Source organism: Monodon monoceros, unplaced genomic scaffold (assembly GCF_005190385.1).
Source record: "Monodon monoceros isolate NGI ecotype Baffin Bay Population unplaced genomic scaffold, NGI_Narwhal_1 Super_Scaffold_7, whole genome shotgun sequence".
Classification (NCBI taxonomy): domain Eukaryota; kingdom Metazoa; phylum Chordata; class Mammalia; order Artiodactyla; family Monodontidae; genus Monodon; species Monodon monoceros.
The window spans coordinates 96453175-96521562 of NW_021703784.1; the positions used below are offsets into that span (position 1 = coordinate 96453175).

The 68388-nt window shown below is 47.2% G+C and overlaps 2 protein-coding genes across 7 annotated transcripts; one reads left to right on the forward strand and one right to left on the reverse strand.

Annotated features, from left to right (window-relative positions):
• The first annotated feature begins 16991 nt into the window (after positions 1-16991).
• Positions 16992-50220, forward strand: DTX4 (deltex E3 ubiquitin ligase 4). Of its 6 annotated transcripts, none has more exons than XR_003791435.1 (10): positions 17818-18121; positions 26282-27005; positions 33505-33566; positions 33910-34071; positions 36521-36582; positions 37505-37657; positions 39770-39931; positions 44786-44875; positions 46906-47152; positions 48028-48215. XR_003791435.1 is itself a non-coding variant. In XM_029207817.1 (10 exons), the coding sequence occupies exons 1-10, from the start codon at positions 17911-17913 to the stop codon at positions 50218-50220; spliced, it is 1743 nt and encodes a 580-aa protein (XP_029063650.1). In that variant the 5' UTR covers positions 17818-17910. The 6 variants fall into 6 exon arrangements, 5 of the variants coding, with proteins under 5 accessions (XP_029063655.1, XP_029063650.1, XP_029063649.1 ...); XM_029207817.1 differs by lacking the exon at positions 46906-47152 and adding an exon at positions 50156-50220 and having other exon boundaries at positions 48028-48079; XM_029207822.1 differs by lacking the exons at positions 17818-18121; positions 46906-47152 and adding an exon at positions 16992-17014 and having other exon boundaries at positions 48028-48312.
• A 4007-nt stretch (positions 50221-54227) lies between these two features.
• On the reverse strand, positions 54228-56512 carry MPEG1 (macrophage expressed 1). Its single transcript, XM_029207815.1, has one exon. It carries the CDS (start codon positions 56420-56422, stop codon positions 54269-54271), a length of 2154 nt encoding a protein of 717 aa, XP_029063648.1. The 5' UTR covers positions 56423-56512; the 3' UTR covers positions 54228-54268.
• Positions 56513-68388: the final 11876 nt, after the last annotated feature.

The window sequence follows — 68388 nt, forward strand, 5'->3', positions numbered from 1 at the left end:
CTCAGTAGCAGAGTTGTTACCCAATGAGAGCAGGACTCCAAGATCTCTCTGTCCATTGGCAAGAGGCGCAGTTCCCCAGATTTCGGAATTAGGGAGGTTCCCGCCTCGTTACCTGAGCAGACGAGTGGGATCTTGGTTGGGGAAAGACAGTTCTTCCCTTACGTGAGTTACACCTTTGATCCTGGGGCTGATCTGGAGTTTGGGGGAAATTCACTGGCTGGGGCACAATTCGAAAAAACCCTCAGGTTTGGTGGAGGAGCCGGAACATAGTCCTGGCTACAGTTGTTTCTGAAAGGGGAAATGAGGTCTGTCCCTGGAAACGTAAAAAGAACAGAATAAAGTAAAAGGATGTGTATTTCTTTTGCAGTGCCCAAGGGGGGGGAGCACGTTCTAATTTTAAAAACGGATGGGTCTTCTAAGACCCAACATTAACTTCATAAAAAATGTTTCCTAAGATCACTCTCTCTCTCTGAATTCTGTATGTAACCAACAAATCATGGCAAATGTGTTTTCCTGAGTGAACTTCTTTCCAGGATAAAATACTCTAAGTGACAAATGTTGATTACGTTCTCACAGGCAGGTTCACCATTGAGAGAACTGAAGCCATCTACCTTCACATAGATCTATAAGTGACTACGTTTATATGACCTATTCACTCTGTTTCATCAACGTAATTCCGCAAGCTTTTGCCCAGGGACATGAAAGCTGCAAATATCTTCATTGTTTATTTCAGTAACTTTCCTCAAAGACCCAACAGTTCTTCAACAGAAAAGCTCAAAGTACAGTTTACATCCCAAGACTTCTTGAACCCTTGCCTCAACGTCCTCGCCTTGTTATATCCACATCCGAAACTGTTACCCAACCCTTACCTTATCCTAATCAATCCTCTACGTTAAAGACACAACTTAAACCAGACTTCAAAACCTTAATAAATAACCCAATCTTGCTCTCCTCCCTCGGAGACACAAACAAAATTCTGTCAAGTTATTGCTCTTCATGACTTCTAGAAGCAAATGACGTAGCTTTGTCTTAGCAACAGGTTGCTTTGCGGATCTTTCTAGGAGCCGACAGTTGACATTCTTGGAGGTCCCGGCAAGACCTAGTCAGTTTCTGTTGCCGCAGCCCAACACCTCCGACTCAGAACCCTTGTGTTCCTCTGAGGTCCCTTGAACTTTCTCTCCGGGCACTCTGCACTCAAAGGTAGGGAGAGTGAATCATATATTAAGTTGAACTCCAGTTTCTCTTTGTTGAATTCCCCAAGTGGTGAGTTTATTTTGCCCGTGGGAGCAAAGAAACGTTTTTAGGGATCGTTTTGCTTATCTGATCAAAAGATTTAAAGTCAGCTTCGCGCTTCCCCGGTTGTCCAAAGAACAGAAGAACCCAGAGAAGGCCGGAAGAAGCCGGGAGGAAAGGAAGGCGAAAGCCTCCGAAGTCCCGAAAGTCAGGCAGTCTTAGTCCCACCTCCCTCCTTTCAAGCTGTCCGAGCGGAAGAGGGAGCTCTCTCCTCCGCCAGCCTTGGACGGAGCTGCGAGGCCTTCGCTTCGCCAGATGAGGAGCGACCTGGGTGGGGCGCTGGCGGCGGGCGAGGTGCGCGGCGGAGCGGGTGAGCACGGGGGAGCCAGGTGCGCGCCAGCCCGCGGGGCTGGGAGGGGAAGGGACCGGGGCCCCAGGGCCTGGGCCAGGCAGCGTCCCCCACCTGGGGGACCCAAGTAGGAGCAGGGGGTTTTTTTTGCTTGTTTTTTTTCATCTTTATTGGAGTAGAATTGCTTTTCAATGGTGTGTTAGTTTCTGCTTTATAACAAAGTGAATCCGTTATACATATACATATGTTCCCATATCTCCTCCCTGTTGCGTCTCCCTCCCTCCCACCCTCCCTATCCCACCCCTCTAGGCGGTCACAGAGCACCGAGCTGATCTCCCTGTGCTCTGCGGCTGCTTCCCACTAGCTATTTCAGGGGCTGCTTCGTGTTATGCTCCGTGCCGGCGGGAGCGGGGTGGCGGGCTCGGACGAAGCCTAGGGTCAGCCGCGATCTGATTCCTACCTCTCGACAATGGCCAGGCTCAGCTCTGGGGAGCCCGAGCCAGGGAAGAGTGAGAAGTGGGGTAGGGAAGAGGGAGAGGAGGCGGGGCGGGGGGGAGAGAAAGAAGGGGGCCAAGGAGGGAGGAGAAGAGAGAAGAGGGAGGGGAAAGGGAGGAGAGAGAGATAGGAGAGAATCATCTCTCATTTTACAAACAGAAAACTAAGGCTCAGAGAGGCTGAAGTGAGTTTCCTAAATAACTCATTCTCAGCGAATGATGAAGCCAGTACCTCTGCTCCGTTGTGAAACAGTCAAGTGAATAAGCATAGTCTTTACATAACTTCCTCTTGATCGGAAATGCAGGGGCTAGAACTTAAACTAAACAAGGTGAAGAAGGAACCCAGGAGGTGAACATTCTACAAACAATTTCTCTGTTCTCTTCAACAAATCATTGCTTTTTCTAGAATAGAAGAGCTCAAAAGACATAATAATTAAAGACAACTTATGTACCTCAATTGGATCTTGGTCTGATATAAGAAAAAGTCCAAAATTTTTCAGATGGAAAGTGGTAATTAGGGTTAAAATGTCATGATGTCTCTAAGTGTAAAATAATGTAGTAAAATAAGAAGATGATGTAAATTTGCAAATAAAATGAGCACATTACCCTATGTTACAAGTTTATGAAGGCTCATTATACTATCCTCTTTTTTTTCTATTTGAAAATGTTCATAATCAAAAGTCACCAAAAATATACTCTCTGGGGCTTTGTGACCTTGAGTAAATAGTTTGATCTGTCTGGGGGTTCAAAGGCTTTATTAGTGAAGTGGGACTAATAATACCTATCTCACAGGGTTGTAAGAATTATATGAGGTAGTTTATGAAAAGCAATTAGAACAGGGCATAGTTCCTCACATGCACACTTCATTCATTCATTGAATATATCTTTGCTGAAGGCTTGCCCTGGGCCAGGCTTTGTGTTAGATGATGGAATTCTGAAGACAGATGGCTGCTACCCTCCATGGCTTTCATTCTAGTGGTATATATCACTATTGAAGATTTCACTATTTTATTTACATTGTTCATTCCCTTCTGGGGAGACATCAGAGGGAAGATAGATGGGGAAAAATAATACAGAATCCCTCTTTAAAACTAAAAACTAAAGCGGGAGCAAAAGTTTCTCACTAACTTCCCAGGTGGACTCTCACTTTACGTTTATTTAGCCTTCATGGCACTACACAATTCTCTTCCCATCTGTTTCCCTATAATTATACCATCTCGGTATCATCTTCATCTTAAATGGAGGCCAGATTTTAACATCAGTGTATCTAGAACACACTTTTGAATTCTCCAACTGAAAATCCATCTGTAGGGTATTTATACCTGCATTTGAATTCCATCTCTGCTTTGTAACTCTGGGCTCGGGCAGGTCACCTATTTTCTCTGAGTTATACTTTCTCCATCTGCAATTTGAAGACAGGGCTTCCCTGGTGGCGCAGTGGTTGAGAGTCTGCCTGCCGATGCAGGGGACACAGGTTCGTGCCCCGGTCCGGGAAGATCTCACATGCCGCGGAGCGGCTGGGCCCGTGAGCCGTGGCTGCTGAGCCTGCGCGTCCAGAGCCTGTGCTCCGCAACAGGAGAGGCCCGCGTACCGCAAAAAAAAAAAAAAAAATGAAGACATATCTACATGGTATATATGTGGGCATTGGCAATTAGACATAATTTTTGTAAAGTGTTTGATATACTGCTCTATGAAAAGGAGATGTTATTGTTCAGATCATTATCATTAGTGGATAAATTGTCTACATGCTAAATTAACATCTCTAAGGAAAGTGAGGGTGGAGCTGAAAGGTGGGCTAGGGGGTCCCTGTTAATCTTACTCTCTGTACAATTAATGATAGCCGTGAAGACACTGCTATAACTTGACCCTTTTTGAAATTAGTGTTTCGGCTGAATTGTCTCTTCATCTTCAAGCCATCATGATCTCTGAGAAGCCCAAGTCACAGAAGGACTCAGATAAAAAGAGTAAAACAAATACTGAGCACTGCTTTTATAAGGTATGTTTGTAAATACTATTTATGGAATATACCAGTATTAGACTTAGCCATTCTTGATACTGGGCTTCAAAGTTTTTCCTGCCAAGAAATGACCTCATTGTATGTAGGGAATAGCAAAAAAGTTAAAAATCTGTCTCATCTATTTTATTCTTCTTATTTTAGTAGGATGGTGGTAGGGAGGTGTTTTAATAAGAATCTTAAGCAGGTGAGCACAGGGGAGCCAGGTGCGCGCCAGCCCCCAGGGCTGGGAGGGGAGCTTATCAAAGCAGCCGTTAATAAAAATCTATTGTAACACTTCCTGAACAACAAGCAAGAAATCAAATGTAACATGTTACAGTAAACTATGGAATGAAAACAAAGTGAATGCTACTTCATAGCATGAAAATATACACCATCCCAAACATGGCTGATCTATTCAATAACAATAGTAACCTACATTTGTATAATGCTTTACAGTTTATAAAACAGTTTTTTTAATGTTTGTTCTTACCATAACCTTGTTAGGCAAGCAGGGAGGATTTTATTATCCTCAATTTGTTGACGAGGAAAGAGGAGAGTGAGTTGTTGCTTAAGGCAGAAGTGGAATGAAGACTTGCACTTAAGTTCACTGACATTAATTCAGGTCTCTTTCTACTAACTGGGCTCTGTTGTATCAAACCATCATCTCCTTTCCTGAGTCTAAAACACTTCTTGAATTTTTCAGCAAGAAGTCTCATAAATGGTAAACATTTGAGACCACAAGTTAAAAACCTTTAACTTTTCTTTTATCCGGTTCTAACTAGAACATCCCCGTATCTAGAAAAGCCAAGACCAACATAGTTCTGTTTTTCTCTGTCCTACTCCATGATCCAGTGAGCTGATAACCATGTACTACCCCAGTCCCCTTTTGAAAGTGTCTATATCTGCCCAAGAATCTTTTAACTAGTCAGAAATCCATTACAGTGTTCCATTGGGGTGTATGACATTTCTGAAAGCATTAGGCCGAAGGGATACTTTTTGAGAGTCTGTATGTATACCCAGAGTACCTTTATATTACCTTTTGTTCCTTTTTTGGGTTTTTTTTTTTGGATCCAAAATATTAGTACCATTACCAAGAAGGAAAAGAAAAGTTAACATATTAATGTGTCAGTCATTGTGCTAGTCAAGCACCCAAGTCACTTTCTTGCCCTGGTAGAGGAAAAGATTCTGGGCACAGGAGCAAGCCCTGAGGGATGGAGCTGAGGCAGTGTGTGTGGAGGGAGAAAGAAGTCCCTGAACTTGGTTCTCACCAGACACTGAGAGGTACATGGGAAAGGAAGTAGCACTGGCACTTGGGCAATGACCCTGGAGCAAGGGGCCAAAGGAGGAAAGGAGACTGACAATCAAGTTTTCTCTCTCCTACCTCCACTAGCGTCCCTTTTCAACCCTAGCTGGCCTTTCTCCACCACCCTGGACTTCCCTGGGCCCCCTAGATGGCAGCTTTTGTTGTAACCCCCGATTTACATTGTGTTTCTATAGGAGGAAAGGTACCTAATTCAGTCGATGGGGTTTAAGCAAGATTTGAGGTGAGGAAAGAAATGACGTGAACTTGTGGATGAGACCCTTTGGATGGACTCAATGTACGGCTATTGTGGAATTGATGCCATATATGCCCTCACTCCCATCTCACAAGTACCAGAGGGGATTCTCCTGTTTAGGAACTGCTTCATGTGGGATGTGTAGATGGTCCCCAAACTATTTCCCTGTCCCGTCTGGATATTCCAGCAAAAAAATAATACAGAATCCCAAAGGAGAAAGCGAATTCGGGGCTTTGCTTAAAGACCGAAAGGGGGTCTGAACTCTCAGAGAGGCCGTTTCCTGGTACCACATCGCCACCTGCCGGATGGAGCCACAAAATGCACACTTTCTAAACAAAAGCAGCCCTTCACCGGTAGTTAAACTGATGTTGAAACTGACCAGAGGAATTTCCATCTGGCGTCCCATTTTGGGGGGGTTTTCAACTCTGACTCACCGGCTCACAAAGGAAGGATTGAAAGGCGTTGGCAGTCAAATGCAAATGGTATATTCAGGAGCTCAGTCAGCCCCCAGCCTAGGCATCCTGTTGGATTTTACGTGAAAAAGTGGCAGCTGCCTTTCTGGGAGAAATCTTAACCCCTACTTCATCCCCGCCCCGCCCCGCCCCAGGACTTTTTTTTCCCTCCAAGGAGGAGTCACCTTGCCTTCTGATAGAGAGAAATCAGATCATCTTAATCCAGTCAGAAATGAAACTACCTTGAAACGGAGTTACAAAATGTTGAGGCTCTCTGTCTACCTCTGCTCTGCTCTGCCCTCCAGGGGTCCCAGCTGAGAGCTTGGGATATTTACTAATACCCCTTCCCTTATCAAATTCTGAACTCCAATTTTTATCTCATCAGCACTAATAAGCCTTTAGGCAACTCTGCTCCGCTTTTCATTGACTTACCTACCCTCACTGGGGTGGGGGAAGCCTGAAAATTAGTGCGAGCCTTAAGGATCTGAAGAACACAGAACGAACCATCTCTGTCATATATGCATTTGCTTTAACAGTCTGGCCCCTGCAGAAATCTAGTAAGTCCTGGAGAATGACAGTTGACTTCCACAAAGTCAGCCAAGTGGTAGGTCCAGTTGTAGCCACTGTGCCAGACATGGTATCTTTGCTAAAGCAAAGAAACACGGTCTCGGGTATATGGTATGTGGTCATTGATTGGATGAATGTGATTTTGTTTTCTTTCACTATTAGAAAAGGGGATCATAAGTAGCTGAACTCACACAGAAGAGACAATAGTATATATTGTTTAGTTTTGTCCCAAGACTGTATTAACACACTCTCCTTTTGTTACAATAGAGAGAGAAAAATCTGGGTGGTGTGTACTTCCAGCAGACTATCCCATTAGTCCACTGTATCAATGATATCATGCTAATCAAGCCAGATGACCAAGAAGTAGTCAACATCTTAGAGGCCCTGGGACTCACACATTTCAGATATTGGGAGATAATTCCTATGGAGAACCCACTAAGTCAGGGGCATGCCAGGACATCTCATCTAAAGAAAATGATGTATCCCACTATGAAGAAGGAGGTAACATTGCCTCTGGTTTCTGACAGTAGCATATTTCACACCTGGGTATACTGCTTCGGCCCAGTTACAGGCTGCCAGCTTTGACTGGGACTTAGATTAGGAAAGGGTTCTGCCGAAAATCCAGTCCGTGGTGAAAAGAGTGCTGCTGCTTGGATGATTCAGCCTAGCTGACCCTATGGTATTAGAAGTATCAGATGTGGAAAAAAGATACCATGTAGAGTTTACGGCACATGTGGGAGAATCACAATGCAGACTCCCGTGGTTCTGCAGCAAGGCCATGCCATTTGCAGTGGAGAATTATATGTCTTTGGAATAACAACTTTTGGTATGCTAGTGAACCCAGGTAAAGATGGAGCACCTGACCGTGAGACGTCATGTGACAATTCATCCAGAACTGCCCATTGTGTGGTGAGTTCTATCAGATTTGCCAAGTCATAATTCAGGTGTGACCAAAAATATCCTCTTGTAATTTGGAAGTGGTACACCCAGAACTGAGCATGAGTGAGAAAAAAATCACAAGGGAGTTGCATGGGCAATGTGGGGAGCATTCCTGCAAAGACATCCATGTTCTTATTCTTGGAACCTATGAATATGTTAAGTTATTTGATAAAGGGCAAATGTGAGGCATCTCTGATTGATCATTTTTAGCTCCTGAGCTTCCCGTTGGGCAAGAGTCTTACAGGGTACAAGTTCCAAAGTTCCCAAAGACCAACTCAGGTTCAATAATTTGCTAAAAGATTAGTAGAGCTCAGAAAACCATTATACTCATGGTATGGTTTATTACAATGAAAGGATACAGATAAAAATCAGCAAAGGAGTAAGATTTATTCTAGGCATACAAGGCTGATTCAACATTCAAAAACTTATTGATGTGATTCATCACATGAACTGGCTAAAGAAGAAAAGCCATATGATCATATCAGCAGATACATTAAAACATTCAAAAAGACATGACACTATACACAGAAAATCCTAAAGATGTCACCAAAAAACTACTAGAACCAATCAATGAATTTGGTAAGTTTGCAGGATACAAAATTAGTGCACAGAAATCTCTGGCATTCCTATATACTAACAACAAAATATCAGAAAGAGAAATTAAGGAAACAATTCCATTTACCATTGGAAGAAAAAGAATAAAATACCTAGGAATTAACCTACCTAAGGAGGCAAAAGACTAGTACTCAGAAAACTATAAAACACTGATGAAAGAAATCAAAGATGACATAAAAAACAAAAACAAAAACAAAGATGACATAAACAGATGGAGGAATATACCATGTTCTTGGATTGGAAGAATCAATATTGTGAAAATGACTATGCTACCCAAAGCAATCTACAGATTCAATGCAATCCCTATCAAACTAGCTATGGCATTCTTCACAGAAATAGAACAAAATATTTCACAGTTTGTATGGAAACACAAAAGACCCTGAATAGCCAAAGCAATCTTGAGAAAGAAAAACGGAGCTGGAGGAATCAGGCTCCCTGACTTCAGACTATACTACAAAGCTACAGTAATCAGGACAGTATGGTACAGGCACAAAAACAGACATATAGATCAATGGAACAGGATAGAAAGCCCAGAGATAAACCCACGCACATATGGTCACTTAATTTATGACAAAGGAGGCAAGAACATACAATGGAGAAAAGACAGCCTCTTCACTAAGTGGTGCTGAGAAAACTGGACAGCTACATGTAAAAGAATGAAATTAGAACAGTCCTTAACACCATACACAAAAATAAACTCAAAATGGATTAAAGACCTGGACACTATAAAACTCTTAGAGCAAAACATAGGAAAAACACTCTTTGACATAAACCAAAGCAAGATCTTTTTTGACCCACCGCCTAGAATAATGAAAATAAAAACAAAAATAAACAAATGGGACCTAATGAAACTTCAAAGCTTTTGCACAGCAAAGGAAACCATAAACAAGACCAAAAGACAACCCTCAGAATGGGAGAAAATATTTGCAAATGAAGCAACTGACAAAGGATTAATCTCCAAAATATACAAGAAGCTCATGCAGCTCAATATCAAAAAACAAACAACCCAATCCAAACATGGGCAGAAGACCTAAATAGACATTTCTCCAAAGAAGACATACAGATTGTCAACAAACACGTGAAAGGATGCTCAACATCACTAACCATTAGAGAAATGCAAATCAAAACTACCATGAGGTATCACCTCACACAAGTCAAAATGGCCGTCATCAAAAAATCTACAAACAATAAATGCTAGAGAGGGTGTGGAGAAAAGGGAACCCATTTGCACTGTTGGTGGGAATGTAAATTGATACTGCCATGATGGAGAACAGTATGGAGGTTCCTTAAAAAACTAAAAATAGAACTACCATATGACCCCCAAATCCCACTACTGGGCATACACCCTGAGAAGACCATAATTCAAAAGGACACATGTACCCAATGTTCATTGCAGCACTATTTACAATAGCCAGGACATGGAAACAACCTAAGTGTCCAACAACAGACGAATGGATAAAGAAGATGTGGTATATATATATACAATGGAGTATTACTCAGCCATAAAAAGGAATGAAATTGGGTCACTTGTAGAGACATAGTTGGACCTAGAGACTGTCATAAGAGTGCAGTAAGTCAGAAAGAGAAAAACAAATATCGTATATTAACGCATATATGTGGAATCTAAAAAAATGGTACAGGTGAACCTATTTACAGGGCAGGAATAGAGATGTAGAGGTAGAGAATGGACATGTGGACATAGTGGGGGAAGGGAAGGGTGGGATGAAATGAGAGATTAGGTTTGACATAAATACACTGCATGTGTAAAATAGATGGCTAGTGGGAACCTGCTGTACAGCACAGGGAGCTCAGCTCAGTGCCCTGTGACTACCTAGATGGGTGGGATGTTGGGGGGGCGAGGTCCAAGAGGGAGGGGATAAGTATACATATAGCTGATTCACTTCATTGTATAGGAGAAACTAACACAACATTGTAAAGCAATTATACTCCAATAAAAAATTTTTTGACCAAATCTAATACCCATTTATAAAAACTATCAACAAACTAGAAATAGAGGGAAACTTTCTCAAGTTGATAAAGAACACCTACAAAAATCTTACAGCCAATGTCATACTTCATGATGAGAAACTAGATGCTTTCTTGCTAAGATCAGAAAGAAGGCAAGGTTGTTGGCTTTCACCACACCTATTCAATATCATACTGAAAGTCCTAGCTAATGCAATAAAACAAGAAAAGGAAGTAAAAGTTACACTATTTGGGAAGGAAAAAATAAAACTAATCTTTGATCACAGATGATATAGTTGTCTAAGTACTTTGCAGAAAATGCCAAAGAATCAACAAAAAACTCCTGGAACTAATAAGCAATTACAGCAAGGTTGCATGATACATGATTAATATACAAAAATCAATTGCTTCTGTATGAACCAGCAATGAGGAATTGGAATTTGGAGTTTAAAACATAATACCATTTACTTTACCATTCCCCGCAAAGAGAACTATTCAGGCATAAATCTAACAAAATATGTACAAGATCTATACGATGAAAACTACGAAACTCCAAAGAAAATCTAAATAACTGGAGGTATATTCCATGTACATGTATAAGACGACTCAGTGTTGTCACATTGTCAGTTCTTCCCCACTTGATCTGTCATCAGTGTAATCCCAATCACCATCCCAGCAAGTTATCTTGTGAATATCGACAACCTGATACTAAAGTTTATAAGCAGAGGCAAAAGACCCAGAATAGCCAACACAATATTAAAGGAGAAGAACAAAGTTGGAAGACTATGACTACTTGACTTTACTACTTATTATTATAAAGCTGCACTAATCAAGATAGGGTTGTGTTGGTCAATGAATAAAGAAGAAAATCAGTGGAACATAGCCCAGAAATAGACACACCAAAATATAGTCAACTGATCTTTCGTGAAGGAACAAAAGGAATACAATGGAGCAAAATGGTTTGTTCCACGAAAGGTGCTAGAACAACTAGACATCTCCATGCCAAAAAATCAAACAAACAAAAAAAAAAAGAATCTAGACATATACTATACACCTTTCACAAAAGTAGACTCAAAATGAATCATAGACCTAAATGTAAAATGCGTAACTATAACAGTCCTAGAAGATAACAAAGGAAAATCTAGGTGAACTTTGTTTTGGCACGAAAGCATAACCAAGGAAAGAAAAAAATGTTATGCTGGACTTGGTTAAAATTGAAAAGTTCTGCTCTGTGAAAGACACCTCACCCCCACCACCATGCAGTGCAAAGGTAAGTGCTGGCAAGGTTGGAGAAAGTCCATGTAAGCCTGAGCACTGGGACACGAGGTACTTCCTGTCACTCTTGGGCCCTGTGGCACCTGCAGCAGGCTAGCTGGGGCAAACTCCTGTTACTTTAAAGAGAGAAAGAGAGACAGAGAGAAAGAGAAAGAGAAAGAATGAATAGACAAGCCACAGATTAAGATAAAATATTTGTGAAAGACACATCTGAGAAAAGACTGTTATCTAAAATACACAAACACTTTTAAAACACAACAACGAGAAAGCAAATAACCCTATTAAAAAGATGGGCAAAAATCTTAACAGACATCTCACCAAAGATAGATGGCAAATAAGCAGGTGAAAAGATGCTCAATGTCACATGTCATTAGAAAACTGCAACTTAAAAGTGATGAGCTACAACTACCTATGTTCTATGGGTTCTACATAAAAACTCAGAATTTACAACACCAAGAGTGAACCCTAATGGAAAACGTGGCCTTTAATTAATAATAATGTATCAATATTTGCTCTGCAATTATAGCAAATGTACCACACTAACCCAAGATGTTAATATTAGGGGAAACTGAAGGGGTAGGGCACTGATGGGATACATGGGAACTCTATGTATTTTCCACTAAGCATTTTTATAAACCTAAAACTGCCCCCAAAATAAAGTGTATTAATTTTAAAAAATCATCAAAGGGACAGACGATAGGGAGAGAACAGGTGTGGAGCTGTCCATTGTCTGTCCCTTCCCAGAGGATTTGTGTGGCTTGTGTTTATTTCTCCAGCAATGGCTTGTGACAATATGCATGAGTAGTGCTAACCAGGGAAGTTCCCCAAACTTTTGAGTCCAGAGTTTTTATTAGGGGCTTGTCATGTAGACGTGGTTGACCACCCATGAGGCTGACCTTAGTCGCCAGCCCCTCCAAATGTCAAGTTGATATTGTGTGCCCTAAGTCCTCTACCATATATCATGTGTGTTAGTATAAACTATCTGTCATGGCCCAAGCCCGCCAGGTAAACAAAGACACTCTTATCAATCAGGACATTCCAAAGGCTTAGAGGTTACCTCCCAGGAGCCAAGGGCAAAGGGCCAAATCTTTCTTTGGGTACAATTAATGCTTTATTGCCCACAGAACCTGCATTCCAGCGCAGCTCCCTTTGCCCAATCCTTGCCCCCTTTTCCCTTCCTTCTTCCTTCCTTCCTTCCTAGGTGTTAAGCCAAAGGATGCTCCTTTATAAACATTCTGCTCACTAAGCTCTGTCTCAGAGTTGGCTTTCTAGAGAACCCTACCTGCAACAGAGGTTGTGATGGGATACTTAGTCTGTAGTTTAGGTCCCACGTCCAACTCTGATCAGATTTTGTTCACCAGGTTTTGAGATTTATTCTGAACGTTCCACAGAAAAAACTGTACATCATGTACCAAAATAGAAGCAAAAGTTTCCATTGCTTTAGGAATTTAGATCCGTGAAGTATTTACTTTCAGGACTCCGAAGACAATTAAGGTAAGTCAGGTACTCTCAAAGAAATCTTTCTGTTTCTGGTCAGAGAGGCTTCAGGAAAAGTTCAAGAAAGATGACTGGCATTCACATTCAAGGATTATATTCATCTGAGGAAAATCCCAAAGGGCAGACAACTCCTTAAAAGGAGAAAATAACCACTGCTTTGGATACAAACTACATGAAACGCAGAAAAAGTAGAGGCAAGCTTAAAAGTGATGAAAGTGAAAACATGTATGTGTCACTCAGCTGTCAAAACAGAAGGAGAAAATCAGCAAGGAGCTGGTGGCGTTGGGGTGTCTCATGACAGCCTGGCAAGGACATAGGTTCTCCACTCAGCCTTTGTGGTCACTGGTGGGGATGGGACCACAGTTTTTCTGTGCTGTTTGGCTAGAGTAGAGTGGTTACTATTTAAAAGTTTTCAGCTTTGCTATGCTGCCCCTTTCTTTGTTTTTTTGATTAGAGAGAGTAGGATTTCCGTGTTGTGTTTGTTCGTTTTGCTTTGTTTTGGGTCCATGCCCATGGCATTTCCAAGTTGCTGGCTTCTTCCAATCCAAGTCTTGGGTATATGAGGCAAAAGGAAAACTAGGGAAACACCACCATTTTTTTCCTTGGGTCCCAAGGTCCCTAAATGATCTGTCTTTCCTGCAACTTTCAGAGTCTTCACATGGTTTGCCAGGATTTTTAGTTGTACTTAGCTAGAGGCATAGGGAAAAGTATGTCTACTTCTTCTTCTTCCCAGAAGTTGAAATCCCATATTGGCTTTTACACTTTATTGTCTTTTATAACCTACCCATGAATGTCAAATAATGTCATTTCTATTGTGGTGCCCTATTAGACAACGCAGCTAAGGATCCCACAGATGGAACCTCTTCATAAAGGAGTGACAATGTTCTGGAAGAGCATATGGGACCAGAAATATTGTTGAGGGCATTTCTGGAAAATATATTCTACCATGCTCTTTGCCTTGGGAAACTGATAAGCACTACAGTTAAAGTAACCCAAATTTGTTTCTCATCTCAGTGACTCAGTTGACTACATATCTGGAAACAGCAATCAGATCAGGACTCTCCCACCTGATTTGCCTTAACTTCAGAGGACGATTCACATCACAGTGAGGAGGCACTATATAACACTGCAGGAAAAAGAAGAGAGCCAACTAACTGGGAAAAAATAATCAGTCAACAGAACGTAACACTGATGTGGTCCTAAATGTACATAGAGCAATTATAAATGGGGGAGGGTAAAAAGAGTTAAAGGGAAGTAAGATTTCTGTACTTCACTTGAACTGCCAAAATGACTACATTAGTAGATTGTGATGTTGTAAATATATAGTGTAATGCCTAGAGCAACATCTAAACAAGCTATTCAAAAAGAAACATTGAAAAACACTATACATAAGTCAAAATGGAATCTTCAAAACGTGCAAGTTACCTGCAGGAGAAAGAAAACAGACAGAGCAAGCAGAAGACAAAAAATAAACGGGCAGACTTAAGCCCTAACTTATCAATAGTTACATTAAATGCGAATGGTTTAAGTACACCAATTAAAGGGCAGAGATTGACAGAGTAGATTAAAACATGACCCAGCTATAAACTGTCTACAAAAAAACTCAGTTCAAATTGAACATCATAGGCAGATTGAAGGTGAAGGATGGAAAAAATATACATCACAAAGACATGGATAAAAGAAAAACATGTGTCTATCTTAATACTAGGTAAAGTTGACTTCAGATCAAAGAAAATTACCACAGAGAAGGATACTATATAATGATAAAAGGATCAATCTACCAAGACAATGTAGCAATCTAAAATGTGCAAAGCACAAACAACAAAGTGGCAAAAAAAGGTGAAGCACACCCTGATAGAACTAAAAGAAGTAGACAAATCCACAGTTGTAGTTAGAGACTCCAATACACCTCTTTCAAAAATTTATAGAGGGCTTCCCTGGTGGCGCAGTGGTTGAGAGTCCTCCTGCCAATGCAGGGAACGCGGGTTCGTGCCCTGGTCCGGGAGGATCCCACATGCCGGCGAAGCGGCTGGGCCTGTGAGCCGTGGCCGCTGAGCCTGCGCATCCGGAGCCTGTGCTCCGCAACGGGAGAGGCCACAATAGTGAGAGGCCCGCGTACCGCAAAAAATAATAATAATAATAATTTATAGAACAACTATACAAACAGCCTGGCTAAAGAAGAACGAAACAAAGTCATCAACCAATAGCATTTCATGAAAATTTATAGAACACTTCACTCAACAATAGAATACACATTACTTTTGAGCACCCATAGAACATACCCCTTTTAGCAGGTTTAGGCTTTTTCTACTTGGGAATTTCTGGTTTAGCTGGTCAGATGCTGTTTTCTGCCTGGTACTTCCAGCCTCCCCTTCAGTCGTTACTGATAGTTTATAGTTTCTGGATCTGTACCTCCCAGACCACAAGAGAGTTTCCACGGTCTTCATACACTTGGTCTCATGATTGGAAGTAAAAATAGCTCAATACAAATTTACAAGACATTTTTTTTTTTTTTGCGGTACACGGGCCTCTCAGTGTTGTGGCCTCTCCTGTTGCAGAACACAGGCTCCGGACGCGCAGGCTCAGCCGCCATGGCTCACGGGCCTAGCCGTTCTGCGGCATGTGGGATCTTCCCGGACTGAGGCACGAACCCGTGTCCCCTGCATCGGCAGGCGGACTCTCAACCACTGCCCCACCAGGGAAGCCCTACATGACCTTTTCTTCAATTCTACTTGTGTCCTCTCAGGACACTCTATCCTCGTTTTCTCCCTTCCTTTCTTTCACACTGAGGCACTTTTACATTGCCATATATCTTGCCTCTTATCACACCATCTCCTCATCATATAACTTGCGTTATGGAACAAGGTGTAACTTGCGTTATGGAACAAGGTGAGTTTTTTGTTTGCTTGTTTGTTTGGTTTGGTTTGGTTTTTTTGCCCAACTAATTTTTGGATACCAGTTTCCCCTCTGCTAAACATGTAACTGGGGCAAACTGCTCAAATTCCCTAAGCCTTGTCATTTATAACATGGGAATAATAGTGACTCTTGTTAGGATTAACTGAGGTAGGCTTAACTCCTTTTCCTTTTGTCCTTCAAACCCTAAAATTCCATGTTTTAATGAATGGTGTTGATTGAGTTGGATTGGGAGACTGGCCTTAGGGAAGAGGTTTACTGGAGATTCTGGAGGTCACCCTGGGGAGATTTCTGGGAAAGGGGACCAGCAAGAACAGAGCTCAGAGGTAGCCTCAAGCCTGGTGGTTTTGGAGGCCCGAAGATGAGCATGTTTGATATTTTTCCTTTTATTTTGTACTTAGAACTCAGTGAGGAGGGAGGTAAATAAAGGTAGGGGGTGAAAAAGATTTGGAAAGAACTAGTGATGGGAGAAAGGACAGGTATAATTCAAGAGAGAGCAAGAAACAGGGAGGGAAAGCAAATCTTCCAAAGCAAAAGAGATCATATATTATGAAAGAAAACGATTATTTCAGAAAGTTTCATAATCCCGGTTCCTAACACATAGTCTACTTTTATTTTTCTATATCCTATCCTGGCTCTTGAGCGTATGAATTCATTGTTTTACGTAGCTGCAACTTTAGCAAAACAAAGTTTGTGTTTTCTGGCAAGATTAATATGTAAGCCCGATGTCAATCTACCTTTTTAGTCAGAACGCACCCATTTTAGATTATTTTCCACGTTGACTATTGATGACCAAAACAACCAAGTCTAGCTTGTGTCTGTCTTAGTGTCTCATTATTTCGGTCATAGAAATCCTGCAAAATAAATCAATTTAGCATGTGTCTTCTTGATTCCGGTAACGTCTAAGCAGGCCAGAAAAACCACATTTGCTCCCTACCATAGACAGTGTTAATCCATCACCTCTCAAATTGCTGCATCCCTTTGGACTGGGCCTCGTAAGCAGAGAGGCCCAGTCAGTTGAGCTAACTGGTGTGTGGCCAGTGGCCGGCACGCGTCTCTTTAGGCCAGCAGGGAGCGCGTGAGCTCCAGGGCACCTGCTCTAGTCGTCAGGGGGCGTGGCTCTGCATCCTTGACGGACAGCTGAGGATGCGGACGAAGATGAGGTAATACAACGACACCAAGGAGAGCGTGCGGCTGTGGGCGCGTGTGCGTGCGAGCGTGAGTGTGCAAGACACTAAGTGTCTCGGAGCTCGCTGTCCGGACACCGATCACACTGCATTAAAGAGAAAGAAAGACAAGAAAAAAGAAAATTCCATTTCTGGGTGGGAGACTGCAAAGTTACGGCCGGCGACAGCTGCAGTCCCGGGGCTTTGTCCTGGGGGGTCGCTTTTCCGCGTCTAGGGACCGGAGAAACCCTCCGCTGGCGCGGGTTTGCCCGAGCGCCGGGCTTGGGAGGGGCGACTCATTCTAGAAGCAGCTGAGCGGAGCCACAGGGAGGGGGAGCTCTGTCCCAGGCGGCGACAACTGAACGTGCGGTGAAAGGGTGGGGAGGGAGGGGAGGGAACTCGGCGTGCCAGTCCGAGCGCGATCGCGCGGCGAGATCCCACCCCGGCGTCTGCAGAGCCCGAGGCGCAACTGGTGCGAGGGCTTGATGGTCGCCTCGCCGTCAGCCCCAGCTCGCGGCCGCCGGGGCTCCGGCTGCGCGCCCGCCGGGTGGCTTTGCTAGGCGGGGGCCAGTTTGCAGAGAGCCGGACATTTGCATGAAGCGACTCGACCCCACGGAGCAGCGGCAGCAGCGGCGGACCCGGGCGGCGGCGGCGGCGGCGGCGGCGGCGCGCGGTCGGAGCCCGGCGGCCCTGGTCTCCGGGCCCCGGTGGATGCGCGGCTGGGGGGCGGCCCATGGGCCGGAGCTGAGGCTGCCCGGGGTGTCGGGGCGCGGGGCGGGGGGCGCGGTCGAGGCCCGGAGGCGGCGGCGCAGGAGGAAGCGGAGGAGGGCGGGCGCGCCGGGCCCGGGAGGCAGGCATCGCAGCGCTGCCGCCGCCGCAGCCCCGGGCTCGCCATGCTCCTGGCCTCGGCCGTGGTGGTCTGGGAATGGCTGAACGAACACGGCCGCTGGCGTCCCTACAGCCCGGCCGTGAGCCACCACATCGAGGCGGTGGTTCGCGCCGGCCCCCGCGCCGGGGGCAGCGTGGTGCTGGGCCAGGTGGACAGCCGTCTCGCGCCCTACATCATCGACCTGCAGTCCATGAACCAGTTTCGCCAGGACACCGGTGAGCCGGCCGCCCCTGCCCCGCCCGCGCCTCCTCCCCTGCCTGCCCTGAGGTCTCCCACGTCGCGAGCCCACCGGGGCCCACCTTTGTCCGCATCTCCATACACTGGTGTCACCGAGAGGGGGTCGTGGAGGGGGCGCTTGACGCCCCACGATGCTCTTAAGATACCCCCTGCAATAAACGTCCATGCAAATAGTATCCGTGGTTTGGTTATGCAAACCGAGCTTCAACCTGGCTCCTAAAAAACCCCCTTTCACGCCCCCCTTTGAAACGCTTGGTGGCTCTTGTAGAAATTCCGGGGCTCACCAGCCCACAAGCAATCCCAGCTGATAGGAAAGGCTTGCTGCTCTCATTCCTCACACATCACCTTGGCTGACTGACCCTACTGTACCTCAGGCGCCCTTGGGCCTGCCGCACGTTCCCCTGGTCAACCACCTTGCTGCCTCTACCCCTCCGCGGTGGGATGGCTTCCCACAGCTGCATCCTGGGGGGGAGGAAGAAGGGATTCCCGGGAGGCTTCCACTGTGGTCTAGTACGGGCAGGGAGGGGCCTTTCTGGGAACAGAGATGGACTTGGGGGATTCCAGGGCAGGAAACGCCTGGGTTGCTGTGGCATTGGTGAGTGCCTCTGCTTGGGCACTCCAAGCGTTGAAGCAACAGGCCAGAGCAGATGGAGGGAATGGGGGGAGGGACACAGCTCCGGAATGCCTGGCTGGGAAGCTGATCGCTTTGTCCTTGGAGGAGAAGGATTCCTAAAAAGAAACTGTCCCCAAGATTCACCCCGTAAAGGTCCCCTATGGGGGACACTAAACTCCTATCTTTCTGTGAGAATCAAGTTGCCACTGTGGCCACCGCAAATCCCACATCCCAGCTGGCCAGCCTTTCCAGGTCAGAGCCAAGAAGAGAGCCTGCAGGCTGGAGGTCAGGGTGGCGGGTCCTTGACGTGAGGAGCAGAGGGGGGGGCTGCATCTCTTTGCGTGGCCCACGCATGGTGCCCAGGCTTAATTTACCTGGGACAGGTCTGTCTCTCCAGTAGCCTCTTCACAGAGGTGGGCAGTTGTTTTGGGGATTCTGGCTCGGCTTTCCCGAGAGTGTGACCCAGGAGCCTGGAGAGACAGGTGTGGAAGGGAGGGACCGGAGGGGAGGACCGGGTGAGTCCCAGAGGGTCAGAGAACAGCTGTGTGAGCAAAGGCATCTCCGCCTCCTTGGAAAGCCCCCGCATCCTGTGCGCTAATTAGGATTGTCATGGGAAAGGGGTATCTTTCCACCCTCATGTCCTCATCTTTAGTCATAACTCCTAACAACCTCTTTGCCAAGGACTTTGTAGACACCGACCGACTGAGTGAAGCTTTCTGGGGAAAGGATTCCAGAAGCGTTAGCATCTGGAGAGGCTTAAACCTTGGTGGGAAAGGGAGGGGGTTGGAGCTGAGAGGGACCGGGAGGAAGAGGGAATAAGGAGGAATGTGGGGAGGTCGAGAAAGAGGATTAAGTGTGGCCAAGGGGGAAGGGGGAGAAGGTAACTGTGTACTTTGGACAGAAGTCCGAGAGGTGCGGGTGGAGGCATCAGACTGGGGAGGGGGAAGCTAGCCCTGTAGGTGGGGTCAGAGAGTCTGACAGTCAAGGCACCTACCTGACAGGGGACTCCAATCCTGCTCAGAATAAACGGGCAGGTGTTAGCTTTTCTATTTCAGACTAAATCCCAGCAGCAGATGGAGAGACACCTTGGTGAAATAAAGGTCCCAGGCCTTGTCCCACATTTGAGAAGGGGGAAAGTTTAATCAGTGTTTAGGGATGTCTGAGATGGGCGTGGTTCCTAGGAAGGGTCATGGCCTGAAGGGCTCTTACTGCAGAAATGAAGTTCTGGAGAAAACTGGGTTGAAGGACAGTTGCTACTTCTCCCAGGTCTGACCACCCTTCCCTGAGGACAGGCTGCTCACTGCCTGGTGGTTCACAGTTAAGTCGGAGGCTGGAGCTCCTCAGATTTTAGACCCGACCTGGCCCTGGATCATTTTTCAAACTGCCTCAGGGTGTGTTTTACGTTTTTTGTCTGCCTTTGAGGGATTCAGACTGCTTTGGTGTCATCCACTCACTCTAATGGTTGATCGGCCAACGTGGGCTGAGAGCCTCCATCCTCAGCGCCAGGCCCCGCGCTGGGTGCGCTGGGTGAGAAGGCACTGGGCTGAATTCCCAGGACTGCTGGGTCTGTCGGGGAGCTTGTCAAAGCAGAATAGAATCTCTGGGTTTCTGGGCTCACAGCCCCCTCCTCTGTCTTCTCCATCAACAGACACACAGTTCCTCTCAATATAGCTCATTGATGAAGCCGTGACAGGGTAGGAACTGTAAACCACCGGCTCCCAGGCAACCTCCGCCAAGCCCTGGCAACGTTTAATTAAATTGCCCACCATCCCCAAGCCACAGTTTGAAGCTGGGAACCAGAAACATCCCCATAAACAAAGGAGAGCTGGAAGTCCCCTGCCCAGAGGCGATTCCTCTCTTTTTTTGTTGTTGCCTCCTCTGTGTGGGGACATTTCCTGACATGGGAGCTGTGTTTTTTCAGAAGTTGCCTGCCCTGCTGCCAAGGAAGTCCTCAGACTCTCCACTCCCCTGGGTTCCGACCTCATCCAGTCTGTCTCCAGGGAGATGGCTGGGAGGTTGCAGATACCCTCTGCCCACCTCTGTTTGTCCTGGGCCCTTCTCCTTCCCCAGACCGTCTCTGAGTCTGCGCTTATTTGCATTCTATGCTGGTCTCCTCTAGGCATTTTGGGCTAGAGAATGGGGAAGAAGGGAAGAGACAGGGCTAGATAGAGGTGAAGGAGTCTTGGCTGCTTCGAAAAGCCTCTGTTGGGTCCTCTCCACCCACGATCATTCACCTTGACTGGGCTGACTTTTTTCTGTTGTAGGGCAGTGGCTAGAGCTCTGTCCCCTGTAACTTCCAACATCCCTGTGCTCTGTATCTTCCAACATACCTGATCATTGCCATTTTCAGGGCCTGGCAACAGGATGGGGGAGGACCCGGGCTGGCAGTGGGAGACGTGACTCAGGGTCTCATTCCAGACCCACTGGCTTACTCTGTGGCCTTCAGCAAGTGCCTCAACTGCTCAGGCCTCATTCTCCCTCGTAGAATGAAGAGCAGCCTTAAGGTTCCTTCTGGCTCCTTTCCTCCCATCATGCAGATCGGCAGGTGAACTCTGAACTCTGAACTCTTGGACTCTGCGCCAGTGATGACGCTAATTAGAAGTAACATGGTATGAGGGAGGGTTCTTTCCAGCTCAGTTTTCTGTGCAAATTTTGCCTCTTTTATGTCTTTAACGCAGTGACAAGAGTCAGATGGAGAGTGATTCAAGGGTTTGATAGAAGCTGATTTTTAGTCCCCCCCCCCCACCAACTATACTCCCCACCCTGAGCGAGCACAAGAGTGGTGGGAGCAAATGTCACGACCACGTGATAGCTCCAGTATGAGGGAGGCACCAAGCACATTGCACACATCATCTGGTTTCATCCTTGGCCATCTTATGAAGGACCCATTGTTCTCATTTCATAGGAAAGGAAACAAGTTGAAAAAGATGAAGTTGCTCAAAGTTTTACAGCTAGTCCACAGCAGAGCTGAGATTCTGAACCAAGTGCCCATGTCCTCCTTCATTTGGTGAACACTTATGGACCACCTACTTCTTGCAGGCACTGTTCCAGGCTTGTGGGATATAGCAATAGCAAACCATCCAAGTCTTTGCCCTCATGGAACATTCTAGTGAGGGTGAGGGGTGCTGGTAAGAGAGGCCTGGGATTTCCTGGGTACAGGAGCACAGTGTTGTATGGATGTGGGTGAAATGCCCTGGAGTCCTAGGGTCATGCCTGAAAGGTGTTGTCTCTCATTTCCTAGGAGCCAGAACAACTTGGGTGCTTTGGGATGTACGTGTCTGAGTTGCTGGAAGAAGCTTTTTTCCTCTTTCTTCCTCCTTAGTCTGTGAAATCCTTTATCCCTGTGCCATTAGAAGCCTTGTCCTTGGGTCACACTGCATCTTAGGACCCAGTGGATTTCCTCAGATCATCTAATTCAGGATCCTGACTATAGAAAGGTCCAGGACTCGCCCATGTCAGATGGAGTGATCTCAGAATAATCAGAGAATGTAATCCCACCATCTCTCTTGTCCCACGACTTTCGTGCTGAGGTCTGCCTTCTGTTTTTAACTAACCCTCTAGGGCTGAACTGAACGCAGCATCTTTCCTTCCAAAAATCAGCTCTTCCTTGTGACACCCCTCTTCTTGTTAAATGGCGTCACTGCCTTACCGCTTGCTCGTGGTCCAAGCCTCAGGGGTCTTTGACTCGTCTCGTCATTCTTTTTGGATGCCCCACATATACAGGCGTGTGGAAGCTGAAACTTGAGCATACGCGATGAACATTCTGCAGTTGTTCACATGCAGATTCCCGGGCCCAGCTCCCAGGGATGCCGGCCCTCAGGTCTGGAGGGTGTTGCCGATCTATTCCCTAGGAGATTCGAAAGCACGTGATCCTGGATCACTTGGAATGCATTCAGCTACTTGTGGTCAGGTCCTACCCATTACGTAGGGTCCCTCTGGTCTATCACCTGTTTTTCATTTTTGCTGCCAGCACCCTCCCCCTTCCCCCCCCATTACTTCTCATTTGGAACTAATAAACGGAGCAGCTCTGGTGTCATCACTTCTCTGTGTCACAAACCTCACTGGTTCCTTGTGGCCTGTAAATAAAAGCCCTCATAGCCTGGCAGTCCAGACCATCTATGCCCTGGCTCTCACGCACCTTTCCAAGTTTATCTTCCTGTATGCCCATATTTTCCTCTACTCCCGCCAAACAGATGCGCCTTTTATTCTCAGGCATTCCCTTAGACACCCTCCCGCCAACTATTCACAAGGTCCCTTCTCCTGAGATGCCCTTCTTCATCATTTTCACCTGTTGAGGTTCTCCTCATTCAGGCCCTATGTTCTCTGTTATACTCTCCATTTCTTGAAATGTTCTCCAAATTATGATTACTTCCTTTCTTCAGTGGATATTTGTTGAGCCCTCAGGACATGCTAGGCATGGGGGCTACAGCCACAAGCAAACTCCTGGATGCCCACCCTCATGAGATTGGGAGTCCCATGAGGTAGGTGGACATTCATCAAATGAATCACACAAATAAATGTGTAACTGCACCTCAAGACAGTGCAAAATATAGGAGCAGGAGTTTTACCTGGTCGGACAACCCAGAGAGCTTTCCTCGAGGAAGTGAGCTGAAATCTGAAGGATGGGTAGCCAGGAGGATGCCAGAGTGTGTGAGGGGAGGGACCAAGATGAAGCAGCCCAGAGAGGAGAAGAGGCAGTGGCGAGAGTCTGCAGGAGGCCAGTGGGGCAGAAATGTGGGCAGAGTGTATTAGGATTCGAGGAGACCACAGAGGTTGTGGGTGGAGAGCATCTTGGTCTTGACCTACAAGGAAGTCATGGAAGGGATCGAAGCACCGTGGGGTTGTGGTTACATTTTCTGCTAACATTGCATTTGTTGACACCCTTTTTGGTGGCATATTCTGCCTCATAACTAGGCACTTGTCTTGTTTTAGACTGGGAGGTGCTTCAGGAGCGCCTGAATCTGCATTCCCCACTGCAGCTAATGCATAATGTGGGATAAATGATCAAATGCCAACGTAGCCAGAAGTCCTCACCCCATCACAGCACGTCTGTGGAGCCCTCGTTACTGCCGACTCTGGGTTAGACACTGATATGAAAAGTGCCAAGATGCTTGTATCCATCAGACATAAGCAGCTGTGCACCCCAGACTCCTTGAAGATGGAGCCCGGACTAGGAGAGCATTTCAAGAAATGGATGGCAAATGGCATAGGACCTGAACGATAAGGAAAGTTTCAGTAGATCAAAACAGCAAAGGAGGGCATTTTGATAGACGGGACCTGGTGAATAGTAGGGGCAGCGGACAGTCAGGGAACACTGAGGGAATGCAGGAGGAAAAGGGGGCATCTGTCCAGGGCAGAGAGGAGGATACACCTGGAAAGAGGCAGGGCAGAGTTTCCAGAAATTCTGGGGCAACTCTCAGGCATAGCTGGGACTGACACCAGCATTGTGAAAAATGCCTTTTAAGCACATTTATGAGAATTGGTCAAGCGCATTGTTTGTCCCTGCTACCCTGGAGAGAGAATAAAATAGTGTCATTTAAGCTCTCTAAACTTAATGTCCTCATCTTTAAACATTGTTTCACAGGATTGCCAGGGAGATCAAATGAGATAGGATAGCTGAAGTTGTTTTCTAAGTAACAAAGATTGTGCAAAGAGGGAGTTTAAACTCTCTCTCTGGTCCTCCTCTTCTCTCTCTGTCTCTGTCTCTGTCTCTGTCTCTGTCTCTGTCTCTCTCACACACACGCACATACACACACACTTCACATCCCCTGGACTAAACTTTCCCCGTGACTTCTCCATCCTGCTAAGACATACAATAGAAGATAAATTACAATAATAATCACCAACTTTTATTGAGCACTTGCCAAGCAACAGGTATTATCTTAGCATTTATATTCATTCCTGCATTTAATCCTCAAATCCACCCTTTGAAGAAGCTACCCAGGACCCAAACAGATGAGGAAACTAAGGCTTAATCACACAGCTGGAAGGGACGGAAACTCTGCTGTTGGATCCAAAGGCTGCGCTGTTTGTCCCCCAGCAAGCTGGCGCCTTAGGAAGGAAATGGCAGCAAACCAGGGGCCTACTGGCCACCCTGTTCCTCCTGCTCTCTCACTCCCCCCACATCCAGCAGACCTCCTGGCGCTGAATAGGGAGGGGATTGTTCTGCTTCTCCCTCCTGCTTCTGACTGTTGATGTTTGGGGTCATTAAGGGGCTTGGAGATGGGGGCGGGGGGGTTATGACCTGGCAAAGGCCTGAATAGTCATTGTTCCTTTTCTTCCCCCCTTGAATGAGATTCTGTCCCCAGTCTTGGTGTCTCCCTCTGGGTTGGAGGAGGAGGTGGGTCAGAGGCCAGGAAAGGGGAGCCTTTTCCCACCACTTTGATGGATAGAGCTTAAGCTGACGGATGCAGAGATTCCAGCATCCTTGGAGCTCTCCCCAGTCTCCCTACCCGGCCTTGAACCAGGCATCTTCAGCCTTGATGTTAATATCCACGAAATGAGCCCTGGTTGGGCATGGATCTGAATTCAAGGTTCCGGTAGATAGAGGAGAAAGAGGCAACAGTTACAGGTTTAGTTTTCCCTGACAGTCCTGCAGGTTCATTTCTGCTGTCCTATTCCCCTGCAACAAACCCTAATCTCCTCCCTGCTCTCACCACCTCCCATCCCACCCACTGTGAGACTGTCGAAATTGAGACTCTCCTATCTTTAGGACGGTTGAGCTTCTGGCGGGGGGGGGGGGGGGGAAGACGTTAGATAAATAGAAAGTTATTCTTATGATCACTCTTGCAGTTGTTGATATAAGACTTAATGCTGGGAAGTATGAGAGAGTTCTTCCAACCTGACCTTTTATTTTTTTTTACCACACCCAAAGAAGTCCAGAGAGCCAGCCATCGCCCCCAGCCCTGGGCAGCCTTCCTGGGTTGGGGGCAGAGTCTTCCTCTATCCTCTAGGGTCCCATGACCCTGTGTTCATTTCCTCTGTAGCCTTCGGCGCTGAGGCATGTGGAGAATCAAGGAAGAAGGGAAATGATATTTCTGCGCACCTAGCACGTGTCAAGGGCTTTATATACCTTATTGCAGAGTACAGGGCGCATGAAAAATCCAGGTCCTGCCACAGACAAATGCATATTCGTTGATTGAGTGAGCCACATTTAATTTTACAAAAACTCGGCAAAGGAGTTATCATCTTGTTTCTTGGGGGAGAAAAGAAGGTTGTGGGGTGTTATATTAAGTGATCAAATTTGCCTGCAAACTAAGGTCTCCCGACTCCAAACCAGGAAGTGCTCTTTCTGGTACCCTGTACTATCTCCAACATCCTTCCCCGTGTAACCTGTCTGCTTCCACCCCCCTGTGACTGCTGGACTTCAAAGGGGCAGGAATGAGCCTCATTCAAAGCTGATATCTCAACAGGCAGCCCAGTGCCGGCACACTGTAGGACTCGTTTAATGTCTGCCTTTTAACGTAACACGATTCAGTTTCATCCCTTGGTGACCCTGATCCTCTCCTCTGTCCCACTCTGGCAGGGACCCTCCGTCCGGTTCGCCGCAACTACTACGACCCGACCTCGGCCCCTGGGAAGGGCGTGGTGTGGGAGTGGGAGAACGACAATGGTTCTTGGACGCCCTACGACATGGAAGTGGGCATCACCATCCAGCACGCCTACGAGAAGCAGCACCCCTGGATCGACCTCACTTCCATCGGCTTCAGCTACGTCATTGATTTCAGCACCATGGGCCAGATCAACCGGCAGACCCAGCGCCAGCGCCGCGTCCGCCGGCGGCTAGATCTTATCTACCCCATGGTCACTGGCACCTTGCCCAAGCCCCAGTCCTGGCCGGCCAGCCCCGGGCCTGCCGCCGCGCCCCCCGCCGCGCCCTGCTCCTGCCCGCAGTGCGTCCTGGTGATGAGCGTCAAGGCCGCGGTGGCCAATGGGAGCGCCGGACCCCTGCAGCCCCCGGCCGCCCGCAAGCACATGCCGGAGTCTGGAGCGGTCAAGGTGCCTCCCCCACCAGGCCCCGGGGCCAAGCCACTGGACAGCACGGGCACCATTCGAGGCCCGGTGAAGATGGTCCCATCTCAGGCGATCCGGCGACAAGCCTCCAGCACGCCGGCAGGGGCGAATGCGGTCTCCCCTGCTAGCCCCCCGGGAGCCAATGGCAAGACCGGAAGGGTGGCCCTGGCGACCTTGAATCGGACCAACCTGCAGCGACTGGCCATCGCCCAGTCCCGGGTGCTGATCGCCTCCGGGTAGGTGCTTCCATGGCTGCCTCTGAGCATCAACTGATCAGGGGCATCAGACGTCACTGATCATCCGGGTCAGAGATGAAGGAAAGGCTGCCAAGGCTTAAGGTCCTCCTCGTCTTCACCTGACCCCCTGGCTGCAGGTGGAAGGCAGCACGGTGTGGTGGGTAAGCAAGGATGTGGCCTTTGGGATCCAGCAGATCTGGATTCTAATGGAGACCTTGCCTCTTCCTAGCCCTGTGATAGGGGCGGATCCCTAACCTCACAGAGCCCCAACTTCCTCATCTGTAAATGCTGGCCGTAATCTTCATGTTAGGGTTGCAGTGAGCATTAAAGGAGGTGATGCCTACCGAGAGATAGCAGGCAACATTCAGGGGCTCCCACCATGTTCTAGTCTGGGGGCTTTATCACTTTACTTAATCCTTACAACAAGTCTATGGAGTAGGCTTTTTTTTTTTTTGCGGTACGTGGGCCTCTCACTGTTGTGGCCTCTCCCGCTGTGGAGCACAGGCTCCGGACGCGCAGGCTCAGCGGCCATGGCTCACGGGCCCCGCCGCTCCGCAGCACGTGGGATCCTCCCGAACCGGGGCACGAACCCGTGTCCCCTGCTTCGGCAGGCGGACTCTCAACCACGGCGCCACCGGGGAAGCCCCTGGAGTAAGCATTTTTGATCCCATTTTACCCTTGAAGACATGAGAGTTTCACTCGCTCCAGGGCACGTACCTAATCATGGGTAGAGAACGGGATTCAGACTTCAGGAGGTCTGAGCCCAGACTCTTCCCCACTCAGCCATGCTGCTTCCCTGTCAATCACATACCACGGTGTCCAGCACACAGCAGGTGCCAAGTGAGGGTTAGTCCCTTTCCTCTGGTGCCTCCAGATTGGAATAACAGCCTGTGTTTAATGAGTACTTACTACCTCCCAGGCAGTTCCCATGCACCGTCTCAGTCATTCCTGTGACAACTTGGGGATGTTGTAGATTCTGTTATGACTCCTTTTTATCATCCTCTTGGCCTTCCTGATCATAAAATGGGAGAGACGCAGGTCCACGTGGTACCCGTAGCCTTTGCCTGCCAGCCCCTGACTTCTTGTGAGATTGGCCTCTTATATCTGTCCAATCTTCCCTTTCTCTGGAGGAGTCTGGCCCTGCCTGCCACCCAAGCCCCAGACATTCGGGATGGTTCAGAGGTAGGTTGGACCCAAGAGTGTGAAGGTCAGGCTGCCCAGAGGAAGATCTCTGCACATAGAGGCTCAGCGCCGGGAGGAGACAGGAAGGAGGGTAGCTTGCAGACCATGAGGCCGGGCCTTTACTCCTGCCTCTGCCACTGGGTGAGGCACGGATTCTTTGCAAGGTCCATGTTCCCCCTGTGTGGAATGGGGATCATCATGCTTGCCTTGCCTACCCCATGGAGTCAGTGTCAAAACCTCAGCTAAGAGCAGTCACCCCTTAACAGCTGACCCGATGCGCTCGCCGGCATTAACTCATGACCTTACACCGTGATGCAAGTGTCAGGCATGGGCACTCAGCTGGGAATTAACTCCCCAAGGAGAGAGGCACAGCCCACGTGTTACAGAGTGGGAGCTGGAACCTAGATTTTCGTCTCCTAGTCTGCCGCTCTTTGGGCCAAAGCCCAGCTCCTCGTTGTATTCGAAGGCAATTTATAAATGGTCAGATGCTAGTCAGATGCCTGGGGTTTTCATGACCTCCTCTGAGCCTGCAGAAGTATTTGGCAGAGGGGAAGGGGTACCCGCACAATGCCGCTGCACAGTTTCTCCACACTGGCGTACAGCAGCATCCCAGGACCTCTAACGGAGTTCCAGGGCGACTGCTGGCATGGCAGAGGGAGGCTCCTATAGTGGGTAAGAACACAGTCTTTAGAATCTGACTGGCTGGGCTGGAACCCAAGTTTCTGGCTGTGTAACTTGGGGCAAGTTTTGCGTCCTCTATCTTCAGTTTACTCATCTGTAAAATGGGGATAGGAATGGTACCTTGCTTATAGGGTTTGTCATGAGGACTAAATGAAATATTCAGTGTGGATTTACTACAGTGCTTGGCACATAATAAGAGTCTTTTCAGTATTAGCTGCTATTACTATTACGAACAGTATCTATGCGCTCTGTAGTTACTGAGTCGAATCTACCACCCTACTTCATTTCTGGCGCCCTACACAAAAGCCAAGTGACCCCATGCCACACTTGAGGGAAGGGAACCCCAGATCGCTTTAAATGTCAATGAAGGAGTCGGCAGCTCTTTATCTCTCTGCTTGAGGATCTGCCTGCCAATAGAATCCGAGCAGCAGAATTGGGGCGGAGGTCTGGGCAGTGCAATTTCAAAAGGGCTATAGAAACAAGTTGTTTTTTTCTCTGCTCTGTTTTCCTGACAAGGGAGGCCCCTCCCTACCCTCTCTGTCTTCCAGCCCTCTCCTTTTCACCTCTTACCACCTCCCTCACCCCCACTACCATCTTCTCCTCCAGTCTTTCTTGGCCATTTAATTAGCGTGTTTATTCCCTTTGTCTGCCGTTGCCATCGACCTTCTGTCGTCCAACGGCCCCTTCCCCCTCCCCTCTCTGCCCATGACCTCTTCCAGTAACTTTCCCACGGAAAAAAGGAAGACCAGGGAGGGCGGGAGAGGTGGGATGGAGAGAAGGGTTTGGGGGGAACAAAAGATCCTGTGAATTATTCAGAGACACAAGCAGGGGGTTTCTAAAGAGGAGAGAGGAGGGCTGTGCTGAGGGGGGCGGGAGTCGCCCCTCTGGCCGTCTTTTCCAGAATGGAGGCTTCTCTATCTCCAGCGAGACCTCAGTTGCTGGAGAGACAAGACCATTGTTCTGCCGAGGATTCCTGGGTTGGCTCGTAACTCCCAGAAAAACACTTCTCACCATGGTATCTGCAGAGCTATTCTCCCCTCATCAACCCCCCCTTCCCCTGCCACCTTGCCAGCTCTTCTCTTTTCTTAGTTTTGTATGTTAGAGACAGAAATTAAAACGTGCACCCTCCATAACTGGGAACTTCCCCACGGCACGGGGCCAGGGGGTGTCTGCTGATTGGCCTGCGAGTAGTTGGGTCAGGCAGCTTTTGCTGAGCTGAGTTGCCTGGAGGATGTGAATGCTCACCTGCCTTTGGGTTACTGATCTCTAGGAAAAGGACTCAGGCACCTATAACCCTGGGGGCCCCGACAGGGTGTGCCCGGTGTGGACCATACAGGCTGTTCTCCTTGGTTTTCATTTTAACCAAGAACGGTGGGGGAAGGGTGGTCAAGTGTTGCCTGCTCAACGATCTGCCCAGCACTCAACTTTGTATTAACACTTTACACCTGACATCCTCAAGAATCTGAGAAAATTGGAATATTAAGCAGGAGAAGGCTTTATATCAAGCCCAACTTCCTCTTACCTTTGGGAACCAAAAGATGTAAACAATCACCCAAATTTGCATAGGGCTTGGCTATTTACAAAGTATTCGACCTGGATCCTAAATCCTCCCTCCCTGGGAACCCAGGGACAGGGATTTAGGGTGCCCTGTTTACTGCGTGGTAACTCAGATGCGGTCCTGAATGGCAAAGAGGCTGCACGGTTCTCCCAAAGGCACAAAGTCGATGCAGGGCTGGGCTAGAAGCAGATATCCTGACCCCCTTGCAGGGCCCCTTCCGCTGGACACTTCTGTATTTCATAAGCAAATATCCCCTCTTCCCCAAGCCCTGCTGCCACCATCCAGAGCCTCCTGACAAGCCCTTCCGCCATGTTGTCCCTTTCCTGGCGAGGCAGGGACACCCACCTGTTCCGCAGTATTCACCAGCACACCCTCCCTCTCCCCAGACCTTGCCCCCAACTCTGAGTTCTCGGGCTGCCCGGGATGTGCGCTCTGGGGATTGGACTATTTCCTGGTTAACCAGGTTGGGTGTGGAAACCTGCCAGTCCAGTTTGTGGGAACAAAGGTGGCTTTTGTCACCCAGATCACAGCTACTTATCAGCTGAAGTGGGGGCCTTGGAGATGGTGAGGGGGGAGGGCAGGTGCTGGGCTGGGTGGCGCCCACTGCCCCCTGGTGTGGATCCAGAGAGCAGGCGCAGAGGAGGGACCCTGCCCACCCCATCTCCCCAGAGAGAGGCGGGAGGAGAATCGGCCCCAGGTGGGGGACCCAGGGCAGAGACTACACCTTGGGTCCCCAGGTACTGGGGTGGGAAATCATCAGGAAGTCTCCTCGGCAGCTTCTAACCCAAGACTTTCACAGTTTTACAGATAGGGAAATTGAGGCTCAGAAAAGTTGATGGACATTGTTACTGGCAGGACTGGGTCTTTAAGCTGATTTCTCTGACCCCCCATCCGCTATACCATGCCTGGCCCTGTGGGGCAGGTTACAGAGTCCGGAATCAAGTCTGTGCCTCTTTTTCTTGGTGTCTTTCTTTTGTGTTGAATTCAGCTTTCACCTCGTCCCATCGGGATTTGACTTATCCTGGGGACAGTTTCTGAGGACAAGTAGCCTTTGGTGGCCTGTTGAGACACAAACACACCCACATTTGTTACTTCCACATCCTTCTCACAACCCTGGTGCACACGTCATCATCCCTGGGAAGGGACAGAGACCCCAGAAGACTCAGCGTGGCCAGGCAAGCGCCCATCCTTCTGGGCACGTGGGGGACAGACAGACCCAGTGCTCAGCCTTGAGGTGACATTCCAACCTCCCCTCTGAGTTGTGGGTTCATTCCTTAAACCTGGAACTTCGTGTTTTCTGTCTGCAGCCTGGGGAGTGATGAGGATCACACAGACACAAGAGCACAGCCTAGTGAGTGGCTAAAACAATGGGCTCTGGAGCCAGATTTCCCGGGTTCAAATCCTTCGCCCTGTGACCTTCGTCAAGTTTGCTTAACCTCTCTGTGTCTCACCTTCCCTGCCTATTAAAACGGAGTTAATAATAATAACACCTCTTGCATAGGTTGTTGGAAGGGTCAGATGGATGTATATACTGTGAGCAGGTAGAACGGTGCCTGGGATTAAGTGCCTGACTCTACTCTTGTTAGCGATTTTAACACAGGGATGAAGGGCTGTGGGCTGTCTTGTTCACTGCTGTGTCCCTGGCATACAGCAGAGTATCCGACACAAAGTGGGCTCAGTATGAATGGAGAAATAAATTAATAACAAATAAACAAGTGCTTTTTCCCCTCCCCCTACTTTCCCAGCACCACCCTACCCCCATAGCAGAAACTCTGGTTCCTGGAGTCGTCGGTGACCCAGTCCATCTCCAAGCCCACATCCCCTTCCAAGCCCAGCTGTGGAGGCCTGGGTGGCAAGGGGGATGGTGCAAGACCTAGCCCCGTGCGTCTCATATTTTTCCATTCAGCACCGTGGGAGGCCTCGACTTTCCCAGGCAGCTGTGCTGTCTTCTCTCCATCCTGGCTCAAGTTGCTGGGGAGAAGGACAGAAAAGGGAGGAGGCCTTGCCTGATTTATGCTTCTCAGGGAAAAGGAGAAGTGACAGCTGTTAGAGCAATGGTTTCCAAATGTTAGACTAGGGATCGGCTGCCTCTGCATCCTCTCAGCAGAAGCTTGTCAAAATGCAGATTCTCCCGGCCCACAGGTAGAGCTTCTGATGGAGGCAAGGGGCTTTGCCTTTTCAAAAGCTTCTGAGGTGACTGTACACCCAAGTTTGAACTTGCTTCTTTATGTTTTTTTCACTTCTTCAACCAATATTTGTTGAATGCCTACTAGTGTCAGGCTCTGAATGAAACACACAAAGATATTTGCCCTGGTAGAGCTTAGATTTTAGGAGGGAAGATAAGAAGCAACAACTTATTTTCAAAGATCATATGTGGGAATTCCCTGGCAGTCCACTGGTGAGGACTCAGCACTTTCACTGCCCTGGGCCCAGGTTCAATCCCCGGTTGGGGAACTAATATCCCACAAACCATGGGACGTGGCCAAAAAAAAAAAAAGACCAGGGTAAGAGGGGTTGTGGGGGGGGGGGGGTCCCGGGGGGGGATGGAGGGGTGGGTAGCAGTATTAAATAAGATGGCCTCAGGAACATCACTGAGAAGGGAACATTTGAGCCAAGCCTGAAGAAGTTGTAGGAGGGAACCAAGTAGGTGTCAGGTGGAACAGCATTTCAGGCAGAGGGAACAGCCTATGCAAAGGCTCTGAGGCAGGAGTGTTCTTGGCCAGTAGGAGGAACAGCTAGAGTGCAGTAAAGAGGCGAGTGACTTGAGAAGAGGCCAGAGAGCTGGGGGGATTGGGGTGGGGGATTTTGGCAGCTCAGGCAGGGCTGTGTGGGCCTTCCTGGGACTCTGAGGGAACTGCGGAGCCATTCTGAGTTTTGAGGTTCTGTGGAGTGGACTGACAAGGTTTGAAGGTATCAGCTCTGGCTGAGGGGCTAAGAACTTACTGCATCTTTAGTAGGAATAAGTAGTTCCTGTAAGAAAGGGGAACCCCTCAGTGGGTGAAGTTTTGGGGCCCCCACCACTGGCCCATTTTGTCCCACTTGTCAAAAGCATGATGTGTCTGTTCTCTCCTTTTTCAGGGTCCCCACTGTCCCAGTGAAGAACCTAAGTGGGTCCAGTCCTGTCAACCCTGCCTTGGCAGGTAAGAGAAGCCCCCGGCTGAAGGTAGAAAACAAAAGCAATGAAATAGGTATGGTGAGCATTTGTAAAAAGAGAGAGAATTCGGATGTTGATTAAGACAAACGAGGATGTGAGGAGTTGGGTTGGAAGGGCAGGAAGAGTTTGGGAAGAATTGATCGTGAAAAGCACAGCTTGCTGTTGAAAATGAGGGAATGGATATGTTTCCGAGAAAAGTAGAGGCTACGTAGAGAATCCATGAGTTATGAGAATGCTGGTGGAAAGGAGGCGAGGAGGTTACTTGGGGGGGGGGGGGGGGGGGGGCCTGACTCTCCAGTCCTTCTTCTCTCATGCTCTTGCCCTTCCAGGAATCACTGGGATCCTCATGAGTGCGGCAGGGCTGCCTGTGTGTCTCACCAGGCCACCAAAGCTGGCCCTCCACCCACCCCCTGTCAGCAAGAGCGAAATAAAGTCCATCCCAGGAGTTTCCAACACAAGCCGCAAGACCACCAAGAAACAAGCCAAGAAAGGTATCGGCCTCTTTATCGAAAGCGGTCCTGGCGGGGAGGTCACAGACTTGGCTCCCAGCCCTGGCTCTGCCTCCACCACTGAGGGTCATACCCATGCCTTCCCCCACTGTGCCTTAATTTCTGCATCTGCTAAATGGGCCTACCTAGCACCTGTTCTGATGACTACACCAAAGTGGATGAGGTATGGATCAGATGGAGACACCTTGAGAAATATAAAAATGCAGCGCAAAAATATAGGCACATAAAAATAGGATGCGGACACAGATAAAATATCAATACATTAGAGAGAAAGATCGCTTTGACATTGGAACCCAAACAGACTTGACTCATATCCCAACTTTGTCCCTTGCAGTCTTGTGACCCCAGTCTCTTATTTTCTCACCTTTACAATGGGCACAACTGGTACCCGGCAGGTATGTCCTGTAATGCATCCATGTCACTGGGGAAGTAACCACTGTCTTGTGTCCCTCTCTAGACTCCAGATGCTCTGGCCCCTCAAACCCCCCTTTAGGAGCTCCATTCTCTCTTTTCACATCCTACAACTAGGAGGTCAAATGCCTGTGCTTATCAGGGCACCAAGGGCACTTCAGCTCTGTGGCTGGTCTCTCTAGTCTCTGGTATCGGTTGTTAAATGATTTCACCGTCACTCATAAGTCTCCACCTTGCAAACTTGTTATGAAGTTTCAGTGGGATCATATGTATATTGTGACTTAGCCCGGCAAGCAACAGGCTTTCAGTTAATAGAAGCTTGATTCTTCTAAGAGAAGCAGGGCAGTGGAAAGGAAGGGCCTGCATCCCAGCTTCTGAATGTTGCAGGATCCACTTCCTCAAACCCTTGTCCTACTTTTCCAGTCTATCAAAAGCTCTCTGCTTAAATAAACTTGATTGCCTTGCTTGTAGTCTCATAGGAAACGGCAGGATTTTGCACTTTCCCACTCTTCCTGTTATTAATAGCATATATCAGACTCTTAGCAGGTAAAGTGCCAAAGAACTGTACACCCATTAGCTCATTTAATTGTCAAAGCATCGCTCTCAGTAGGTGCTAGTGGTTGCTCTTGCCCATTTCCTAGGTGAGAAAACAGAATCTTAGAGACGTTAAGAAGGTCACCCAGGGGAGGCACTGAGCCTTTTTTCAAATTTCTATGCCTCTTTGTGAGTCCGTATCATCCCATCCCCTGCCTTTAGGCTACGCTGCCTAGCCTTAGGGGTCCAGTTCCTCCCCTCCCCCAAATTCCAGAATCAATGCAACTGTCAGGTAATTGCTTCCCAGAGCATCACCCTTTCCCTACTGCTGGGTTACCTCTGCTGGCAGTGATCATGCCATCAACAGCAAGAAGACCGTCCTGAAGCTGTGGTCATAAATTCCTGGTTTCCCATAAAAATAATAGCACTTTGACTCCACATTACCGATTGAGACAGTACTTAGCACATTGTAAAAGGAATGCCATAAGCCTACCTAATGCTTTTAAATGTGTAACAGTTTACAGAGTGCTTTCTTTTTTTTTTTTACATCTTTATTGGAGTATAATTGATTTACAATGGTGTGTTAGTTTCTGCTTTATAACGAAGTGAATCAGTTATACATATACATATGTTCCCATATCTCTTCCCTCTTGCGTCTCCCTCCCACCCTCCCTATCCCACCCCTCCAGGCGGTCACAAAGCACCGAGCAGATCTCCCTGTGCTATGCGGCTGCTTCCCACTAGCTATCTACCTTACGTTTGGTAGTGCATATATGTGCATGCCTCTCTCTCGCTTTGTCACAGCTTACCCTTCCCCCTCCCCGTACCCTCAAGTCCATTCTCTAGTAGGTCTGTGTCTTTATTCCTGTCTTATCCCTAGGTTCTTCATGACATTTTTTTTTCTTAGATTCCATATATATGTGTTAGCATACGGTATTTGTCTTTCTCTTTCTGACTTACTTCACTCTGTATGACATACTCTAGGTCCATCCACCTCATTACAAATAGCTCAATTTCGTTTCTTTTTATGGCTGAGTAATATTCCGTTGTATATATGTGCCACATCTTCTTTATCCATTCATCCGACGATGGACACTTAGGTTGTTTCCACCTCTGGGCTGTTGTACATAGAGCTGCAATGCAGAGTGCTTTCATTTGTCATCTCATTGCATCATTTGGGCGGGTCCAGGCTCTTCGATGATGTGGAAGAGAAACCCACTCAACCTCTGTCAGTTAAAAAGTGGGTTTGTTGAAGTTAGGCAGGGGGCTGCCAGGGAAGTGACCTAAGGAGATAAGTGGATGTGAACACCTCCCACCTCCTCAGACCACCTCCCTCCATCGTCTACCACTCTGTTCCCTTTCAGTTCTTAAATCCAATTGTGCAATGAATTGCTTGCCTTTTCTGCTTTGAGCCTGGCTAACAACTCCCCTCTCTCTGGCACATTCAGCTTGTCTTGGTGGCCCACTGAATATCTTGTCCCCACAGGTAAAACCCCAGAAGAGGTGCTGAAGAAGTATCTGCAGAAAGTCCGGCATCCACCAGACGAGGTGACCGCAGGGGAGCCAGGGCGGGGCTCACCTTCTCCGTCACCCACAAGCATCTCCTCTGCTGGAGTTTTCCACAGGATGCGGCAGGAGCTGCTTTCTAAGTCCTGACTGGTGCAGAGCTGGTCAGAGCGGACGCCCAGGCTCCGGGTTCATGGTCCTGAGCGACAGCTGCAGCTTAACTTCGCCCACCTCCCCATTCAGCAAACTGCTGACCGATTCTAAACTGCCTTAACGTGAGAGTCTGAATTTAAGAAAGGCAGTATGATAAGCTATGGGCACTGACTTTAAAAGGGGCTTGACGTCCCAGCAGTTCTCAACCAGAGGTGATTTTACATGACTGGAGGGGAGAGGGGATGCTGATACTATGTAGTAGACAAAGGCCAAGGATGCTGCTAAACACCCTACAATGCCCAGGAAGGCCCAGGACAGCACCCACAGCAAAGAATTATCTGGCCCCAAATGTCAATGGTGCCAAGGTTGAGAAATCCTGATGTAGACTTATTTAAAAAGCAGCCTCTCCAGGACGCTTCAAATACAATTCCTTTACAGATGTTCCATTTGAATAAAGCTTGTCGGTGAGTCTCTCAGCAAGCATTGGTTTCCTCCACAAGCCACTGAAGGATACCAAGGAAGGACAGTCGGTCACAGCCCCCAAGGAGGTTATCATTCTGTTGGCCAGCCCAAATGAACATGTACCACCACCAGGAATTGTTTCAGGAATTTCTCTGTTGTGCAGAGCAGGGCAGAATTCTATTTAGATTCCCAAAGGCATGTTTACCCTGGTCTGTGGGCTTTCTAGAAGAGGAGAAGAAATAGCTCACCTGACCTCTGAGATCATGCGGGAACCACCTTGGAGACGCTTTGGCCTCCTAGGCTGATTGAGAGCTGATGTCCTCTTTCCTCTGTCCCCTCCCACCCCCAGGACTGCACCATCTGTATGGAGCGCCTCACGGCCCCCTCGGGCTACAAGGGTCCACAGCCGACGGTCAAGCCTGACCTAGTGGGTAAGCTGTCCAGATGCGGCCACATCTACCACATCTACTGCCTGGTCGCCATGTACAACAACGGCAACAAGGTTAGTGCCAGCCCGTGGGGCTGCTGCCACCTCCCACGTGGGCCCTGGGGTGTGAGAGCATGGAGGCCTTATTGGAGTGGCACGCAGGTGGTTTGGGGAGTCTCAAAGGCATCCCAGGGCAGCAGGAGTGATGAACTTGGTTGTTCTCAGCAGGATCAATTTTCCACGAAATTATGATGTTGGTAAACTCTGTCTTTACCTTCCTTTTGGTCTATGCTACCCGACTCTCCCCCTGTATCCACACTGAGTGGTGGTCTGAAAGGTGTAGACTTCTGTCCCTGAGAGTCCCAGGGGGGAGTGGTCCATGATGATGGGCCAGGGGTTAGTATCCAGTCATACTGGCATGGATGGATTTCCCATCACCCTTCCTTCTCCCAGGGCTAATGATTTTCAGTTACAATTCATTTTCGGTGGACAATTTCAAAACACCTTCCACCGCCCCTTCAAAAGCACTAAAGATTTTACCAAGGTATAACTGGAAGTCCCTTAGGGTCCTAGTTCGAGGAGGGGAAGGCTGTCTGTGATGCTTGTCTTGTCCAAGAGAGCTGGTTTCCAGGAATCTGGGAGTGTCCTCAGATGATAACTCTCTGCTTACAATGCCTAAGCCATTGAGTTTTCTCATGTTCCCTCCCATGCCTGGAACAACCTTCATTCCCCATCTGCATGAATTTGAATTCTACTTATTTCTCCAGGCCCATCTTGGATTGCCTCAGAGTCTGAGATTTTTGTGATATCCTCCAACTGCTTATTCATCCAAAAAAATGTTTGGCTTTCAGAGGCTGCTCTGTACTTCTCTTGCTGTGGGAAAAGAGTAAAGGCAGCAGACCTAAGCTCAAACCCTGGCTTAGTGGCCAAATGGCCTTGGGCAAGATTTTCAACCTCCCGGACATTTCATTTTCCATCTGGAAAATGGAGATAAAACAATCCCTACTTTATAGAGTGCTGTTAGCATTGTTATTCAAATTGGTATGTCCTTTGTATTATGGCTGTATGTTTTTTCCCTTCATCCTAATATAGCCCTGTGGTTGAAACTCCCGAAGTGCCAATCTTGGGATCTTTCTCTGTCTCAGAGAGCTCAGTTATTCGTGAACGATGTGTGTCTGTATCCCTTGCCCAATTTCCTGACCCTAAGAAAAAAGGTTTCATCGGGATTTGGCATTTGAAGAGGTTATTTTGGGTTTAAAGAGGTTTCTTAGAACATGTATTCCCTTTTTTGATAACTGTATTCAAGAATAATCTAGGACTCTTGCGTTTACCTCCATGGTGCTTCAAAAATGTTGAAGACACTATCCTTTATTCTCTTTTGCACTAATGCTTTGAAGCACGCAGTTTTTATCTTCTTTACAGAGAAGCGGGGTGAAAAGGCCCAGAGAGAATTTATTGGAGGGAGTGATTCATCCAAGGTCACGAAGCAAGTTAAGGCCAGAACAGAGAGTGGGACCCTGGCCTTGGATTCCTATCCTTTGATCACACGGAGTAACTTCCATTGCCCTGAATACAAGCTGTTCCTTTAAATGAGTAGAGTTTGAATGGAAACGTCCTTAAATAGCCCCGCAGAGGATCCCAGTCTTCCCCGAGGAGATCTGGATGTCCTGGAGAGCTCTGGTCCCCGCTGTGTGACAGCACTTTGTACACACGTTGTTCCCTGCCCACGCTTTCCTTCTCCTCACTCCCTTTCTTTTTGCAAGCTGGGAACAGGATTTACTGTCCAGGCTCTCTCCCAAGCTCTCCTCCTATCCTTCCAGAAGACACGTCACCAGGTCCTGCTGTGAAACCACGACCCCTCACGTCACTGTACCCAGAGTCCCCCACCATCCCCCCATCAGAGTCCTGAGATGCAGGGCAAAGCCCGGTCTCCTTATGAAGGATGGGGTCTCTCTTACATGTCCCTTAGCGTGGAGCATGGGGTTGGTGTGGAAGTTTCCTCCTCTTATTTTGGAGAAAGCTTCAGCTTTCAATGGCCTCAGTGGCCAAGCAGGGGGGCAACTCAGGTCTGTTACTCATTTGGGCGCATTTTGCCCCCGACCCCAGCCCTTTATCTCTGGTACCTTTTGGGGTTGGGTGGGAAGGTCATTACTAAAACTGTTTCCTATTCTGACCTTGTCTCTTCAGGATGGGAGTTTGCAGTGTCCAACCTGTAAGACCATTTATGGGGTGAAGACAGGTACCCAGCCTCCAGGGAAGATGGAGTACCACCTCATTCCCCACTCTCTGCCTGGCCACCCAGACTGCAAAACCATCCGAATCATCTACAGCATCCCCCCTGGCATTCAGGTGAGCCCACCCTTAGCCACTGGCTTTTATCATTTAAAGTTCAAATGTTTGCAGGTAAATGTTTGTCTTCAGTCCATTCAAGCTACTGTAACAAGCAAACAAAAAAACCCACAGACTGGATGACTTTTAAACAACAGAACTTTATTTCTCACTGTTCTGGAGGCTGAGAAGTTCAAGATTGAGATGCCAGCAGATTCAGTGTCTGGTGGCAGCCCGCCTCCTGGTTTGTACACCGTCTTCTTACTGTGTCCTCACATGGCAGAAGGGATGAGCAGCCTCTCTGGCGTCTCTTTTATAAGGATACTGATCCCATTCATGATGGCTTCACCTTCAAAACCTAATCACCCACCAAGGGACCCCCCCACATCTCCTAATACCATCACATTGGGGATTAGATTTCAACATAATAATTTATGGGGGGGACCCAGACTTTCAGTCTACAGCTCTCCACCCGTGGCCTCCCCAAATTCATGTCCTTCCTGCACACAAAATACATTCACTCCATCCCAATAGCCCCCAAGTCTTAACACATTCCAGCACCCACTTTAAAGTTTCAGTCCAAAGTCTTATCTAAATTTCATCTACGTTAGATAGGGTGAGACTCAAGGTAGAATTCATTCTGAGGCCAATTCCTCTCCAGCTATGAACCTGTGAAACAAAACAATTTATGTGGTGGTGTCTCACCAGACACTGAATCGGCCGACACCTTGATCTGGAACTTCCCAGACTCTAGAACTGTGAAAAATGAATTTCTGTTGTTTACAAGCCACCCAGTTTATGTTATTTTCTTATAAAAGCCAGAGCTGCTAAGACAATGTTATGCTATGAAAAGTCTCCTTCCCACTCCGGTCCCCCATCTACCCAGTCTCACCCTCCCCGACTCTCCGCCACTGTTCTCGCTTTCTTATGTATCCTTTCAGGGTTCTTTGTGCATTTGCAACAAACACTTCATCCGCTCCTCCCATCTTCACACAAAGGGTGACATATCAGACATATTGTTCTGCACGCTGCACTTTCTTTCTTTTTTTTTAGATCTTTATTGGAGTATTACTGCTTCACAGTGCTGTGTTAGTTTCTGTCGTACAACAAAGTGAATCAGCCATATGCGTACACATGTCCCTATATCCCCTCCCTCTTGAGCCTCCCTCCCATCCTCCCCAGCCCACCCCTGTAGGTCGTGGAAGCACCGAGCTGATCTCCCTGTGCTATGTTGCTGCTTCCCACATGTACCACAATGTTCATTGCAGCACTATTTACAATAGCCAGGACGTGGACGCACCCTGCATTTTCAATGAACAATGCAGTCTGTAGATCTTTCCATGTCAGTATAAAGAGAACTTCCACATTCTTTCTTAGCTTTGCATAATCATCCCTTGTATAAATGTACCATAATTTATATTCAACCATCTCCATTTGATGGGCATATGGATTGTTTCCAATCTTTTGCTACAACAAAATGTCATGAATAACCTTGCACACATGTGAGTATATCTGTAGAATAATTTTCTAGAAGTGGATTTTTTTTTTTTTGTCAAATGGTATTTGCATTTGTAATTTGATAGATAGTCCTTGACTTTTGTGGACATTTCTTTTGATTCTTCAAAAGACAGCCCTAAGGAACAAATTGAACAATTTTCCTGGCAGTAAACACAAACGTGTCCCTTCCTTCACACATTGAAGCTTTTTCTAAATGTTTAAGGTGTTCACTGGATTCATTTATTTAACAAATATTTATTAGTTTACCTTCCTTTCCTCCTTCCTCCTTGCCTTCCTCCATTTTGTCTTTTGTTTAACAAACATTTGAGTGTGGACAGGGGACCAGACATGTTCTAGATGCTAGAGAAAGAATGGTGAGCTAAACAGACACAGCCCTTGCTTCCCTGAAGTCCCCCTTCTAGTGAGATAAGGAAGAAATAAAACAGGGAGATGTAATAGTCCGTAAAAAATTGAATTAAAAAACATGGCTCTTCTTTGAAGGACGTATCAACCAGTCAGGCAGAAATAAATACACATCACTAAACTACAGAGTAAAAACTGATGTGCACCACTGATACAAGCTGTGGGAAGCAGGGCGGACTATCAACACAGGGCTTCAAAGTCTGCCAGGACCTGGCTTCCAATTCCAGGCTGATTCCTCCTTAGCTGGTGATTTTGGACCTTGACCACTTGACCTTCCCGAGCCCTGTTGCTTTATCTGCACAGCCGGGAAGCTAATGTGCGGGGGTTTTGAAAAGATGGGTGATAATATTTATATGTGCATATTGTGGTCCAGGGTACAGAACCAAGGTGCTCAGTACCTGGTCTCCATCATTAATGAGTATCTTACATGTCAGGGTAAGGAAGAGGGCCTACGTCTGCCTGTCTGGGAGGGTTGGAGGAGACTTTCTGGGAGCAGGGTACTCACTAGTAGAGGAAAGACATGAAGAAATGGAGGAGAGTGTTTTTAGTTGGAGGACACAACAGAGTTGCCAAGGGAGAGAAAGAGTGGGTGTGGAAGGCCCATCAGGAAGAGTTTAATTTGGGTTAAGATTTGCCAAAGTAGGCGACGGAAGGAGGGAGTAAGGAGGATGTGAGAGAGCGGGCAGAGAAGGGGGACTGTGGCCAGGTCAGGAGGCCTTCGACACCAGGGTGAAGGCTGTAGGTTCTCCTTGACAGGCTGGTGGCGGGGCGTCCCTCGAGGTGGTCGGGCGTTGGTTAGGGTTATGGAAGGTCGTGTGATTGGGGAGCTGCTTTAGGAGGGCCAGTCTGGCAAAAGAGTGGGGGGTGACCTGACAGACCAATTGGGAGACTACTGCGATAATTTAGCTTCCAGTCATGCAAAAGGGAGGGGCCGGGACCAGGGAGATATGGTTGGATGTGAGGGCAAGTGAGACTTCTGGGTTGATTCTAGGGCTGCCAGGGAGGGTATAATAGGGCCAAGGATGAGAGTACGGGAGTCCCGAGAAACAGCCAATGGCCTTGGGGGGGAAGTAGGACAGACTGACGTGGGCAAAGTCGGGGCGGGGCAACCACTTTGGAGGATGTTCTTTGTTCCCGGACCCCAGGACCAAAGAACGGGGAGCCTGCACTAGGGTATAGAGGTGCCCACCTGCTGCCTCTGGAGGTGCCATGGCTCCCCTAGGAAAACCCCAAGCTTGTGTCAAAGGAAATGCGTCCGTGCACTGTCCTTACAGCCGTTCCGTAGACCACCCGTGAGAGTCGGTAGCAGAACCCTCAGGGCAAAGTCCATTCCCGGAGACCCCAGGGACCACACAGCTTGGGCTTTCATGAGGAGTGAGGCCCTGTAAGCTCTGCCTTCACTGCAGACGATGATTCTCTGGGGGAGAAACTCTGAGCGGGGCCAAGGCAGAGTCGTGAGTGCTGAGCTTAGCACCGTGCGGGGAGCACACAGCCTTGCTGGGCTGGTGCCAAGCAGGTGTCTGTGTTGGCCGCATAACAGGCAAGTCCCGGGCAGGAGAGGAGAGGGCAGAACCGTGGTGAGAATCGGCCATCAGTTGTCCAGCCTGGCTTAGAAACAGCCGTGGCCGTGGGAATGTTGTAAATGTGATTTCGTAAGAATGTGAAATTCAGAACCTTCAAGACCGCGTCTCCCAGAAGACACTGTTGCCTCTTTCCGTTCCCTGTGATCTTTCCTTTCTCTGAGACTCCACTGTACCCATCGTGCTGTTCAGTTTGCAAAATCATACGTGATCCTGAACCGTGCTATTAAACAAGATTGTTTTAATCACAAAATTTTAAAATCATTTTGGAACTGTCGTCCATAGTAAGAGAAAATGGAAAATCTGTGTTTTCTTGAAGTTTTGTCACTCATTCACTCATTCCTGCATTCACTCGCTCATTCGTTTGTTCAGCCAGGATACGGTTACTGATCTACGGTGTGAGAGCTTGTACCAGGAGCTGTGTGGAATTATCAATATTATATTGGCTTCATCTAGAAGGGATTTTTAAAAAGGGTTTCACAGACTCTGAGGGGGGCCAGGGGTGCTCAGAAATTATAGACAAACATTGTGTGTAGGGGGAAAATATGTGCATTGTTACTGGGAGAAAATCCCTCATTTTTCATGAGCTTCTCAAAGGGACCTGTAGACCAGTCTGAACCCTGATTAGGAAGCCTTGTTGTTGGCTAAATTCTGCTTCAGTTTCTTTCCCACCTGGTGGCTTGAGACCGCTTGCTTAATAGGGGTATTGGATGACAGTTGATGACAGTTGAAATGTCAGAAGATTTTTAGTCGTGAATATGCCAATGTATATTGCTAAATAAGACAACAAACCAAAACCCATGAGGACAAAGGAGAAAATCCCCAAGAATCATTCAGATAATTCTGATCGCATGGCTCTTGGCTCAAAGCTCACAGGCACTTATGTTATTCTGAGTAGTTTAGAGGTTAAAAAAGTCCAGAGTATGCTTCAGGAAACCTGGGCTTAAGTTTGGGCAAAGCCATTAACATAACGGAAGTCATTTAACGTCTGGGGCTGCAGTTTTCCTCTCTTGTAAAACAAAAGAGCCAGAATAGACGATGATGAAGGTGATAAACAGCTGCTCAGCTCTGAACGTGCACCTTAACATTCATAACGGTCCCACATCTTCCTTATTTAAGGGGTGGGGAATTAACACCCCAAGGGAGAGCAGCTCCAGCTAACACAGCTGGGAGGCAGCAGCTCTGGGTCCAGAGCCAGGTCCAAGGACTCGAGTATGTGTTAAACCACTACTCCCACCGCTGTTTGGGTCCGTTCTCTGTCTAGACTCTGTGGCCATTAGTATTCATCATTATTTGAATCAATCACAGCCTGCACCCCCTGCATCCAAAAGATTTTGAAAAATGCTCTTTGCTCTCTTTTTTTTTCTGCTTTCAGGGGCCAGAACACCCAAATCCTGGGAAAAGTTTCAGCGCCCGTGGCTTCCCACGACACTGTTACCTTCCAGACAGCGAGAAAGGGAGAAAGGTGAGAGCAGGTTTCAGCGAAGGGCTGGGGAATTTACTTGTCTCTTAGGGCCTCAAGTTTGCTCCCTACGATGCTAAACAGAACTGGGTCTCTTGTAACTCTAGATGCCCATGTAGCAAAGTCATAGTCAAGTCAACTAGAAGTAGGATGGATATGTTTAGAATTTTATTTTTGCAGGGTGGTGGGGCCTGGGCTTTTGGCTTTTTCCTCTCCTGGATTTTACTGGCAATAATTCATCTATTTTAGGATCCTTCCTCTAGAGCTTTGCCGCCTAATGGCAGGTCCTGGGACCAGCACCAGTGACAAGACCTAAGAGTTTGATATAAATGCAGAACCTTAGGACCTACTTCATTTTAACAAGATTCCAAGTGATCTGACAGCATATTAAAGCTTGAGAAGCACTGCTCTGGGGCAGGGATCTTAATTTGTGGAATTTTATTTGCTTATTTATTTTTAATGAATACTTTTATTTTCCCGAAAAGAGTAGAGGGAAAAATCACTGGGTTTCTGGATTCTTAGTGATTCCCGGTGAGGCTTCAGTGGTTCCATGAACTCTAAAATTAGAATTAAAATTTCATGTTCATTTTCCTGTGGATAAGGCCAGAAAATCATTGTATTCTCAAAACATTCCCTGATCTCAAAAGTGAAAAGAACCGTTGATTTATTGAACAAGAGGTGTGCCTTTTTTAGCTTTCTTTAGGTCACGCTGCGTAACAAACAACCTCTAAATCTCAGTGGCTTCCTTCAACCACTGTTTATTTCTCATGTACTTTGCATGTTAGTGGCTGTGTCTCAGTTGCTGCTGTGGGTCAGCTTTCATCTGCTCCATGTGGCTTCCTGTTCTGGAATCCAGGTCAAAGGAGCAGCCCTTCCGTGGTCCATCCCCTTCCCATGGAATGAGGCAGAGGACCAAGAGAGAATCCAAGCAGTAGTGTACAATCCCATTAAAGCTGCTCCTGGAAGCTTGTTACTTCCACTCACCTTTCATAGGCCCCAGCAAGTCACGGACAAGCCAGACAAGGAGCTGGTGCCCTGCCTACAGGGAGGCCCCTTGGCAAAGAGTGTGGCTCATAGCAAAGAGTGTGGCTATAGTCTCTCAGAGGGGAAGAATCAGATAGTTCGGGACAATAAGAGAATCAACCGTATCGTCCTGAAGAGGTGCCCAGTTCAGTGTCCCCAGATTAGGAGGCAGGGCCAGTCCTGATACCTGTTCGCCCTGAACAGCCACGTCTCTACGCTCGAGATCTACAGCTCCAACTGCTGGCTAAACATCTCCACCATCAAGTCCTGCAGTTAAAGTTAGGATCCTCTTGCCGAGAGCTGCTCCTCTGCCAGGCCTCCCTCTTCATGTTAATGACATACTCTGCATCCCTGGGACCAAACTGGACACATGAACATCTCGGACTCTGGCTCTGAACCACACATTTCTCCCTGCACTGCCCTCCAAACCGCTTGAGTCCTTTTCTAATCCTGCCACTGCCAACCTAGTTATCTGTCACCAGAATAGTAATCCTGAAACACAGTTTCTGGCATCACTCTCCTTGCTTAACAGAAATAAAGTGAGAGAAAACAATACAAAATTGTTAGGATGGCTTTCCCTTCCTTCTTCACAAGGACAATCTTCTCTGCTTGATGTACAAGACCTACTACAGTGTGGGTCCCCTCTCACCAATTCCTCACCCTTATCCCTCCTGTCTGCTGTTCCCCGATGCTAACCTTGGGCTCCTTTGCAGGGCAAAGTAATAAGAGCATGGGCTTTGGAGCCAGACGAGCCTGGGTTCAAATCCTAGTTCTGCCATTTACCAGCTGTGGGAACTGACGTAAAGTTGACTTAATCTATAAAAGAATGGTGATCACTTCTAGCTGTATGGACAGGATGTTGTAAGAATTAAATGAAGGTCGCGTTTGTAACATGCCCAGCGTGGTGGCAGCAATCTTAATTATCCATGCCTTGGATGATATGTATTTCCAGTGTCTATACGTCCTGCTCTATTAATATACCTCATATCCTCCCCTCTCTCTGAGATCAGCTCAGAAGCAGCCTCCTCCATGGAATCTATACTGAGCCCCACCTGAGAGTCAACAGAGACATGACTGAGAGCAGGGATGGGAAAGTCAAGCAGTCCTGAAGCCAAGGCCCCCTCTGGTACTTTCTAGCTGTGACCAAGGCAAATCTTTTGTCTTCGGAGCCTGTTTCCTCTTCTGCGGAGAAGGGATAATGAGTATCCTGTCTTGGCCAATTATTATAACCATTACATGACCCAGTGCCTGGCATTAGTAAGTAAACACTCAGGAAATGGTAACTCTTGGTTTCAAAGCCTGCTACTCTTTACTATTAAGATTCCCCACCTCCAGCTCGCACCATGGTTATAGTCATTCAGTTTTGAACCCAGTGCATTTTAATCGGGTGCCTTCTTCATGCTGGTCAGGGTGTCAGGCATTCATCTTAACAAAGATTTTTCTAATGCAGCTGAATTAGAACATTCCGCAAGCCCTAACGCCTCTCTGAGCCTCACCTAAAAAACAGAGATAATATTAGTACCTGCCAGACCTGCCTCAAAGGGTGGCTGTGAGGATCAGATGAGAAAATAAATATGAAATAGCCTGGAAGAGGTCAAAACGCTTCCACCATGTCCCTGGAGAGATATTCCACAACTTTAGCTGTGGATCAATTAATACCACATTCAGGTGTTGGTGATGGCAGGGGGGAGGGCATAGCTCAGAAGATCTCAGATCATAAGTGCCTTGGATGCCTAGATCCCAGCTTTTAAAATGCAGCTATGATGCTCGCACCTAGCATTTGTTGAGTAGGTGTGCCAAGCACTACTGTGAAAGTGCTTTTCACATAGTACTCCCTAAGTTGCGCACAACCTTCAGGGGTAAAGTGTACCATTGCCATTCTATAAGTAAGGAAATGAAAGCTCAGAGAGGTGGTGTAACTTGTCCGCGGCCACACAGTTAGTCAACGACAGAGTCAAGACTTAACCTGCAGGTCCCTGACTCCATTTGCAAATCCCTTTCTATTCACCGTGCTGCTTAGGGCATCACGATGCAGGAGGGGCTCGGACCCTTGGGAGGACTCTCCACTTCCCAAGGGATAGTCTTTGACCACCACTGGATGCCTGACTCTGATCTCCTGCCTTTTCTCTTAGGTCCTGAAGCTGCTGCTTGTGGCCTGGGATCGCCGTCTCATCTTTGCCATCGGTACGTCCAGCACCACAGGCGAGTCAGATACCGTCATCTGGAATGAGGTCCATCACAAGACAGAGTTTGGCTCTAATCTCACTGGCCACGGCTACCCAGATGCCAATTACCTGGATAACGTGCTGGCTGAACTGGCTGCCCAGGGCATTTCTGAGGACAGTACTGCCCAGGAGGCGGACTGAACCGGAGGGGCTTTGGGGTGGGAGAGGCCATGGGACCCCAGGTCAGGAAGTGGGGAGAGTCAGCGTGGAAGTTGGCGCCATGCCCTCCCAACTCCCTGTCTCCCCTCCTGTCCTGTCTCCACCCCCCATCCCTCCCAGCCCCAGGCTGGGGGCAGCAGTCAGAATGAATAAGGTGGCGTCATCCACAAACCGCATCCAACGCAAAGGGGACGTGGGATGAGGGCCATCCTCAGTCTGTTCCCATGGAGTTTTCGGTGCTGGGTAGGCAGGGACCCCACTCACCCCCCTAAGCAGGGGGCACGGGCAGCACGCTTAGGGTATGGGCACTCCTTATCCTGGCCTTGTGAAGCCGGAGGTTCATGCCTCAGCCGGTTTCTTGCTGCTTCCACTCTGCTTCGAGAGCGGAGTTTCTGCTTTTCTCTCCTCCGCTGGAGGTGAGGGGCTCTCACTGTGCAAGACTGGGGGGCAAAGTGGTGAACCGCGAAACTGCTGTGACGTCAGAAATCCGTGCCTCGGTGTACAGCAAGGAAGCACGTCTTGCCAAGAGGGTCAGGGTGGCACAGGCTCCCGGGAGCAGGCTCAGCTCTCATCATCGCCCTGGCTTCTCTGGGCCCTCCCTCCTCCTCCCACATTTGACCTGTCCAAAGAGGCATACAGATGGATAGGCTCTGGGGTTCCTCTCTGGGGCCGCATCCAAAGGTGTCTCCGGCCCCTCGCTGATCAGATCCGAGCCTGCATCCAACTTAGCGTCTGAACAGTCCTCAGGGAGAGGAGCCCATAGCCTTCTTCCCAACTCATCCCAGACCAGCTCAAAGATTCCATGAGTTTCATCCAGCCACTGTGAGTGGAGCCCAGGCTGGGCTCTGTGCCATCTGTGTGCGTGCATATATGTGTATGTGCATGTGCGTGTGTGCGCGTGTGTGCACTGCTGGGCCAGGTTGGTGGAGGGTCCCATCGTGTTCTCACACTGTTTTGCAAGATGTCAAACCCCCATTCTGATGGGGATGAAGCAGCCAGGCTGTGGGCCCTTGACTTGCCTCACCCTTTGCCAGCCCATCCCATAGTAAACTTGGACCCAGAAGAAGATAGAACTATGCTTGGGAAGATGTGTAAGGTGAGGGCTGGACTGACCCCTTTGTATATCTCTTTCAAGATGAGATCTGAGCCCGACTACGAGGGCTTCAATCTGTCTCCGTGCACATTTGCTAATCAGAGCCCGGAGGTGGTGCTGGGCCCCTCACCTCCCTCTTCGATTACAGGATGACCCAGAGCGTGAGGGAGACTCTAGCCCATTCCCAGCAGGATTGGGGCCACATTAGGGTCCAGTCCAACCTGCGTCTGGGTTGTGTCCCAAGACCCTGTCTATCCCCTCCCTGACATTCCCTTCAGCTCCTGTTAAGGAAGGGATTGTGTGTCAGGGAGGAGAGAAGGGGGACCAAGAAGGGAAACCCAATCCTCCCTTTGAAAGTGGGTTCTTTGAACTACGTGTTTGGGGGAAGTTCCTCTGGATTCTAATTTGAATTTATATACCTCACGTTTGGGGGTTTAACGTATATATATATGCATATATATTTCATAGTATTTGGAAGGTTTTCGATGCTAGAAAGGTGGAAATGGAAGAACCTTCAAAAATGGTATTTAAGTTAGAAGCAGAAGCCAAGCTTTTCTGAGAGCGGGCCCCGAGCTGCTTGCTCCAAACGCCTGCAGACGTTTTGACTGTCGGGTGGCCAGTGGGCTCACCTGGGTGTCACCCAGCTTCTGGGTCACGCTCCCCTCCTTTTCCAAATGGCTATAGGGGTGTTAATCGGCTCCAGCAGAGGGAGCTCTGACAGGAGGAATTGCTCCTGCTGGCTGAGTTCCAGTCTCGCTCATCCGTCATTTATCTCACCCGCAGACCAGGGCCTGAGTTCACGGCACCATGGGGCAGTTTCCTGCCACAGTGGGGAAGGAAACATCTGAACTCAACGGAAGAGACATCCCTGCAGCTTTTGATGTCACGTCCATGCCCTTTGCCAGGCTAAGGCTACGCCGTGCCAGAGATGAGCCACATTATAAGCCTCGTACCATCCCTACCTTCATTCAGCACCCTCGTCAAGTATCCCCTGGGTTCCTCACCCACAGGGGATGAGGAAATAGACTGAGCGTCAGCAGGTAGATAGAGCTGTGCAGTAGGAGATGGGAAAGAAAGAAGAATGCTTTGACAACCGGCAGAGGGCCGTGGGGAGAGATTGATTTCCCTGGATCAGGCAGAAGAAGGTGTGGGTGGAGAAGGGGACGGCCAGGAGCAGAAAGAAGAGGATGCAGGGAACAAGTAAGGCAGGCAGTGTGCCAGGGGCAATACCCCTTTGAGAGTCCATCTTCGTACCTTCAAGCCTTCCCCCCCAGGGCGCTGATAGTATCGGCACCCCGTGTCTCTTGCTCTCTAAGGATGCTCAGTAGGGACTACCTCATCCTCATGCTGCTCTATTTGTGGGACCTTCTCAGAAGAAGGAATCTTAAACTTCCTTTCTAACACTGTGTCAGGCAAGGCGGGAGGCATTCCTTTGCCCTCTCTCTTGTGCCAACCTGGAAAGGTACAGTCTCGGGTTCGGTGAGAACCCCCTCCAGCAGAGGCCCTGTGCATCCATCACTTTGACACAGGAAGTTCTCCCACCGGAAGCCCTGCTGTGTTCCCTGCCCCGTGCAGGGAATTTCATGCCTTTCCTTTCATCGTCTTAGCACCAGCAGCCTGGTTTCTCCCTTCCTGAGTCTCCAGGGATGACACATGGGATTGGAGACAAACCTTGTTATATGCTCATCCCTTAAAAGATGAATTGTGTATGTGTAGTTGTGTGTGCCTTTGTGTTTTCGTCCCCCATTTGTAAAGCTTGGACTTCTCTGTGGTTTTATACTTGGTCAAAAGTGCTCGTCCTGGTATTGCACTGTTGTGGGCATGAGAGGATTGCGGGAAGGTCCCGTGTGGTACAAGAAAGGACCCTGTCCTCTTTCCTTGTTTGTGGCCACTGACATTGGTGGGGAGTGGGGAGGAGGTGGGTCTGGGAGAGGGCAGGTGAATGTCCTGTCGCAAATCATTGTTTGAAACCAGCGTCTTTTGACGTCCTTGGTGTTGCTCTGTGAGAGGACATCGCCACCTGGTGCTCATGAGGTGTATGTGCAGAACAATAAATGGTAAATGAACAACCACAAAATTGCCGTCAACCTGCTTTCTGTAGACCAGTACACCGACCTGTGAGGCATTGGGGTTACCTCCCTAAGTCCGTAAGCAACCACAAGCCCTTCCACTGAACGGGAGAGTCCATTTTTCTAATTTTTTCACATCTTTTCTACCCACACGTTTGACCAAGTTACCTAGCTTGATTTCTTGTTCCTCTAAAGGAACAGACCATGTGGCAGGAGAAGTAAGTAAGTGAAACTGTGGGGGAAAGACCGTCTTAAAAGCCATGAACGTTTGCTTCTTAAAGTTCCCTTCACCTGACTACAATATCGTGTATGTTTCAATAGTTTACAGGCTGTTGTTTTTCAAATACGTGTTTAGTATTGATCATCTCGATACTAATGAGATCACAAAAATAAAATGCAATTGCAAAGCCGCCTTTGTCACCCAAATGTGTCTATATTTCTGATAGTCTGTGGAGTGTGGTTAGTCTTTCCACAGATGCCAGCCTGAGCTAGCCGGTCGGGAAAGCAGGATTCTGAAAGCGGAGCCTGTGAACCCCTCATGGAGGTTCTGATTTTGTAAAGTGAATTGATGAATGTAAGCCGCAGACTCCCTCATTCTGATTTCCTGTGGATGAACAGTCGAACAGAGTATTCCTTAAGTATACATTTGGATGCGTATTTATGTGCAACGTTGTTAGAAATATAAGTTGGTGAAGTTGAGAATCTGCCTGCTAATGCAGGGGACACGGGTTCGAGCCCTGGTCTGGGAAGATCCCACATGCCGCGGAGCAACTAGGCCCGTGAGCCACAACTACTGAGCCTGCGCGTCTGGAGCCTGTGCTCCGCAACAAGAGAGGACACGATAGTGAGAGGCCCGCGCACCGCGATGAAGAGTGGCCCCCGCTTGCCACAACTAGAGAAAGCCCTCGCACAGAAACGAAAGACACAACACAGCAAAAATAAATAAATTAATTAATAAACTCCTACCCCCAACATCTTCTTTAAAAAAAAAAAAGTCTGGGAGGCTTTAGCTATACTTGGTCTCTCTGACTCAGTAATCTTCAAAGAATTCACGGGGAAGTCAGTATTGGCAGGAAAGTGGTTAGCTTGGCTGAAACATACCCACAAAACACCCAGAGCTTAAGGAGAACATTTTAATGCTTAAGAAGCAGGGGTTTGGTAGAGAGGTTGTAGAAATCGATGTCTCTGGCTGAGAGCACGACTCAAATTCTGTGAATCACTTCCCTGTATCACAGTGAGAGGTGAATGTGTGACGCCCCCTCCCATCTCCCCACAGTCTGGGATGCTTCAAGCTACTCAGAAGAAGGATCTAATATAAGCCTAAACTCTTGACTGTGAATGTTAATGAGGACAAATTATCCTTCATAAAAGATAACTCACCAATGACATTTGATTTGGTGAAGAAATATGTAACTCTAAAAAACGTTGCAGAAGAATATTAACAGATTCACCCTAATAATTACAATTAGGTGACACTGTTTTTAAAATTGGGCAAAGCCCCAACTGCCAAGTAACAATCATGTATCATGCTACATGACCCAGGGAAGTCAGCCTGGAACTGAAATAAATGTGTCACAAATGACGTTGGATGGCTTTTTCGTTTCATTTAAAAGAATTGATTTGATCATGTCAACACCCTTTCTGCTGGAAAAGAAAAATAAGGGTAGGGTACCCAATTGGTAATTTTTTACTCTGTTTAGGTTTTAGGGATGAAGTGATACTTAGGTGTGGGCTTACTTTGACTTACTGTGTTTTTCTCGTCTCCCACCCCCAGAAAAATGCAGACTTCTTGTTGGAATGTGGTGTGTGTGTGTTTGAGGGTGTGTGTGCATGTGATGGGGACGACCTGAAGGGGGGATGGCCATCCATGGAAGAGAAAGGGATTGTACCTTGGTAACAGAAAATGAGATGGTAATGCTTGATCTATCCAAACCTGCAGCTCCTTTCTTTGCCCATTTATGATGAGCTAAGAGGACAAAACCAAGTAGTTGGCTGTGGGTAAGAATTTCAATTTGCCATGAGCACCAGAATCTTTTCTAGTTTTTACCCTTTCTTCACTCACTCCTGGTCTCCAAACCATCCCTTCTCCCTTGACCTCTTAATAGAAGTTTATATGTTAAAATGTTTTCTGAGGACTTTATGACCCTAGTCTGAAGTCCAAGAGCGGCCTGGTCTCAGTAAGTCTTAACTGTGGTGAAGTTGGAGAAAGTGGGCCTAGTATAGGCACCATCTCTCGGTTCAGATGATGTTGAGAGGACCCAGAGGAGATGACACAGTTAGTTCATCAATTCAGAGCCCTCAAAGCTGAAAAGCAATAGTCAAGCAGGACCTCCTGTGTCTTCTGGGGGCGCTGTCCGCCTCCAGGAGTATGAAATCCAGACAGCTTTTTAAAAACACAAAATAGTGGGAGGGTAACACGTAAGGGCATAAATTCTTAGAGCTCATGAATTGGAAACCATGGCTGACCTCAGATTAAATGCGTCTTCAAATTCAAATATCAACATTCTCCCTCCTCTCTTTTTACACATGGGCATTCAGGTGAAGATACTTACTGACGCAGGTAGAGAAAAGACACCTCCCTAGTGTTTTAGGCTCCAGGAGTACTTTTGCTTAAAAAGTCACAACTGTTCTCCAACTTCTCCCACAACTTTGTCCACGTAGCTCTATTCATTTTTCTGGCCCAAAGACCTAAGAAAGTCCCAAAGTTATACCTGCCTTTTGTTGCATTTACCACATCAATACTTAGGAAAGCAGAAGTGGAAAGAAAAAATGAAAGACATGTTTGAAGCTCTGGCCGGAGACAAGAGAAATAGTTTCCTGGGAGAGCCTAGGCTGGACTCTGCACCTGTTCTTGGTCAAGGGCGTCTCCATTCACAGCCGTGCCTGTAACCAAACTCTGCCTCTCGTCTTGGACCGCCTGGTATCCCCTCTTGTTGTACTTTCGGGTGCCGTAGATGGCCAGGGCAATGACAGCTGCCAGGATGGTGGTGACCCCCAGTGTGACCCCGGCTGCTGCCCCTCCAGAGAGACCACTACCGTCCCCATGGATGACCTTCATGGCCCGGCGAAGCTCGAGAGGCTCTCCGAGCCTCCACTGGTGGGTCTGGGAATCTTTAATCCAGGAGCTTGCAGTCTCAAGATTAGTCACTAGGACAGTGTTGGTGGCAGCCTGACTCATGAGGGGTGGTTGGGTGTAAGGTGGGAGCCTGACGGGAGGCAGAGACCCTCCTGTAAAAAGCCCGGCTTTGACGCAGTAAGACACTTGGCACCCATCACTGATGAGGGCTAGGTGTTGGCTGAAACCCCCTGGACACTTTTTTAGAGAAGGTGCCCCTAAATCTTTGTACATGGCAGCATCCACCAAGGGGTTCCCGACTGCACAGCTAAAGAACCCGCCAAATGGGACGGAAAACCTATATCCCAACTCATAGTCCTGAGAGGCACATACCTTGAGGTTTTCAAAAAGTCTCAGTGGAAAGTAGCCAGCTGGGCATGACTGTGCATTTGTCAAAGGGTTGATGCTCTTATCGCTGAAGAGGCCACCAAAAAGTAGTCCTGAGTTTTCAGGTACTTGGCCACTAGCCACGCACCAAAAAGCCCTAAATTCTGCCTTGGCCACCCGGAAGACATCTTCACACACCGTCTTGCAGAAGATAAGGAGGGTACACTTCCGTGAACACTCCAGGTGGTTGTAACCCTCCTCGTGGGTCTGGGAGAGCAGCTGGACTGGGGTGTAGCCAGAGGGGCAGGAGAAATTCCCAGTGAGTGGATTCTTCTGCTCCAAGTTTCGGCAGAGTTGGACAACCTCATTCCCTGAGAACTGGGTGCATTCCTGGTAAACCCCGCCAAAGGAGAAATTGGTCATCTTCCCCTCACAAGAGCCATCATCAATGTTGGCCTGGAAATTGAAGTTGGGCGAGTTGATATCTGTGCAGCCGGGGTAGGTGTTGAACGTGTAATAGCGTCTTACAGCAGTTTCCACTGTCTTAGACAGCTTTTTCACCAAGGGTCCTGGCAAGTCAGGCAGCCTGTCAGGGTTGATGAAGAAATACAGAGGCAGGCCAGCTCGGTCCATGGCCACCAGGTGGTTGGTGATGCCCTGCTGCCAGGTCTGGAGGGTGATGCCTGGGTAAAAAGGAAGCCCTCCAATGCTCTGCACCCTGGAGTTGGTTCGGTTGGAGAGGTAGCTCTTGGTGAAGGCGTTCTGTGAGGTGTGGTTCTCCTCAAATTTGAAGTTCACGATGTTTAGGAAGGTGATTCCAGCGGACGCTGTCACTGCACTGCGGCTGCTCTGGCTGTCCTGGAGCAAGGAAGATCTGATGTGGTCCTCCTGAATGAGAGCAGCCCCTGCATCCACACTGGTGATGACATGGGTACCATAGTTGAGGACCAGCAGTTCCGCCAAGTAGGTGGCCATCCGCGTCTGGTTTTTCTCTAGACGCTCAGAGATGTCCAAGAGCTCCTTCTTAAACCCCCAGCTTAGCTCTGCATCTGGGTTGATTTTGACTGTGTAGACCAGGTTTCTTACCTGAACCTGGGTAGTTACAGCTTGGTCCTTCACCTGAAGGGTCTTCATCCTCTGGAACTCAGGAGAGAACTTGCCGTTGACTTTGGAAAAAAGGGAGAGCTCCATGTTGATGGAGTAGGAGGTGCTACTCTGGTAATTCTCCCAGGACTCCAGGATTTTTGAGTTCATCTCCAGGTTGCTCTCTTTCTGGGGAATGGTAAAGACCTCATCAGGGACGATGTACTGTCCATCCTCTGTGGTCCTGCAGTAGGTGTAAGTCAAGTTCATCACCCGTCCCATGTCCACATTCCTCAGATTATCCCAGCCGCCTCCAGGTAAGACTGCCAGAACAGGTAGTTTTAAGGCATTCTTGCATTTTTGAAATCCATCTTCATCTGTGTCTCCCAGAGTTTTGTTCATTTTAGCCCATGCTGCCACTGCCCAGATAAGGATGGCACCCCTGAAGCTGTTCATGGCTCAGATAGCCCCAGCCTGACACACTAGCACTAAGTGTGGCAGCCAGCAAGCTTGGGGCAGACTGAACTGATGGGAAAGAAAGCCGTTGCTGAAACGAAAAGTTCAGCAGTTCTCCTAAAGCCACTAGCTCCTCTTTAGGCTAATCTAATCGCAAAATGGGGAAATGAGAGTCGATTGGAATATTAAGGTCAATCGGGACTTTGAAAAAGTTGTGTGGTACTAGATATGGAAACTTAGCCCTATACCCTTACCAGTTAACTACCCTAACTGCCCCCCACCTCCCCCAGGGCTGGTTACTCTGCAGCAGTACTGGGCACTCAGAAAAAGTGCAACCACACACTTTGCTGTTACCCCCAGGAGAGTTTTCAAGCTTTGAAAGAAAGCTTTGGTTTTGTTCCCTCTCTTGATGTTTCAGTTTTTCCCTGACTACTCTCTTCTGGGACTTCAATACCAGTTTCCTTTTCCTGTGTGTACAGTTGGCAATAAGTTGGTACCTACTACTATAACTTTAATTTTTTCATTCCATTGTTAAGTGCATGTAACCAGGATAGGTGCGTAAAAATGAATGGGGCTCTTCATTACTCAATTTTTTAAAGCAACAATTCATTTATTATATTATTAGGAGAAGATAATTTCCTGAATTTGTTTCTGTATGCTAATGCTAAGTCTATTAAACCCCGTAATTCAGAGCAGTGTTTCCAGGCCATTGATCTAGAACCAGGTTTATTTGAAGCCCAGCTCTGTCAATTCTTTGGGACAACTAGTACACTTAGTGGGAACCAGGGAATCCAGAGGAGTTAATGGAAACTCCCAATTTCACCCTTATGGCTCCCTAAACCATACCATGAAACGGATGCAGTGCTGAGACTGAAAAAGTCATGTTTCAATTTACAGGTCACCTGTATGCATTCTGGAAAGAAGGTTTCAAGCAACTGAATTACCACAGATTGTCACTGATGCAGCTGACAAGTGTTTTCAGAAATAATGAGGCCAGTTGCCTAGCTTCACAGGCTGAGCACCACTAGTTATTAAAACCTTGATGTAGAGCTGCCATATGACCCAGCAATCCCACTCCTGGGCATATATCTGGAGAAAACTCTAATTCCAAAAGATACATGCACCCCAATGTTCATTGCAGCACTATTTACAATAGCCAGGACATGGAAACAGACTAAATGTCCATTGACAGATGAATGGGTAAAGAAGATGTGGTACATACACACAATGGAATATTACTCAGCCATAAAAAGAGTGAAACAATGCCATTCGCAGCAACGTGGATGGACCTAGAGATTATCATACTAAGTGAGGTAAGTCAGACAGAGAAAGACAAATACCATAGGATATCACTTATATGTGGAATCTAATATACGACACAAATGAACTTATCTATGAAACAGACACAGACTCACAGACAGAGAGAACAGACTTGTGGTTCCCAAGGGGGAGGGGGAGTGGGGGAAGGATGGATTGGGAGTTTGGGATTAGCAGATGCAGACTATTATATATAGGATGGATAAACAACAAGGTCCTACTGTACAGCACAGGGAACTATATTCAGTGTCCTGTGATAAACCATATTGGAAAAGAATATGAAAAAGAATATATATATATATACATATATATATATATGAATCACTTTGCTGTATAGTAGAAATTAACACAAAATTGTAAATCAACTATACTTGAATAAAATAAATTTTAAAAAAAACCTTGATAGTATTCTGTGAACCCAGAAATACCACATTCTGGGTCTATTCATGCCTCAGTTATCATGCTCTGGGGAATTCACTTACATTCAAGAGGGATTAATTTATGAACCAGTGTCCATTTTCTACTTGGTTAGAGAAGCAAGCCTCTGGTTAATTTATAAATCAGTTAGTTATAAATTTATAGCTCAGTAGAGTGATCCTAGAATTAGAAAAATTAGAGTTGAAAGCCCTTGAGTACTTCCAGTATGTCTGTTGAAATATCCAAATACTTCTCTTCAAACTGTTTCAGGGCTAGTTCATCAGAATTAGAAAACTCACTTACATTGTTATGAAGACATGCTGACAATTTCTTACTTTTTGTTTTTTGGTTTTAATAGATCCTGATGAGACTTCACTCTTCTTCAGTGAAAATACAAGCAAGGTGAATATAGATAATTCTATATTCAGGTGTTCCTATATCTCTAAACACTTAGTCATTGTCATTTACTTTTGAACAGCCTTCCTCTTCACTTTTATCATAGCAAAAAAAGATTGAAAATGACTAAAAGAGCCAAAAAAGAGTGAAGTTATATTACATCCATATGACAAAACACTTTACAGCCATCATAATTATATTTTCAAACAATTTTAATAACGTGAGAAATTCTTATGCCATAATGTTATGTGAAAAAGGCATGACATACATTCAATATGACCTCAACCATGTACAAATATAACTAGAGGAATATACACCAACTGACCCATTGACAGTAATTATATCTAGTAGGTAGGTTTTATGAATTATTTAAATTTTTTCCACTCTTCTCTACATTTTGAGTTTTCAACAATAAGCATGTTTTTACTCATTTAACAAATTTTTATTGAGAATCTACCAAGTACCAAACACAGGGATGGGTAGCCATCACTTTTGCACTCAGAAAAGTAAGCAGCAAATATACATTTAAAAAACAAAAGAAACCAAATATTTCTGGAATTTCCGTATTCCATATACCATATATCATTTGGAGATGATCCAAAGCCTATGACTGTGTTTGCTGTGTTCAAGGAAGTTCTCTTTGCAATTCATGGGGAAAAAATGAAAGAAGAAGTGCAAATGGGAATTTCGGCTCAACTTAAATTTGCATGCCACCAGCAGCAATTGGTGCTCGTAATGGTCACATAGGAGGAATCAACCTCCAAGAGTTTGACCAGAGCATTTCACCCATTCTTGTCTTGCTTTACTCTGCTCGCCAGCAACTTCTTCCGCTTTTTCTTGTCCTGAAAGGCACAGGCAACCGCATAAACTCTCCAAATGGCCACTCTCAAGGGCTTGTGTCTAAAAGCTAAACTTTGGTCTCTAAAAAGGCAACTTTTCTACAAAACTTATGCATCTGAGGGAAGAGATATGGGAACATATGTATATGTATAACTGATTCACTTTGTTATAAAGCAGAAACTAACACACCATTGTAATGCAATTATACCCCAATAAAAAAAAAGTTATGCATCTGCGTTGCAAAAGAGTGATTTCACTTCCTCCAAAAAGAGGCAAGAGGGAAGTCCCACATCTGCTTTCTTTCTCAGTTTGATCACGTGCTTTCTGACACCAGCTCATGCACAGCCAAACCATGATTCATGTCTGAGGTTCAGTTCTGTGTGGGCTTGGAGCTGGTCCAGGTGTTCCCTACTTCTGCATTTCACCTGTGGTCTGAAATAGGGAGGAACGTTTGGCTGTGTTTGCAGGGACCATCCCCTTGCTTATTTTTAGCAGGAATCTAGGAAACTGGATTTAGCAAGAGTCTGAAATCTGACAGTCAAATAGTCCCTAAATGGCTCAAAGAACTATGACTCTCAAAGACTCTGGAATAAACTTGGTTCTGGCAAATCCAGGAGGAATCAGTAACAACGGGACGATATTTTCTTTTCTGAACAGTTGATTGCTAACCTAATGCTCTGAGAATTGCTTTGTCAGCTCCTTCTCCTCAGAGACTATTCTTCTTAGCAGGACTGTTTATGTCCTGACCACAAAAATCAGAACACAGTGGTTTCTTGATTCCTTTTCATCTTGTGAGAAAAAAAAAACCAGAAAGCCCACGTGAAATTCTACACATTCCCAATAATATGCCAGAATTTGGCCACCTCGACCATTTTATTTCTTTTCTCTATTAACATTTGTCCCTCGTGTTGTTTCTAATTCTTTTCCTCCTCAACAACTTTTCCCCTTCTGCTCTTTTTTCTCTTTTTGCCATTTCCATATTTAGGTTTGGAGGACACAAGTCCGTGATTTAAGGTGATACTTCCACTGCACTAAAGAAGGAAATCTTAATGTGGCAGAGACTTCCTCTTTAAGCTACCACTTCCCTATTGCATGTCATGGCAGACATCACTGATCAATCTCACCATTAATTCCACTGAGCTCTGAGGCTGTCTCATTATCATTCTTAGCCCAGTTCCACAGAACATTCTAAAGGAGGCCTATTTCACCCACCCCTTAAATAAATACTCATTGAGCACCTATTACTCAGGCACCCATTGTAGGTACTGTCTTTGCAGTAGCCAATGTCAGATTTAATGCTCTTTTAAGAGTCTGGCTGAGCCGGTGCGCCCTTGGAACCACTGCTTCCTTTTTTTCTGTTCTCCAAGCTAAGCTCCCCTGGACTGAGCAGTTAGGACCAACCCGCTCCCTCCCCGTCAGCTTTCAGGTTTCCTAATGACACCAGTCTAATATGAAGAGTGCCTTTTTTTTTTTTTTTTTTTTGCGGTACGCGGGCCTCTCACTGTTGTGGCCTCTCCCGTTGCGGAGCACAGGCTCCGGACGCGCAGGCTCAGCGGCCATGGCTCATGGGCCCAGCCGCTCCGCGGCATGTGGGATCTTCCCGGACCGGGGCACGCACCCGTGTCCCCTGCATCGGCAGGCGGACTCTCAACCACTGCGCCACCAGGGAAGCCCAGAAGTGCATCTTATATTCTCCTTCAGCTGAAAGCAGCTAAACACAGAGAGCTTTGCCCACAACAGGACTGGAAACACAGTGGGATTTCTCTTATTCCCTCGTTTCTTAGTCCCCGAGCATTGCCTGTCACGTAACTCCTCTTCGGAGGAAGATTTGAGCAAAAGAAGTGATTGGGTGGCATCTGGACTCTGGACTGCTGGCAGAGTTCACATTTCTATACTTGTTGCATTATTGGGTAACACAAAACCAATCTAACATTCAATCTTTTCCTGCAGGATCTTCAGAGGGACTTCAAGCAGAGATGAAGTAAAAATTGCCACCATTTTTCTTTCTACCTGAAATAACCATGGAAACAAGTGAGTTAGGGGAGGTTGTTCTTCCATCATGGAATTATGTGGAATTGGGAGCTTTGGGTCTTCCACTGAAATTTTCCTATTGTCTTTACTACTTCTTTGTGATCTAAATACGAAATTAAGAGCATGGGCTGGGTTGTGAGTCTATTCAATCTCTAGACTTTGTTCTGCTTTGTACAGTCACCGAAAATATCTCAACAGCTACACTGATGTGCATAGATGTGAGATAGAGGTTTCAGAATTGAAATATAGGTAATATCCTGGCTCCATATGTGACTTAGGGCAAGTTCTAGAGTCTCCCTAAGCCTCCAGCTCCTCAACTGTGACACACAAATAGCACCTACCTCTATGCAGTAGATGAAGTTGTTGAGAGGATTAACAGAAGCCATGCATGTAAAGCTCTGTAGGACCCAAGCAAGAGCTTACTATATATCAGCTTTTAGCTTTGCTGGACTTGTCGCTGCAGGTTTCAGACTGACTCTGTAGTTCAATCCTCACAGGAGGGGAATGGGAGAAAAGCCGTATTAGAGCATCTCAGGAACTTGACTTTTTTCTGCTCATCCATTTGATAGCAGGGGAAGTCCTACTGACTCAGAGAGACCACCTGAATATTTTTTATTAATATCCTGAACAAAGATATGCATATCTTTAAGGAAAACAATATAGTAGCCATGCCATCTAGATTAACAACACAGGTAAATCAGAAATGACTGGATGCTTTATCAAAGAGTTCATTTCAGGAGTCTCTTAGAATGGGAATAACGAACTTTTTATGTAAACGGCTGGTAAATTTTTCAGGCTTTGCAACCAAGTGGTCTCTGTGGTAACTACTCAACTCTGCCATTGTACTGCAAAAGCTGATGATACGTGGGACTTCCCTGGTGGTCCAGTGAGTAAGACTCCACGCTCCCAATGCAGGGGACCCAGGTTCGATCCCTGGTTGGGGAACTAGATCCTGCATGCACGCCACAGCTAGAAGTCCGAGTGCCACAGCTAAGAAGTCGGCATGCCACAACAAAGATCCCACGTGCCACAACTAAGACCTGGCACAGCCAAGATAAGTGAATTAAAAAAAAAGAAAGTAGACGTTATGTAAAGGCATGGGCATGACTGTATTCCAATAAATCTTTGCAAAAACAAGTGGGGGCCGAGTTTTGCCTGGGGTCTGCGGTTTACTGACATCCAATTTAGAATTATGGAATCCCATGATTGGATTACGGAAATCTCTCAGCCCAGTGCTTGAGCCTCCTCCAATACTGTCTTACAAAGCGGTCATCCACCCTCTGCTTGGATACCTCCATGGCAGGGTGGCCCCCTACCTACAGTCTGTGGCAGCTCTGATTCTTAGAAACCTGTTGCTTCAGCTGAGCCCAAATTGTCTGTGTGATCTCTGGCGGCTGAAATAATATTTCTGTGCTGTGGCCGTCTTGACAGTGATGTTGCGTTCTAGATGCAAGCAAGAGAAGGCTGTTGGCTTAGATGCCCACCAGCCTGGAACTCCTGGAGAGTATGACTATGTCTATCTTGTTTAATGACTAGTGAGAATGGATAAAGACCACAGTGTGAAGGTCCTAGGGGCCTCCTGCTGGGACAATTATTCCTTCACTGGTGGATCATGGGGAACTTCAGGTGTTTCCAGGGCAGGGACCAGGGTGGATAGGGTGAGCTTAGAGAAGCATGTGTTAACTTAGAAGGAGAAATTACTTCAATATTCTCACAACTTAGTCACATGAACACCAGCCTTCCCTAGAAGAGCATCTGGCACCCACTAGGTAGTCAATAAATATTTGCTGGAAAGATTAACTGAATAAATGAATGAATGTAAAAACTGTGCAATTCTAGAACTCTATTAATGAGATTCAAAAATAGTCAGTGGTAGAACAGCTACAAGCCCCAAGGTAATAGGAGCAAAAGGACAAGACATCCCATTTGGGAAAGGCATTTAATTTATATTTGAAGCTGACAAGAATCCACACCCCAGAAATTATTTTATGCCAACATTCTGAGGCCTGTCAAGATTGGGACTAGAGAGACAAACATTATATGGTTCCAACTTATATGAGGTACTGAAACCGAGCAGGACCCTGTGGGGCTCCTGGGCACGAAAACCTTTCTTTGTCCCCCATTTTTTGTTTGTAGGGAACAGGTTTCAGCCTCCATGACCTTCCCTGAGTTGCTAATCAAGGAAGGGAGGGAATACAGAGACAAGGGAGGCGCAGTCAAGAAACAATAGTGCAGCCTTGGGACAGGATCCTGGTTCAACCTCAAGGGATACACGTAACAATATCTTTGAGCTCCTCTTTTTTTTTTTTGCATGTGGACCAGTTTTAAAGTCTTGATTGAATTTGTTACAATATTGCTTCTGTTTTGATTTTTGGCCTCGAGGCATGTGAGATCTTAGCTCCCCAACCAGGGGTCAAACCCACATCCCCTGCATTGGAAGGTGAAGTCTTAACCTCTGGACTGCCAGGGAAGTTCCTCTTTGAGCTCTTCTGCAGAACTAAAACCCACAACAAATGGAAGATAACTACTTGATGAAACATTCTTCATTCTAGAGAGAAGGTCGCAATTTGATAACCTCGAGAACCACAGAAGCTCATCAGGAGGGCACCTGAGGCCAGATTAAAGGAGTACAGGCCCTGCACGCACCCTGATCCCATCAGTGACCCCGCCCTGGAACCATTGCTATAAAACTCCTCACCAAATCCCACCAGGTTGGGTCACACAGTTTTTTTGTTTGTTTGTTTTTTGTTTTTGTGGTACGCGGGCCTCTCACTGCTGTGGCCTCTCCCGTTGCGGAGCACAGGCTCTGGACGCGCAGGCTCAGTGGCCATGGCTCACGGGCCCAGCCGCTCCGCGGCATGTGGGATCTTCCCGGACCGGGGCACGAACCTGTGTCCCCTGCATCGGCAGGCAGACTCTCAACTACTGCGCCACCAGGGAAGCCCATGTCACACAGTTTTGAGGGCATTAGTCTGCTGTGTCCCCCTTTGCTTGACAAAACAATAAAGCTATTCTTTTCTGCTTCACCCAAAACTCTGTCTCTGAGATGCAATTCGGCACTGGTGCACAGAGGCCGAGTTTCGGCGTCAGTACCTAGAAGCAGCAAATTCATAAAGACAGAAAGTAGAAAGGGGTTGGGGCAGAGAAGAATGAGGGGTGTGAAAATGCAAGAAAATTTTGACAATGTGTATTTATTTGGGGTGTTGCAGAGGCAAACTCGAACTGAAGAGCTGCCTTTTGAGATGCAGGCAAAAACACAGCTAAAGGCAGTTACACAAACTTGAAGTCCTCTGTCTGGGTTCTGAGCAGAGAATGCTGTTTATTCAGATTGAACTACTCCCCAGATTCTCCAGGCTAAATCTTTCTTCAGCTGCAGTAGCCTCCCAAACCCTCAGATACTTCCCCTGCGAAGAGTTCTGGCTGGTCCTCCAACCACTCACCTCCAAAGACCACTTGACCTCGCCCAGGAGGAGGTCTGGGCTCTGGCATAGTCTCCACCTGACCCACAACAAGGGGAAGCTTGCTTGATTTAGCAGATACGAATGTGGGATGCCCAATTCCATTTAAATTCCAGTTAAACAACAAATAATTTTTCAGTCAAAGTATGTCCCATGCAACACTGGGGGCATACCTACACTCAGAAAAATATTCATTGTTTATCTAAAATTCAAATCTGGGAATTCCTTAGTGGTCCAGTGGTTAAGACTTGCGCTTTCACTGACATGGACTGGGGTTCGATCCCTGGTTGGAGAACTAAGATCCCACAAGCTGTGCGGCCAAAAAAAAACTTAAAAATAAATAAAATTACTAAAAAAAAACCCCAATAAATAAAATGCAAATGTAACTGAGCATCCTATATTGTATCTGGAGACCCTAAACACTACTGGACCAAAAGAGGCCTGGCTTCTTCTCACTCCTGAGCTCACATGAAGCACTGGGCCACCAGATGTGGGATGTGGTTTCTCCAGTAGTTGGTAAGAGAATACTGGATAACGCAGCCCAGAAATACAGAGGACTTAATTCCTTGTGCTAGTGACACTGAGAGATAGGAGGAATCTGGCACGTAATTTGCTCTTCGTTTCTCCCTCCAGTGGACTATATTGAGGACTGGTGGTTTTGTGTGCTCTCTCTGAAGACATTTGCGTGACTAAACAATTGTCTGTGTCTTTCCTTATACTGTGATGAGCTCAGTAATATACCCTCTTAGACTTCCTTTGTCTCCTTTGCTGCCTTACCTCCCTTTTCCTTTTACATTTGCTGCCCTGGGATTGTACCTCCCAATGAAACATTAATTAATGTAGAGTATTAATTAATATTATAATGTTCCTCTATGTGCTCCATAGCATCCCTTACATTTATCACTATTTTAATGGACTTCTTGTCTGACTCTCTCCCCTAGTAAACTGTAAGCTCCTAATGGGAAGAGATCATGTTTTTTTCGGTTCCTCATTGTATTACCCGAGGCTGGTGCTATATCTGGTACATAGCAGATACCCAATCAATATATGTTACTATTGAATGAATAAACAAGTGAATAAAGCCAACACAGCTGATAATATTTCTAGAACATGTCCTCAGTAAATCAGGTCTTGAGTGGTTGGGAATGAATACTTGAGCTGAAGCAAAATTATTACAGGATTTTTGTTTCAACTTACATTAGTATCTCTGAGCACTTACTCTGAGCCTAGCTTGTGTGACTTGTATTTCTTATTACAAAATTTAATTTGGTTTTCTGGTCTGTAATTGTGTCTTGGTGAATTTGGGAGGGCGTAAGCTTAGTGTCTTACATAATACATGAATCATGAGAGCCCAGACGGAATGTTCCTATGTGCCAACTCTTTCTGCCTTATTTACATCTGATCTGGTATTGAAAGCTCTGATCCTGCAGGACTGAGCCCACACCTGCTTGCATACCCACCTTGGTTCCCATCCCTGCCAAGTACCTGCATCTAGTGAAGCTGGCCTTGGGGTACTTGGTCCTCACCCCATTCCTTTTCCCTCTCCGTCTCCCTAATCTTCCTATGCAGTGTGCAAGCAGGGCTTGCCTGGAGGGTAGAACAGAGGTTAAGAACGAAGGAGCAACAATCACAGAACTGACTTGCCCATTTCTGATAACATTTCCATTCTGCTGACAGTCAAGAGAAGGACTAAGGGAAATAGGGGAAGAATAGGAAAGAAAAACAGGTCAGTATGATGCAAAATGGTGATAGGAGGGGTTTATTAAAAACTTCTAGAGGACCTCCCTTGTGGTCCAGTAGCTAGGACTCCATGCTTCCAATGCAGGGGGTGCGGGTTCGATCCTTGGTCGGGGAACAAAGATCCCACATGTCGTGCAGCATGGCCAAAAAAAAAATCTAGTTATTCGAACACCAAACCTGAGCTTTGCTAATAAGAGTCAGAGCCCTGATTTGGGGGTTTCCTGGGTCTTAAGTAGGCTTTTCTGCCCCCCTTTCCTCCTGGTCTTCTCTTGAAGGTAGGTTTTTTTTGAAGGTAGGTTTTTAATTTCTATCTTGGGAAATTAGGGCATCGTGGGGCAGTAAAAGTAGCACAGGGTTAGAAATATGGAGACTTGGATTCTATTCGTCATTCTATAATAACCTGCTGGTGACCTTAGGCAAGTCATTTCCCCTCTCTCTCTCTGTTTCCCAATATGTAAAATAAGAGGGTGTGTTGAGGTCCTTTCCAGCATCTTCATGATGCACGAGTCTGCATTCCAGTTACAACCTGCCTCAATTTGAAAGCTATGGCTGCGATCTTTTATTTTAAAAGTTTTAGAAGATTTTGTTTTGTACAAGTCATGGCGCGTATGTTCTCCCATGTTGTTCCTGCTGAAACTTCCTCTTGGTGACTTACTTCCCTGTGTGGTTTGACATATGTGACTCGAGCCCCTTTTCCACTGAGGTTTGCTGTGCAAGGCTGGTTTGCACCAGTTTGTTCAGCTGTTCCTCCAAGGTGGTTTTCATTTTGTCTCTGCTGAGGCCTTATAATCATACTGGACCAGAGTTTGTGTTAATTTCTTGGTTTGCAGTCGATGTGAACTAAGACCTTCCATCTGTGTCAACACATGCCTGGGGTTCTCTGATCTCTGTTAAGATGGCAGGGATCCTAGCCATTTTCCACGGGCGCGTGGGTGTTTCCCTCATCTGCAGGTGGTGGCAGAGGCAGTGCTTCTTGACTCCCAGGATGGTTCCAGCCTCCCTTGAACATTGTACACAGGACCAGTGGCCTGGGTGATCTCCCACAGCCCTTAAAGCCCCAGTACCCTGCTCTGAGGTCGGCATCTGGCTCCGAATGTCCCTCAGCCACAGGCTTAAGTACCCACTCGCTGCTCTGATTGTGAGCGCTCTCTTTCTAGCACCCGCAGATTTCCCTTTCTTGCTTTTGAGCTTGAATCTTTGTGTTTGCGGAAATGGGTCTGTGCCTGTGTGTCTAAGGTGTGGGAGTCTCCCCTGGGTCAGCTCAACCAGCCAAATCCTCTCTTGTTATGATTATTTTGTGCAGTTAACTTTTTCATAGGTATAATGGGGGTGCGGGCACATACATTGCGACCCAAGGGCTTTGGAGAACAAAGGTAAAAGAACACCTTCACTGAAGTCTGAGACCCTGTCTCCAGAGGGGACAGCTCTCCTTCTGCAGGGAGAGTCGGGCTTCTAATGTGCTCTGCTCTCCCTCTCCCTGCGTCCCCTGGAGAAAGATGGAGAACATCGTGAACAGCTTCCACAGGAAGTGACGAGAACAGAACGTTTCATGAGGCACGGGGCACGGAGAGCAGCTGCTTGCCGCGTGAGATGGAGGGAGGGAAGCATGGAGGAAGCCGAGGTCCTTTGGTGGAGAAAGATCTCAGACCAATTTTACAGACAGTAGGATGTCGACGAGAACCATTTCCTTCCCTCCTTCCCCTTCATTTCCACACTTATGTGTGTGTATGTGTGTGAGAGTGTGTACTGTGTGAGTGTGTGTATTGT

Bases quoted from the DNA above. Each gene is read 5' to 3' on its own strand.
- MPEG1 (XM_029207815.1), bottom strand. From the start codon at position 56,422: ATGAACAGCTTCAGGGGTGCCATCCTTATCTGGGCAGTGGCAGCATGG.
- DTX4 (XM_029207816.1), top strand. From the start codon at position 17,911: ATGCTCCTGGCCTCGGCCGTGGTGGTCTGGGAATGGCTGAACGAACAC. The intron at 34,072-36,520 runs GTATCGGCCTCT...TTGTCCCCACAG, and splicing joins CAAGAAACAAGCCAAGAAAG to GTAAAACCCCAGAAGAGGTG. The intron at 44,876-48,027 runs GTGAGAGCAGGT...CTTTTCTCTTAG, and splicing joins ACAGCGAGAAAGGGAGAAAG to GTCCTGAAGCTGCTGCTTGT.